Source organism: Bos indicus x Bos taurus, chromosome 17, assembly GCF_003369695.1.
Source record: "Bos indicus x Bos taurus breed Angus x Brahman F1 hybrid chromosome 17, Bos_hybrid_MaternalHap_v2.0, whole genome shotgun sequence".
NCBI classification, from domain to species: Eukaryota; Metazoa; Chordata; class Mammalia; order Artiodactyla; family Bovidae; genus Bos; species Bos indicus x Bos taurus.
The window spans coordinates 53,737,737-53,809,825 of record NC_040092.1 but is presented as its reverse complement, the minus strand read 5'-3'; the positions used below and the strand labels follow the sequence as shown (position 1 = coordinate 53,809,825).

Below are 72,089 nucleotides of genomic sequence, written 5' to 3'. Positions count from 1 at the left end.
CCCTTATTCTTTTCATAGAATTATCATCATCTGATATTTCCTGTATTTATCTCTGGATTTGTTAATTGCCAGGCTCCTCCCACTCCTAAACATATGTATAAGGTAGAGACTTTATTTTTTTTTGTTTACTTCTTGTGACAGATTGAATTTTCCAAGATGGCTACAAGACTGCCTGTCTTCTTAGAATGTAATATTGACAATCTTCCATCAAGAGATGTGTGTTGGGGATGGTTATGGTTTTCCATTTGAATCTTGGCAGGCCTGTGGCTCTTGACAGAAGTGATTTCCAAGGCTAATGCATAAAAGTAGTCCTCTTGAGATTCTCTTGGAACCCAATCACCATGCTGTGAGGAAACCCTACCTGCAAGAATGGGCTACAATAGTTTCATTGATGCAGTGACATCAATTGATCAGGCCTAGGATCGACTGCCAGACATGTGACTAAAGAAGCTTTTATGATGGCTCCAGGCTTCAGTCACCATCTGACTGTAACTGTAAGAGTGATCCCAAGGGACAGCTGCTGTGTTACCCTAGCCCACCTCCAACTATGTGGCATAATAGTAAGATGATTGTTATTTAATTTTGAGATCTTTCATTTAGCAGCAATAGGAAACTGTTTTTGTTGTTTAGTCCCTAAGTTGTGTCTGACTCTTTGTGACCTTATGGACTTCAGCATGCCAGGCTTCCCTGTCCTTCACTATCTCCCAGAGTTTACTCAAACTCATGTCCATTGAGTCAGTGATGCCACCCAACCATCTCATCCTCTGTCGTCCCCTTCTCCTTCTGCCTTCAATCTTTCCCAGCATCAGGGTCTTTTCCAGTGAGTCAGTTCTTTGCATCACGTGGCCAAAGTATTGGAGCTTCAGCTTCAGCATCAGTCCTTCCAATGAATATGCAGGGCTGACTTCCTTTAGGATCGACTGGTTTGATCTCTTTGCAGTCCAGGGGACTCTGAAGAGTTCTCCAACACCAAAGTTCAAAAGCATCAATTCTTCAGCACTCAGCCTTCTTTGTGGTCCAACTCTCACATCCATACACGCCTACTGGAAAAACCATAGCTTTGACTGTACAGACCTTTGTCGGCAAAGTGATGTCTGCTTTTTAATATGCTGTCTAGGTTTGTCATAGCTTTCCTTCCAGGGAGCAAGTGTCTTTTAATTTCATGGCTGCAGTCATCATCTGCAGTGATTTTGGAGCCCAAGAAAAAAGCCTGTCACTGTTTCCACTTTTTCCCCTTCTATTTGACATGATGGAACCAGATGCCATGAATTTAGTTTTTTGAATGTTGAGTTTTAAGCCGGCTTTTTCACTCTTCTCTTTCACCCTCATTGAGGCTCTTAAGTTCCTCTTCACTTTATGCCATTAGAGTGGTATCATTTGAATATCTGAGGTTGTTGATATTTCTCCCAGCAATCTTGATTCCAGCTTGTGAGTCATCCAGTCTGGCATTTTGCATAATGTACTCTGCATAAAAGTTAAATAAGAAAGAGGCAACTAGAACATGACTGTATCCCCAAGAGCCTAAAGTAGTGCCTGAAACGTACTTCCCCAATAAATATTTTCTGATTAGACAAATGAGGAAGAGCTCTTCTGGTGAAAAGTATCCTGATTTCTGGTTAGAAACTTCCTTTAGTCTTCTTTATTCTAATGGCAACTCTTGGTTAATTAATTTACATGTTGTACATCCCCTTGTATTTTTAGAAATTTCAGGTTAGCAGTTCCACTTGAATTTTTAAATAAATATATAAGAGAATAGACAACTCACAAGATCTGGATAAAGGAAAGTTAAGCTTATGGTGGGGGCTTCCCAGGTGATACAGTGGTAAAGAACCTTATTGCCAATCCAGGAGGCACAGGAGAAATGGGTTCAATCCCTGGAAACCAACTCCAGTTTTCTTGCCTGGAAAATTCCATGGACAGAGGAGCCTGGCAGGGTATCGGCCAATGGGATTAAAAAGAGTCAGCCACAACTGAGCACACACACAAGCTGAATGTAAGACTTAAATATATGGTCTTTTTGAAAGCATTTTTTAAAAAGTCATTTTAGTTACATGTACATATTTTTGGCAGATAGGATATTAGTTTGTCTAGACAAAGACTTTCATGAGCAAGAGGCTAAGGTCTGGTATTATCTGTTGATTGCCCTTGTCCTTGCTGTACAGGTATCCTCCATTTTTTGAAAGTTCACTTTGCACCACTTTGCTTATACAAAAGACTTAACATTGATACCTATTTTCACTAACCTGTAAAAATCCAAAGAGGATTCACATGTTTCTGAAAAGAAGAAGGACTGATGTTGAAGCTGAAACTCCAATACTTTGGCCACCTGATGTGAAAAGCTGACTCCTTTGAAAAGACCCTGATGCTGGGAAAGATTGAGAGCAGGAGGAGAAGGGGACGACAGAGGATGAGATGGTTGGATGGCATCACCAACTCGATGGACATGGGTTTGGGTAGACTCCGGGAGTTGATGATGGACAGGGAGGCCTGGCATGCTGCGGTTCATGGGGTTGCAAAGAGTTGGACACAACTGAGCGACTGAACTGAACTGAGAAGCAAAACCAGTGTTTGTTTCACAGGGGCTTGGTATAGAAGCAGTGGGAATCCTGAGCAGCAAGAGTGGCACCATCATGCTCCTTCCCCAGGAACTACACTCAGCATCTCAGCATCAAGCTGTTATGGCTTTGAACTGTGTGAGCGTCTGTGCTTTAACTAGACTTATTTTGTGCATCCTTAGCAAGATGTGTCCTAAGATACTTTCTTCTTTGCTTTATGCCATTTTGGTATAAGAAATATTTTTTAGGAATAGCTCTACTTTTGGATAATAGAGGAAACCTCTGCTTCTTCCCAGTTGTAATTACTTACATAGGGAATAGAAAAGCTTTAGCCTAGTTTACATTTTATACTATTACTATAGTAGAATTTTAGACTAAAGAGCAAAGCAAAGCCAAAAAAAAATAGAAAGAAATAATTTTCTAAGTCACCATAACTCACATGAAGTAAAATTGTTTGGAAATGGGCTATTTTCTCACTAAGAAAGACCCATTACACCTGAGCTGTATTGTTTTCCTGTTCACTAACCAGTGTCAAAACAATGGAGTGTTCTGAGACACAACCCTTAAAAATGTCACCCTGTGAAATGGGTGTGAAACCCTGTGAAAAATGTCCAACTGTGAAAGTCACCCAGCTAGACTCAGTCACTTTACTTTAGACATGAAGGAGTCAAGTGTCTGTCTTGGGACATTTCAAAGAGGTCCTGAAGTGGCATTTCTTTCCTCATTTTTGGTTGGGAGTAGTTCAGTCTTAGCAAGCCTCTACATCATGACCTACAAGCCTCTACCATTATGACCTTCTCGGTCACCCATCTGGCTGTTGAAGCATGAAACTGGGGTCTTAAGGAGATGTGAGGTAGGAGGCCAGGGTTGGCTGCAGGTCGTTTCTCTGAAAACATGCAGGAGCAACAGAGGAAAAGGCCACCTCATTTGCAGCAACATCCTGTAACGTGTAAATGAGAAGTCCTCAACCCCTTGGGCATGGACAGCTACTGGTCCGTGGCCTGTTAGAAACTGCGGCACAGCAGGAGGTGAGTGGCAGGTGAGCGAGTGAAGCTTCATCTGCATTTACAGCTGCTCCCCATTGCTTGCATTACTGCCTGAGCTGCGTCTCCTGTAAGAGCAGTGGTGCCATTTGATTCTCTTAGGAACCTGGACCCTAACGCTAAAGTCAAGGGGGAATATCCTGAGAAAAAAATGTGATGCAGTTGAATCTTCCCCAAACCATCCTCCCCCTACCCCACATCTGTAGTAAAATTGTCTTCCACGAAACTGGTCCCTGGTGCCAAAAAGCCTGGGGACTACTGGTGTAAATTGCCCATCTCCGTATCTGAGAGAGGAAACCTGAGCAACGAGAGGTCCCTCAGGGTAGCAGAACCATCTAATAACTAATGTCTTAAACTTTCCTACCACTTTTTAGCCCTCAGTTCCTGGGAAGAAATTTCTCCCTCCAGGCAGAAATCTACGTGTGTCCCATGGCCCTTACTTTCTCTTTAATCTTGATGATTTTCTCTCATATTCCCGGGGGCTGACAACAAGTTTACAAAACAGCATGAATGAAATTTAGTGTGGGTTTAAGCAGAGCATGAGGAGTCAGGATTTAAGACCAGGCAATTGGAGACTGTGTGGCTAGTGTGCAAGATTTGGGCTGAGGATCATTTATGTCCCAGTTGAGTTATCCCAGGTGCTTCTGCGTGGAGCAGAGACAAATCTACCACGTGCCAACTAAAGAATGTTACTTGCCACCTGGTTCTACTAGAGTTAGCCATTAGTCACTGCAGTTGCTGACCAGCACACCCTGAAAGGAATTCATGGTGAAGATCAAGAAGGAGGCACTCTGTCCTCTGGAAAAAACTGGCAGAACAGGCCCTCAAATAGATATTTTTTGCATCGTCTCATACCTAGAAAAGCATTAAAATTGTTAACAGAGAAATCTGCTCCTCATGACTAGAAACTTTCTACCAAAATGTTTTCTTTTTTGAGAAATTTTTTAAATTAAAATAAGATAAATTTTTTTTTTTTTTTTTTGCCATGCTGTGTGGCATGTGGGATCTTAGTTCCCCAACCAGGGATCGAACCCATGGCAGTGTGGTCTTAACCACTGGACTGCCAGGAAAGTCCCCTAAAATGTTTTCTAGATTGCATGTACCTCCTTTAGCAAATTGTATATATATACTGACTTCCCCGTCCACCTCTTTGGAGCAGTTCCTCAGAGCTCTCTGAGAGGCTGTCTCCCTGGCTATTGTCCTTAGTAAGTCCCCAAATATAACTGAAGTCATACCTCTCACACTGTCTGTTTTTTTTTTTTTTCAGTCAACACAAGCACTGCATTGTTTATAAGTCTTGATTCTTTATTCTTTTCCTTTTAAGTTACTAAACTGTGACATAGTTTGTAACATAGCAATACATATTGGAAGACCATTCCCCATCCTGCCTCCCAGAGGGAACACACTTGACCTTTCTATTTTTGGTATCTTCTAGTGGCTACTGACAGATACCGGAAGAAATTTTCTGTTTTATAGTTTGTTAAATATGAGACATTGTCTATGGATTTTGTCCTATGAAAATTTTGTTTTATAATTTGTTAAATATGAGACATTGCCTATGGATTTTGTCCTATGATAGGTAGAGACTGTTAAAATTTTATTTAAAGTGGATTTTTTTTAAAGACAAAGAGAATGATAAGGCTTGTAGTGGAAGAATACTGCATGACTCTGTTCCTCTCCACTCTGAATTTCTGCTCCCCAGTGTTAAGCACTATCAATTCTTTTAGCTCTAATTCTGGTGTTAATCTTTGAGTTTCTCAATAGCATACTTACACAGCAATTTTTGATCTTTGCGATTTAGATATCTTAAATTAAAAAAAAGAAGTATGGTTGATTTGCAATGTTAATTTCTACTGTATAGCAAAGTGGTTCAGTTATTCATATACACTTTTAAAAATATTTGTTTCCATTATGGTTTATCATGGCATACTGAATATAGTTCCCCGTGCTATACAGTTGGACCTGGCTGTTTATCCATTCAATGTATAATAGTTTGCACCTGCGAATTGCAAACTCCCGACCATCCCTTTCATATCTAGCTTCTGCTTGGCGAGCATAGGTCTGTTTTCTCTGTCTACACATTATCTTTTTCCTTCCTGCTCTAGAAGTTAGATTTCAGTTTTCAGTACATCCTGCCATCATATCCTCCCTACTACACAACCTTTGATTGCTTCATACTCTCGGGAGGCTTTTATAGTTTTGGGATAAATTGGTTATAAAAACAAGATGATTTTGTAAATATTGTGCATAGTTGGGCAACCATTTTTGATTTAATTATATTTCCTTCTTAAACATTTTTATTGGAGTGTAGTTGATTTGCAACGTTAGTTTCAGGTGTACAGCACAGTGACTCAGCTATACATATACATACATTCATTCTTTTTCAGATTCTTTTCTCATTTAGGTTGTCACAGAATGTTAGGTAGAGTTCCCTGTGCTATAAATTAGGTCCCTATTGACGATCCGTCTTATGTGTGTGTGTTAATCCCAAATTCCTGCTTTTTCCCTTCCCTTTGGTAGCCATCAGTTTGTTTTTGGTGTCTGTAAGTCTGTTTCTGTTTTGTAAATAAGTTCACTTGTGTCATTTAAAAAAATTAGTTTCCACGTATGAGTCATATCATATGATATTTGTCTTTCTCTGTCTGACTTCTTTTAGTAGGATAACCTTTAGTTGTAGCCATGTTGCTACAAATGGCATTGTTTCATTCCTTTTTTATGGCTGAGTAATAGTATTTTGACCCTACTTTGAACGGTAACTGATTGCTACTTCTGCCGTCTTCTTTTGGTCTCACAGACCAGCCCTTGTCCAACACAGGAGGGAGCTGTACAAGGGGGTGGATACCAGGAGGAGAGGGGCTCGTTGGGTCCACCTTGAAGACTGGCTACCATATCTTCTATCCTGGATTCCATGTTCTTCCTTTTGGTGGGTTACATTTTCTGGCGGCATCCTGAAAAAGGTTGCCTGGGAAGTAATCTTTTTCAGATGTTACATCTGTGAACTTGTCTTTAATCTGTCCTCATCCCTGAATGAGTGTTTCAGTTTAGAATTCTAGGTTGAAAGCATTTTTCTTCAGAATTTTGAGGGCTTTATTCTTTATCATGTAGTTTCCAGAGTTGTTATTGGAAAGTCTGATGCCATTGTGAATGTTTATTGCTGTGTACTCCCTGTCTTTGTGTTCTTGAAACTTTTAGACTTTTCTCTTTATCCCTTGTATTTTGGAGTTTCATACTGTGTGTGGGATTTTTTTTTTTCCTTCTTCATACACTTGTGTATTGTCTTGGATATGCGATGGCTCTTTCAATTTGGAAACTCAAACTCTTCAATTCTGTAAAATTTTCATTTATTAAAAATAAGGTTTTTTATTTATTGGTAATTTTCTCAGTTATCTCTTTCTGGGGTCATATTTATTACATGGTTAATCTGTATTGATTCTTTGCTTTTCTTTGTATTATACTTTCTATTTTCTATCAATGTTTCTTTGATATGCTTTCTGAAAGATTTTCTCAACTGTATTTCCCAAGACTTTTATTGATTTCTAAAATTCTGCTTTTATATTTTTAACTTGTAAGAACTCCTTTGTTGTTTGATGAATGTTTCTCTCTCTCTCTCTTTTTTTTTAACACTTTGTCCTTCCATTCTACTTTTATCATTTTGTCTAATTTTTTTCTCCCATTGGATGCTTTAGGAGGATGTTTGACTTAGTGAACTTGGCCTGTCTATTAGCTCTGAAGAGTGATGCATGAAAGCTGATTGGAACTATATGTTCAGAGGCAGGGATTGTCAAGACATGGGCTTTAATTTAGGGTAATTGGTTGGTACTCTTTCATTGATAGATATCTCAACTTAGTATTTATAAATTTTTCCCCCCTCTTGGATTGTTTTGTTTTAGGGTGGGTATGTTGGGGGATGGATAACAAACTAGGCTTCAGGATTCTAAGAGCAGAGCTGGGTAAGTGGGGTGGGAAAGCTCATCACACTTTGTGCACAATTTCACCTGGTTTTCCTGCTTAGTGGGGGTGTTCCTCAGCTCTGGCTGGCACCCCTGAATCTGGAGCTTGTCTGGGTTTAGGCTTTCAGTAAATTGCTGACATGGAGGGAGACAGTTACCTGATTGTACCAGCTAATGGGCTTCCCAGGTGGCACTAGTGGTAAAGAACACACCTGCCAATACAGGTGGCATAAGAAATGTGGGTTTGATCTGTGGGTTGGGAAGATCCCCTGGAGGAGGGCATGGCAACCCACTCCAGTATTCTTTCATGGAGAATTCCATGGATAGAGGAGCCTGGTGGGCTACAGTCCACAGGGTTGCAAAGAATCGGACGCAACTGCAGTGACTTAGCATGCACCCACATGCACACCAGCTAATGGAGGGGACTTAGGATGAGGGGTTTAACTGCTTCATAGAAAGACTTTCAAACAGTGATGCTCTGGTTGAGGCTCACCTTCCCTCCAGCCTTCACAGGCACTTCCTGTCTCCTGTTTGGAGAACGTGTACCTTGACATTACTGCACATTGAGGGGCATTTATTAGAACATTGGTTTTCAGAGTGTGGTCTCAGGGTCTGAAGGTCAAAAGAATTTATAATGAGAGGAACTACCCCATGTCCCCATGCCCGAGGCCAGGGGTGGCGGCCGGGAGGAGCAACCCCACGCCCGAGACCAGGGGCGGTGGACGGGAGGACCAACCCCAAGTCCAAGGAGCTGTGGCTGTGCAGGCGCAGGAGGGCCTAGAGGAGCTATCCCATGTTGAAGGTCAGGAAGAGCAGCGGTTAGGAGATATCCCTCATCCAAGATAAGGAACAACGGCTGCGCTTTGCTGGAGCAGCCGTGAAGAGATACCCCACGCCCAAGGTAAGAGAAACCCAAGTAAGACGGTGTTGCAAGATGGCATCAGAGGGCAGATACACTGAAACCATACTCACAGAAAACTAGTCAATCTAATCACACTAGGACCACAGCCTTGTCTAACTCAATGAAACTAAGCCATGCCCATGGGGCAACCCAAGACGGGCGGGTCATGGTGGAGAGATCTGACAGAATGTGGTCCACTGGAGAAGGGAATGGCAAACCACTTCAGTATTCTTGCCTTGAGAACCCCATGAAAGTATGAAAAGGCAAAATGATAGGATGCTGAAAGAGGAACTCCCCAGGTCAGTAGGTGCCCAATATGCTACTGGAGATCAGTGGAGAAATAACTCCAGAAAGAATGAAGGGATGGAGCCAAAGCAAAAAGAATACCCAGCTGTGGATGTGACTGGTGATAGAAGCAAGGTCTGATGCTGTAAAGAGCAATATTGCATAGGAACCTGGAATGTCAGGTCCATGAATCAAGGCAAATTGGAAGTCAAACAAGAGATGGCAAGAGTGAATGTCGACATTCTAGGAATCAGCGAACTAAAATGGACTGGAATGAGTGAATTTAACTCAAATGACCATTATATCTACTACTGCGGGCAGGAATCCCTCAGAAGAAATGGAGTAGCCATCATGGTCAACAAGAGAGTCCGAAATGCAGTACTTGGATGCAATCTCAAAAATGACAGAATGATCTCTGTTGGTTTCCAAGGCAAACCATTCAATATCACAGTAATCCAAGTCTATGCCCCAACCAGTAACGCTGAAGAAGCTGAAGTTGAATGGTTCTATGAAGACCTACAAGATCTGTTAGAACTAACACCCAAAAAAGATGTCCTTTTCATTCTAGGGGACTGGAATGCAAAAGTAGGAAGTCAAGAAACACCTGGAGTAACAGGCAAATTTGGCCTTGGAATATGGAATGAAGCAGGGCAAAGACTAATAGAGTTTTGCCAAGAAAATGCACTGGTCATAGCAAACACCCTCTTCCAACAGCACAAGAGAAGACTCTATACATGGACATCACCAGATGGTCAACACTGAAATCAGATGGATTATATTCTTTGCAGCCAAAGATGGAGAAGCTCTATACAGCAAAAACAAGACCGGGTGCTGATTGTGGCTCAGATCATGAACTCCCTATTGCGAAATTCAGACTTAAATTGAAGAAAGTAGGGAAAACCACTAGACCATTCAGGTATGATCTAAATCAAATCCCTTACCATTATACAGAGGAAGTGAGAAGTAGATTTAAGGGCTTAGATCTGATAGATAGAGTACCTGATGAACTATGGAATGAGGTTCGTGACACTGTACAAGAGACAGGGATCAAGACCATCCCCATGGAAAAGAAATTCAAAAAAGCAAAATGGCTGTCTAGGAAGGCCTTACAAATAGCTGTGAAAAGAAGAGAAGCGAAAAGCAAAGGAGAAAAGGAAAGATATAAGCATCTGAATGCAGAGTTCCAAAGAATAGCAAGAAGAGATAAGAAAGCCTTCCTCAGCGATCAATGCAAAGAAATAGAGGAAAACAACAGAACGGGAAAGACTAGAGATCTCTTCAAGAAAATTAGAGATACCAAGGGAACATTTCATGCAAAATGGGCTCGATAAAGGACAGAAATGGTATGGACCTAACAGAAGCAGAAGATATCAAGAAGAGGTGGCAAGAATACACAGAAGAACTGTACAAAAAAGATCTTCATGACCCAGATAATCACGATGGTATGATCACTGACCTAGAGCCAGACATCCTGGAATGTGAAGCCAAGTGGGCCTTAGAAAGCATCACTATGAACAAAGCTAGTGGAGGTGATGGAATTCCAGTGGAGCTATTCCAAATCCTGAAAGATGATGCTGTGAAAGTGCTGCACTCAATATGCCAGCAAATTTGGAAAACTCAGCAGTGGCCACAGGACTGGAAAAGGTCCGTTTTCATTCCAATCCCAAAGAAAGGCAATGCCAAAGAATGCTCAAACTACCACACAATTGCACTCATCTCACATGCTAGTAAAGTAATGCTCAAAGTTCTCCAAGCCAGGCTTCAGCAATATGTGAACTGTGAACTTCCTGATGTTCAAGCTGGTTTTAGAAAAGGCAGAGGAACCAGAGATCAAATGGCCAACATCCGCTGGATCATGGAAAAAGCAAGAGAGTTCCAGAAAAACATCTATTTCTGCTTTATTGACTATGCCAAAGCCTTTGACTGTGTGGATCACAATAAACTGTGGGAAATTCTGAAATAGATGGGAGTACCAGACCACCTGATCTGCCTCATGAGAAAGCTGTATGCAGGTCAGGAAGCAACAGTGAGAACTGGACATGGAACAACAGACTGGTTCCAAATAGGAAAAGGAGTACGTCAAGGCTGTATATTGTCACCCTGCTTATTTAACTTATATGCAGAGTACATCATGAGAAACACTGGATTGGAAGAAGCACAAGCTGGAATCAAGATTGCCGGGAGAAATATCAATCACCTCAGATATGCAGATGACACCACCCTTATGGCAGAAAGTGAAGAGGAACTCAAAAGCCTCTTGATGAAAGTGAAAGAGGAGAGTGAAAAAGTTGGCTTAAAGCTCAACATTCAGAAAACGAAGATCATGGCATCTGGTCCCATCACTTCATGAGAAATAAATGGGGAAACAGTGGAAACAGTGTCAAACTTTATTTTTTGGGGCTCCAAAATCACTACAGATGGTGACTGCAGCCATGAAATTAAAAGACGCTTACTCCTTGGAAGGAAAGTTATGTCCAACCTAGATAGCATATTGAAAAGCAGAGACATTACTTTGCCAGCAAAGGTCCGTGTAGTCAAGGCTATGGTTTTTCCTGTGGTCATGTATGGATGAGAGTTGGACTGTGAAGAAGGCTGAGGGCCGAAGAATTTATGCTTTTGAACTGTGGTGTTGGAGAAGACTCTTGAGAGTCCCTTGGACTGCAAGGAGACCCCACCAGTCCATTCTGAAGGAGATCAGCCCTGGGATTTCTTTGGAAGGAATAATGCTAAAGCTGAAACTCCAGTACTTTGGCCACCTCATGTGAAGAGTTGACTTATTGGAAAAGACTCTGATGCTGGGAGGGATTGGGGGCAGGAGGAGAAGGGGACGACAGAGGATGAGGTGGCTGGGTGGCATCATGGACTCGATGGACATGAGTCTGAGTGAACTCTGGGAGATGGTGATGGACAGGGAGGCCTGGTGTGCTGTGATTCATGGGGTCGCAAGAGTTGGACATGACTGAGCGACTGAACTGAACTGAACTGAAGATAAAATTTGCCCTTTTCTCTCATATACTCCTTTGAGCATATGGGGGAAATTTTTCAGAGGCATGATGATGTGTGATACCACAACAGATTAAATGCAGAAGCAGTAAGAGAATCTGGCTATCTTCTGCTAAGCCAAACATTACAGAGATGTATAAAAATGTACAACAGAGCTGATTTTCTCACTGTTTTTTTAAAATAAATGATTATCTTTCATAAAATATGCTATTCGTGTTACCGTGTACTGGGTTTATTAATATTGTTAAGTCAATTAATAAATACTGAAAGTATCAGTTTTTGGTAAATATATATATGTGTGTATGTGCAGGCTCAGTCATGTTCAATTCTTTGTGACCCCGAGGACTGTAGCCTGCCAGGTTCCTCTGTCCATGGAATTTTCCAGGCAAGAATACTGGAGTGGGTTGCCATTTCCTCCTCCAGGGGATCTTCTCGACCCAGAGACTGAACCCTTATACCTTGGGTCTCTAACATTAGCAGGCAGATTCTTTACCACTGAATTACCCAGGAAGCCCAAGTATGTATGTATGTACACACACACACACACATACACACACACACACACACACACACACACACACACACTCATGTAAAGGCTTCCCTGGTGGCTCAGATGGTAAAGAATCTGCCTGCAAGGCAGGAGAACTGAGTTCAATCCCTGGATCAGGAAGATCCTCTGGAGAAGGGAATGGCTACCCACTTCAGTATTCTTGTCTGGAAAATCTCATGGACAGAGGAGCCTGGTGGGCTACAGTCCATGGGGTCACAAAGAGATGGACATGACTGAGTAACTAACACTTCCACTCATATGTGTAAATATATATTGGCATATAAATTTACCAAAAGCTACGTTTAGTATATGATCAATGTGAAGAAAAGTTCTTAGAGGTCTTCAATACTTTTTAATAGTATGAGAGGGTCTTGAGATCAAAATGCCTGAAGTCACTGAATTAGAATAATACTCTTGGATTCTTCTTTGGCCTCACTCCTCTCTAGGAGACAACAGCGACTTAATTGAAGAGTTTGGGAGAAGAACTGGGCAGGGAGGGCTCAGCCCTTTCCTCTCACTTTTCCTTTACACGATCCTCAGTTCTTACACATAAGATTTGCCTGTCTGTAATAGAGCATGTGTTCCTATCACCCTCTGATGGTGGTCACCTTAGGGCCTGTGGCACTGTCCTGTGATGAGACTTGAATTGGCCCGTCATGGCTTATGATTCTGATTGGATAAGTGTGTCTAGTCCAGGAGTGGAATCAGAACATTTGTCTAATTCAGGCATAATAAGCCATGTTTTTTAAGAAGTGCTTTGTTTGTAATAAACATTTAACATTTAAAAAAGTTTTAATTTTTGTGATGATTTTAGATGTACAGGCAAGTTGCAGAAATAGTACAGTGTTCTTAGATTCTTTTTGCCCAGTTTCCGCTAAAATCAGTGTTTTATGTAACCACAGCACAGAGATAGAAAGCCGAGATAGATCATAATATACTACAATGAACTAACCCACAGACCTTTTGAATTTCATCAGTTTTCCCATAAATCTTTTTTCTGGTCCAGGAGCCAATCCTGGGTTTCACATTAAACTTGACATTTTGATCTCCTGCTGCCCTGTTCCTGCATCTGTGTCTTATACAACACAGATGTAAAATACTGTATGCTCAGTCGTGTCCAACTCTTTGTGACCCCATGGACTGTAGCCTGCCAGGCTCCTCTGTCCATGGGATTCTCCAGGCAAGAATACTGGAGTGGGTTGCCCTTCCCTCCTCCAGGGGATCTTCCCAACCCAGGGATTGAGCCCATTTCTCCTGTATCTCCTGCACTGGCAGGTGGATTCTTTACCACTAGCGCCACCTGGGAAGCCCACATCTGTGTCTTAACCAGTTGTACATTCAGCTGAGAAAAAGAGAGGTGTTATTTGTCAGCCTTGTCTCTCAGCACTTCCAAATGTTGAATCTTTCTAGAATTCTGTGGTATGAAGGGATTAGTTCTTATTTTCTTCCCCCTATTCCCCACTGTGGTATTTTCTGCCTTCTCCCTTTGACTATTCAGTTGCCTCAAGTCCACATCTTTTCCAGCTTCCAGAACTTTGTTGCTACTTTTCTTCTGCTCCTTTCTGCCGTCCTGTTTCCTCTGGTTTGCCTTTTGAGTGACTTGTACTCTCTCCCACAATCTAGAGTCAGTTGCTAAGCCCCACTCGTACTCTGAGAACTTGGGAGTGAATATATTTTTATTCCCTTAATGTTATTATGGGGGCTTCCCAGGTGGCACAGTGGTAAAGAATCTGCTTGTCAATGCAGGAGATGCAGGAGATGTGGGTTCGATTCCTGGGTCAGGAAGATCCCTTGGAGTGAGAAATGGCCACCCACTCCAGTATTCTTACCTGGAGAATCCCATGGACAGAGGAGCCTGGTGGGAATCAGCTACACTTGAATGACTGAGCACACACACAATGTTATAATTAGTTGGATTTTAGTAAGAATCAGCAATAAATAAAAGGTTTAATCTTCTTGTTTGATTAGAAATCTGACCCTGATATGTAAGCCCCGATTTGTACATTATTTTTCTTTTCAGTTGAAAACCTCATTGAAATACCTTTAATGACTTATATACTTAAAGCTTTATAGTCACTTTTAAGGCAGACAAAACTATGGGAAAATTAGGGGAAAATTGGGTAACTTTAAAACTAATTTTAGATTTATTTATTTATTGTAAACAAACACTTGTAGTCCATGATTAGAATGCTTTTTGTAGTTTACCTTGAATTTCTTAGCTTGGACTCAAAAGCCGTGCCCAGACATGGGTTTTTATCCTTTAGGCTTGGCTGGCATCATGGCGCCTCCAGCTACTCACTGATCAGAAATCACTGTAGTCTCTCCTAGTCTCCTCCTCCTTCACTTTCTAAAAAGGAAGAATTGCTGGAAGGAGCAAACACTATCTTATCTCTGGTTCCCAGCTCTCAACTTTCTCCTATCATTTTCTCACACTCAGCTGAAAGGGAAGAGTGAGATTATGGCTGTGTTATACTTTTCAGTAAAGTATTTTGCTATTCTTAATTACTTTTTCTTTAATTTGAAAGAAATCAGGTTTGTTTCAGTTTATAGCAGTTGTAAGAAGAGTAAAATATTATCTTCCCATCTTTTGTATTAACAATTTACCTTGATATAGCCATTCCTTGTCTTTATACCTTTGCTGATTATTTTATCTACTGTTTATTTATTATTGAGGCATAGTTTATTTATAGAATTGTACAAATTTTAGGTATAAAAGATAGTGATTCATACTTTTTAAAGTTTATACTCTATTTGTAATTATTATAAAATATTGGCTATATTCCCTATGCTGTACAATATATCCTTGTACCTTATTTATTTTATACATAGTAGTTTGTATCTCTTAATCCCCTATCCCAATCCTGCCAGCCCCTCCTTTTTTTAACCACTGGAGAGTTTGTTTCTTTCTTGCTGTATTTACTAGTTTGTTGTATTTTTAGATTCCACATATTAGTGATACATATAGTATTTGTCTTTCTCTGTCTGACTTATTTCAATGAGCATAATACCTTCCAAGTTCAACCATGTTGCTGTAAATGGTAAAGTTTCATTCTTTTTTATGGCTGAGTAATATTCTGTTTTATGTATGTAAATGGTAAAGTTTCATTCTTTTGAATGGCTGGGTAATACTCCATTGTATGTATGTATGAAAATATGTACCGTATTTTCTTTATCCAGTCATCTGCCAATGGACACTTAGTTGCTTCTGTATCTTGGCTATTGTCAGTAATGCTGCTGTGAACACTGGGGTACAGGTATTTTTATATTAATAAACAGTGTGCTTCATTATTTATTATATATTCAAAAATTGCATCCATTACTTCCTCTTGGGATGGAATGAGGATAGAGAAAGGAATGTAGGGGACAGTTTCCTTGACTGTGATGCTTTGTTTATTAGAAGATTAAGGTCTGGAGCACATAGGACAAAATATTTAATGTGTATCTTGGGTGGTGGAGATGGGTATTTATAGTGCTGTTTTTACTCTTTGGCATTAAAATTTTTTTTGCAAATTCATAACCCTTTTTTAAAGTTGTGTATAGCTTGATTTTTACTAGGAATCATAATGACTCATTACATGATCTTCTCTCATTGGAGAATGAATCACTTTCTGTAAGTGAAAGGATTCTAGCCCATTGAAACTTAATTTTTAGGTGTGTAAACATTATTTTCCAGGTCACATCTACCTTGGTAAAACTTGGGATGGTAGAAACAATTACAAAGCAGTATTTCTATATATTTGTTCTCACTTGGTCTTCAGAAATTTCAGCATCCTCAAATTTGGTGAAATGGTCTGTGTGTGGTAAGTTCTTTTAGTCATGTCTAACTCTTTGTGACCCCGTGGACTGTAGCCCACCAGGCTCCTCTGTCCATGGGATTCTCCTGGCAAGAATACTGGAGCGGGGTGCCATTTTCCTCCTCCAGAGGTCTCTGAGAATTATCTATAAAATCGAAGCATAATAATAACATTAGAATATATGCAAATCAGGACTCAAATATAAATATTGCTCAAATCCAGAAGCAGGAAGTGCAATACAAAACTGCTTCTTTTAGCATGTCAAGAAGTTATGAATTAAGTTGAATTAATACATTATAAGAAAAAACAAGTCAGAAAAGCAAGTAGATGATCAATAATGGAAGTCTGCAAAGTTATGGAAGTTGACTTGCCCTAACATCCCAGCTGTGCCCAAGAGAAGTTCTCCTGGCCTGTGGACTTCATCTCTCTGGGGACAAGAACAGCTTTTTTGAAGTGACACAGCTGAAAGTCCCCACATAGAACAATCAATCCCATTAAACATCAGGACTTAAAGACAAGAGGTGCTGATTTTAATTCTATGATCACTAAGTTAACAGTGTACAACTCGAGGTCCCTTTGGCAGTTAAATTTCTTGCTTTAAAGACATTGTTCACATTTAGATTTATATACTAGTCATTTGTATGCAGGGTTAATTTGAGTGTATCCAATGAAGAATGATCTGCTTACTCTGTGATTATGAAAAAGATCAATTAGTTGAGCTTGTAAATTTGAGAGAAAGGATTCTGGAGAAGTATGAATTCACTGAAGTACCAACATGAAGATTCTTGGTAGCAGACTCTCATCTTGTCCCCACCCTACCAAGACAGATAGCCCACAACAAAAGTAATGCAGTTACCTTAGAACATTTAGAATACAGAAAAAAATCAGTCACAATTTCACCAGTGTTACAGTTTTGATGTCATTGTTACTTTTGAGGTGTTTACATGTAATCCTGGTGCGTGGTTATATATATAGTATATATATACAATGTTGTATATATATATATACGTATAACTGAGGTCCTGAATTTTTTTTCCAAAATGGTAACTTATTTTTTATTGAAGTATAATTGAAGTATAGTTGATTTACAATGTTGTGTTAATTTCTGCTCTATATTAAAGTGATTCAGTTATACACATAAATACATTCTTTTAAAATATTCTTTTCCATTATAATTTATCATAGGATATTTATTAATAATATAGTTCTCTGTGCTACACAGTAGGACCTTGTTGTTTATCCATTGCATGTATAGTAGCTTAAGTCTGCTAACCTAAGCTTGTACTCCGTCTCTGCCCAAGCCCTTCCCCACTGGCAACCACAGATCTGTTCTCTATATCCGTGACGCTTTCTGTTTCATAGATAGATCCATTTGTGCCACATTTTAGATTCCACATATAAGTGATATCGTATGGCGTTTGTCTTTCTCTTTCTGACTTATTTACTTAGCATGATAATCTCTGGTTGCATCCGTGTTGTTGTAAATGTCATAATTTTGTTCTTTTTTATGGTTGAGTAGTATTCCATTGTAATGGCAACCCACTCCAGTGTTCTTGCCTGGAGAATCGCGGGGCCGGGGGAGCCTGGTGGGCTGCCGTCTCTGGGGTCGCACAGAGTCGGACACGACTGAAGCGACTTAGCAGCAGCAGCAGCAGCAGCATTCCATTGCAAATATGTACACATCTTCTTTATCAGTTTGTCTATCAGTGGACATCTAGGTTGTTTACATGTCTTGGTTATTGTGAATAGTGCTGATATGAACATAGGGGTTGCATGTATCTTTTTAGAGTTTTGTCTGTATGTATGCCCAGGAGTGGGATTGCTGGATCATATGGTAATTCTCTTTTTAGTTTTCCGAGAAACTTCCATACTGTTTTCCATGTTGGTTGCACCCATTTATATTCTCACCAACAGTGTAAGAGGGTTTCCTTTTCTCCACATCCTTTCCAGCCATTGTTGCTTGTACTCATGTTGTACTCATTGTTGCTTTTTACTCATGGCCATTCTGACCAATGTGAGGTGATATTTCACTGTAGTTTTGATTTGCATTTCTCTAATAATTAGTGATGTTGAGCATCTTTTTTATGTGCCTATTGGCCATTTGTATTTCTTCTTTAGAGAAATGTCTACTTAGGTCCTCTGCCCATTTTTTGATCAGGTTGTTTATTTTTTTGTTGTTGAGTTGTATGAGCTGTTTGTATATTTTGGAAATTAAGCCCTTGTTTGTTGCATTGTTGGCAAATATTTTCTTGCATTTTGTAGGTTGTCTTTCTATTTATGGTTTCTTTTCCTATACAAAAGCTTGTAACTTTGATTAGGTCCCATTTGTTTATTTTTGTCATTGTTTCTATTGCCTTGGGAGCCTGACCTAAGAAAACATTGGTACAATTTATGTCAGAGAATGTTTTGCCTATAATCTCTTCTATAGGTCCTGAATTTTTAATGAAATGTTGCTTTTTCTGTATACAGTCATTTCATAAATGTTTATTGAATTGATATTATATTCTAGGTATTGCTTAGGTGCTGGGTGGATAAAAGCTTTTGCCTTCAAGGAATGTACCTTCTGAAATGAGGGAGAGAAAATAAACAAAGGAAACATTGGACAAGTGGCATGTCTGATGGCGATCAATGACATGAAGAGCGAGTAAAGCAGTGGAAGGAAGGAGAGAGTGATGGATGTGCTCCAGGAAAGGGTGTCAGGGAAGACTTCTCAGAGGAATAAAGGTCTGACTCAACTCTCAAGAGAATACATTATTAAATGAAAAGAGGGAAGATCTAGAGTGAGTTAGATTTGGGATTACTGATGTGTATTACTAAAGACCAATTTATTTCTTCAGACTTAGGAGTGGGTTAGATATATTACGGCTATTAATTATTTATCAGCTCTGACATTTTAGAATATTGGACATATGTATTATCTCAAAATACAGGCATGTATATTTGTATGCACACTCATTGGACTAGAAGGGAAAGAGTAATGTGTAAGTGTGAATGCTTCCATGTAAGAAAGATTCACTGGACCCTCCTGAAAGATTCCAGATCTTTCAAGAATCTTACTCTCTCTCTGTATATTAAATACTCAAGTAAAGGAACCGGTTTTCGTGCCCTGAATTACTAGATATAATCACACTCCTCCTAAGACTTTCCTATCCATTATAGAATCTTCACTTTGTATTCCCCAAATTAGAGTCTAGGCTCATGTCCTTGATAAAGTTTTCACAGTAGTTGACAGCCATCTGAATCAAATTTATTATGAGGTGATTTTTGACTGTCCTATTTCCAGCTAATCTCTAGTTCACCTAATCAATGCTTATCAAGCTCATATTATGTGCCAGCTATTAAGGAGTTGAGGCCAGAGATGGAAGATATAATCCGTATCCTGACAGAGCTCTAGCAGCGGAAACAATCAGCATGGCAGGACAGGTGCTGTGATGGAAGCAGTGCAAGCCGTGGAGAACAAGAGGCCTGGGTAGGCAGCCTGTGAGGCCTCTAGAGCCCTCATTTTAAAAGGAGACACGATATCAAGGGCACATGCCATAATTTAGTTAGCAATTCCCTTATTTTTTTTGTGCCTGATGATTGCTTCTAATTTTTCATTCATATAGGTTAGAAGCAATTTCACTTCTAGATATGTGCACCAAAGAATTAAAAGCAGGTACTCAGACAGATACTTGTACACCAGCATTCACAGTAGCATTGTTTGCAATAACCAAAAGATGGAAACAATAAAAATGCCCAAGAATGAATAAATGGATTAACAAAATGTGACATATATATGATATGTATTATATGCATTTTGATGCTGGATACAGTATGAATAAACCTGAAATATTATGCTAAATAAAATAAGCTGGACACAAAAGGATAAATATGATTCCACTTATGTAAAGTACATCAGTGCAGTTCACTTCAGTCACTCAGTCGTGTCCGACTCTTTGCGACCCCATGAAGCGCAGCACACCAGGCCTCCCTGTCCATCAACTCCCAGAATTCACCCAGACTCATGTCCATCGAGTCAGTGATGCCATCCAGCCATCTCATCATCTGTCGTCCCCTTCTCTTCCTGCCCACAATCCCTCCCAGCATCAGAGTCTTTTCCAATGAGTCAATTCTTCACATGAAGTGGCCAAAGTACTGGAGTTTCAGCTTTAGCATCATTCCTTCCAAAGAAATCCTAGGGCTGATCTCCTTCAGAATGGACTGGTTGGATCTCCTTGCAGTCCAAGGGACTCTCAAGAGTCTTCTCCAACACCACAGTTCAAAGGCATCAATTCTTCGGCACTCAGCCTTCTTCACAGTCCAACTCTCACATCCATACATGACCACAGGAAAAACCATAGCCTTGACTAGAGACGGAAAATAGAATAGTGGTTACCAGGAGCTAACCACTCTTGAGGAGAAGGGAATGGGGAGTTATTGTTTAATGGGTACAGAGCTTATGTTGAGAATGATGAAAAAGTCCTGGATATGAATAGTGGTAATGGTTGCACGACAGTGCGAATTTTCTTAATGCCACTGACTGTGCACCTAAAATTAAAGTATATATATATCTTTAATCACAGGTTAAAAAAAATAAGCTAAGATGGTATTCCAGTGTGTATAGGAAATACATATATCCTAATATGTAATACAGATTTCCCAGAATTTGGATTATTTCCTTATTTTAGACCTTAGAAGAAATCTTCCTAGATCAGAGCTTATGGCATTTAATAAATGTCACCAAATTGTTTTGTGAAAACAACTGTGTAGGTTTACAGCTCTCCCAGGTGCAGTGCTGATGTCATTATTCATGTGCCAGCCTGCATCCCTGCTAAAAGGGAATAAAATTGTTTTGAAAATTCACCAGTGAAGGACTAAGCCTTGAGTTAGAATCCAGATTAAATTATGAATTAAAAAAACAGTGCTTTGTTTTAATATGCACTTCTTTATTAGTGAGGTGTGGTGCTGGAGAAGACTCTGGAGAATCCCTTGGACTGCAAGGAGATCCAACCAGTCCATCCTAAAGGAGATCAGTCCTGGGTGTTCATTGGTAGGACTGATGTTGAAGCTGAAACTCCAATACTTTGGCCACCTGATGCGAAGAGCTGACTCATTCGAAAAGATCCTGATGCTGGGAAAGATTGAGAGCAGGAGGAGAAGGGGATGACAGAGGATGAGATGGTTGGATGGCATCACCGACTTGATGGACATGAGTTTGAGTGAACTCCGGGAGTTGGTGATGGACGGGGAGTCCTGGCGTGCTGTGGTCCATGGGGTCGCAAAGAGTGAGACACGACTGAGGGACTGAACTGAACTGAACTCTCTTGGTATTTTTTTTTTTAACTGGATGTATTTCCTATTGTGTGTCCTCTGGTTTCTTAGAGTATTTTAAAATTCATTTCTCACTTTAAGACAGCTTAGCAAAACACACACACAAAAACAGGGTGTTTTAAAAGTGAGAAAATTGGAGCAGAGGGAAACTAATGGTAGAAAAATAAAATGAAGACAAGGTAAGTTATTAAATATGGAGTTTACCGGGGGATCTGACTAGAGGAAGGCAACGCATTTGTCACTGACTTTTCTGGAAGCTAATGGAAAGAAAGAGAAACAAGATCCATAGCTTGATGAGTTCAGCCAATACTTGCTTGGTTAACATCACATTGATTCCTGGTATAGATTCTGAAACAGATTCTTCCTGTAGGTTCATATACTAGACTGCATTGAAAAATCATAGGAGCTGTATTTTCCAACCCACCTGATTTTGCAAAACCTCTTCACTGCCACTCAAGAGGTGGAGTCTCTTTCCCCCTCTCCTTCAGCCTGGGCTGGCTTGGAACTGCTGGCCTGGATTAACAGAACCTGGCAGAAGTAAGGCTGTATGACTTCTGAGGCAAGACAGTGAAGGGCAACCCGATTCCCACCTGGCTCTTTTTCTTGGGAGAGATGCCTGGGAAGCCTGGAGCCCACATATGAAAAGTCTGGGCCCCTTAAAGTTGCCATAATGTAAAGACCACGTGATGGAGATAAAGAGATGCATCCAATCAGTGATTGGAGCTAAGTGGGAGGAGATGAGCCATCCCTGCTGAGCACTGCTGAGGTTGCAGATTCATGAGCCAAAATAAGTTTTTTCTTTTTAGATATTTTTGGTGTGGACCATTTTTAAAGTCTTCACTGAATTTGGTGCAATATTGTTTCTGTTTTGTTTTTTTGGTCCAGAGGCTGTGGAGCTTAGCTCCCTGCAGGATTGAACCTGCACCCCCTGCATTGGAAGTGCAGAGTCTTAACCACTGGACCTCCAGGGAAGTCCCTCAAATAAGTTTTATTTGTTGCTTTAACCTGGTGTGTTTTACGGTGGTTTGTTATGTAGCAGTAAGTAACTGGGAAAGTTTATTTAAAGGAAATATAAAACTCTAGCAACTTCTCTTCCTTGGCTGATGCCTGTGAAGTTGGCAGCCATCTCCAACTCCGCATCTTGGCTGCTCTCAGACCCTTCATGAAGTCCAATGATCATCAAAAAGAGGGCCACAAAGTTCATCTGACACCTGTCAGACCGATATGTGCACATTTAAGCAGAACTGGAGGAAACCAAGAGGCATTGACAATGGGGTGCGCAGGAGATTCAGTGGCCGGATCGTGATGCCCAACATCAGTTACCTGAGCAGCTAGAAAACAAAGCACATGCTGCCCAGCAGCTTCCACAAGTTCCTGGTCCATAACATCAAGGAGCTTCAAGTGCTATTGATGTGCAACGCATGTCGCTGCGCTGAGACTGCTCACAGCGTCTTCTCCAAGACCCACGAAGCCACTGTGGAAAGGGCAGCCCAGCTGTCCACTGGAGTCACAATCCCAGCGCCAGACTGTGCAGCTAAGAAAATGAATAGACAGCTCCTTTGCACATTTTGTTTGTGTTAATAAAACTGTAAAACTCAGACAAAACAATAACAAACAAAACAAAACAAAAAATTCAGCGGCAGTGTTTTACAGCATCAGTGGGCCAAACACATATGGGGTTGAGCTGTCGGGCTCTGTACAGGCTGAAGCTGGGAGCTCCAGCGCCCATCAGTGAAACAGTTATACTGGCTTTGGAAACAAAGCAGTTTGAATGCCTTTGAACCTTGCTGCACATTTTTGGAAACCATGTCACTCTTGTTAACAGTATACTTATAGTGTGTTCCGCTCATAAATAATCTTTAATACAAATATTCAGAGCTTCTTCTTAAAGACCATTTAACACTCAAAGAGAACACCTTAAGTAAAACAAACAGCTTCCTGGTAGAGGATTATATTTATTTGATGGCAAACTATAGGATATTCTAGACTCTTTTTTTTTTTTTTTGATGACGAATTCAGGTGAACCAGAAAGAGATTCCAGATACCTGCTAAGAGCTCAAACCAAATGTGCGTAATTGGGATCTATTGTTGGAAAGATAGTGAACTTTTTGGGAGGTCTGATTCTTTCTCCTCCCTCTGATGAATGTCACTGTTGCTGCTGCTGCTGCTAAGTCGCTTCAGTCATGTCTGACTCTGTGCGACCCCATAGACAGCAGCCCACCAGGCTCCCCCGTCCCTGGGATTCTCCAGGCAAGAACACTGGAGTGGGTTGCCATTTCCTTCTCCAGTGCATTAAAGTGAAAAGTGAAAGTGAAGTTGCTGTCGTGTCCAACTCTTAGCGACCCCATGGACTGCAGCCTACCAGGCTCCTCCATTCATGGGATTCTCCAGGCAAGAGCACTGGAGTGGGGTGCCAGCTGTTAAGCTCCTATAATTGGCAAGCTCTCCATGGAGAGGATCCAACAGAGGGCAAGAAAGTCTGGGTTTACCCAGGAAAATTGTGACTGTCTGAAGCTTTACATGGGATCTTCGCCTCCATGTCCTATTTACTGGTCTTCCAAAATTTCTATTGGATGGCAAATTCCTTTAGGAAAAGGGGCAAGTTTTATTATAGCTGTGGAAGCTGGCAGAGAACCAGGATGGATATAACAGTCAGTTATCTTGTTAAGGATGTGAGAATAGCCTTGGGGTCTAGAGAGGCTGGATCTAAATCCTGCTGGTGCTACTCACTAGCCGAATGACTTCAGGCAACCTAGCCTCTCAGTGCCCCTGTTTTCTCCTCTATAGGAGTGCTCATAAGGGAGCAAGGGTTAAATGATTTAGAAGTCTCTTGAATAGTCTGTGAACAGTGACTGCAGCCATGAAATTAAAAGATGCTTGCTCTTTGGTAGAAAAGTTTTAACAAACCTAGACAGCATACTAAAAAGCAGAGACCTCCCTTTGCTGACAAAGGTCAGTATAGTAAAAACTAGGGTTTTTCCAGTAGTCATGTATGGATGTGAGAGTTGGACCATAAAGAAAACTGAGCACTGAAGAATTGATGCTTTGGAACTGTGATGCTGGAAAACACTTATGACAGTCCCTTGGACAGCAAGGAGATCAAACTAGTGAATCCTAAAGGAAATCAACCCTGAATATTCATTGGAAGAACTGATGCTGAAGCTGAAGCTCCAATACTTTGGCCACCGATGAGTAAAGAGCCAACTCAATGGAAAAGACTCTGATGCTGGGAAAGACTGAGGGCAGGAGGAGAAGGGGGCCACAGAGGATGAGAGTTTGAGCAAACTCCAGGAGATAGTGAAGGACAGGGAAGCTGGCGTGTTGCAGTTCATGGGGTCACAAAGAGTTGGACACAACTTAGCGGCTGAACAAGAATAATGTGTGGCATAGAAGTGCTAAGTGTCAGCTGCTGCCGCTACTACTGCTACCTCATTAATTTTTTATTGGAGTATAATTGCTTTAAACGTTGTGTTAGTTTGTGCTGTACAACAATGTGAATCGGCTGTATGTATACATATATCCTCTCCCTCTTGATCGTCCCCCTCCCCGTCTTACCTGTCTAGGTCATCACAGAACACTGAACTGAGTTCCCTCTGCTACACAACAACTCCCCACTAGTGATCTATTTGACACAATACTACTGCTACTTCTGTTACTACTACACATTAGTAATGGACACTCAGGGAAGCTTGCTAAGTTTACATGCTTTGATCCCCTCTGTTCAGCTTTCATCTTCTACCTCTTGAGTCTTCTGCTCATCCCAGGCTGTGGGTGCTGAGGCTGCTGCCTCACCCTCGGTGACCAGGTCAGCCAGTTTGCCCTGGCAGTTTCACCACTAAGAATTCATAATCACACACCTCCAGGCCACCCTCCCAGCTGCCAGTCAGTCCCACCCCATCCTGACCGCATTTATCTGAACCCTCCATCAGTTTAGAGATACGCACTGAAAAACGCATTGTGTTTCTATCATGACTCCTATCCATAAATAGTTACTGTGTTTATTTAGCTCTATGTCTTTTTCCTATGGTTGTAGTAAAACTATTTGGTGGAAAGAGTTGTTTTTTTGTTGTGTTGTATGTGGTGAACGTTATGTTTGTCTTTTGAAGATTTGCATTGTGAGCTCTTGACATAATCTCTCTCTCTCTTGTGGATTTAGGATCTTTTGGTGGAGATGTTTGTGTTAAGTCGATTCAGTCATGTTCAACTCTGCGACCCCCGATCCCAGGCTCCTCTGTCCATGGTATTCTCCAGGCAAGAATACTGGAGTGGGTAGCCATTTCCTTCTTCAGGGGGTCTTCCTCACCCAGGGACTAGACCTGTGTCTCCTGCTTTGGCAGGCGGGTTCTTTACTGCTAGCACCACCTGGGAAGGTGGAGATGAGCAGAGTGTAAAGTTTAACCCCTGTGGTTGAGTTTTTGTCAGCAGTTTTGTGCAGACAGCTTAACACTAACTTGGTTAGTGTTAACTCTCTGGTCTCCATTGTGTACTAAACAGAGCAATGGCTTGGGTGTCAGAAGACCTTGATTGATGCTTCAATCCCTTGGACAATTCATTTCAATGGAGCCTCAGTTTTCTAATTTGTAAGAGTGGGGCAATGATATCTCTCAGAATTGTTTGAGGGTTTAATACAGTTATTCTTATCAGGCTCGCTGCTAGCGAGGAGGGCTTTCTGGTGATGAGAAAAAGGTGTTCCCACCTTCAGGCAGACACAGCCCTGTCCCCAGGATCTGCCCTGTGAGTGAAGTGTGGGTTGTATTCCCTACTCATCCTCTTAGCTGGGTGGATGCTCTGGTGGATGCTCTGGTACAGGTCATGAGTCATACAGCTGTGTGCACAGACTCCAAGACTTTTAAAAGTTTAGTTTGTAATGATAGAATGTCATACATATACTGGGAATTATTATTAATGGTACATTCTGTTTCTCAAACACTGTCCTATCTATCTATTTGTCCATCTATCATCTGTATGTATATCTCTATCATTTAATCATTCTACCTCTTTTCACAAAGGATTTGAGATGACATTGATTAAATCACAGAATCACAGCTAATATTTGCATAGCGCTCTTTCATTGATCTAAATTCCTCTGTTTCATCCTCATCATGGTCTTATGAGGAGAGCATCCTGCCTCTCACTTTACAGATGAACCAGCTGAGTCTCAGACACACATAATAAATGGTGGAGTCAGGATGGAAACCCAGATTTTTTGGCTTATACCCATGTTCTTTTACCAATATCATGCCATCCAATCAGGTTGTCACAATGATAAAGTATGATATGACAGAACTATTTTTTATTTTCTGTACTATATCTCAAAAATTGGAGCTGCTCTTCAGTAATTGAAACTGAACAACAACAAAAAAATCAAAATCTATTATTATAAACACAATAGAGACATACGGAATTTGTCCTCTCTTGGTTTATGTACTATCTTTAGCTGTTAGGGAATTTAATTTTTATATGAGAGAAGCAGCACATTCAACCAAAGGGATGTGGATTACATAGAAATGAGCTATGCTTAAAAGGGACCCAAATAGCCAGAGAAAAGGGAAGAAGAGGACAACATTAATACCTGCAGCTTCAGTAATCACCTGCATCATTTATTATGACTACTGTCTATTGCTGTGTAAATATATCACATATGATCTTATACAAGGGGGATTTCTGTAAGAAGTATTCTGCTTAAGCACAATTGGATTTCAGATAAATCCCATATATCTGTTTCATATCACCCTTTGTTACAGGATTTCAAAATGCTTGTGAAACACTAAGGAAATGAAATGCTATCTAGTCTCTTATCAAAAGAGCAAGAGTATTACATTGATGGTTATGAGAAACAGGAGCAAAGAGATATTTCAAAATTGCGTGTATGCCACTCAGAACCACAACCCTGGGTTTCAGAAATCACCTATTGTTAGATATTTTCCTGGGAAAGATATATTTCCATGATCTGTTTTGCTGTACTCAATACTGTTTTAACCTCATTTTTATTGTTCAGAGTAAGCATTGTATTTTTTATTTCCATGATACCAGATTTTGGGAAACTTTACAAAGTAAATTGAATCTATCTCCATAATTCCAGGTCTTGGTTTTTTTCTTTTTTTCCCTATAGGATGAAGGTAATGGTTGTCATCTCAACCCTGGAAAAATGCCAAAGTCAAGTGGCTTTCAGAATAAAGAGAGCCTGTTTCTTGTGACTGATGTTAAAGTACAGGAAGAAAGAGATTGACCCCTTCTTGTAGCTCTTACTGGGGAACAAGACATACGCCCACACTCTAGTCTAAATTTGTCATTGGTGTCTCAAGAGACATGATTTGATTTGTGGCAATACCGAGTCCGGATTACAGAGAGCAAGAGAGCCCATATGGTGCTTGGCATCTTGGCAAGAAACATGAGTTAGATAGGAACTTGTTGGTTTTAGTCTCCAACAATTCTCATAGAATTCTTTTGCACATATAAGGAAGCTTTAAAATAGTTTAGTCCAACATCTTTGTTTTCTATGAGGAAACTGGCTTCAGAGTGGTGAGATGATTTGCCTGGTGGTGATACCAAACCAAGGCTAAAGGGCACCAGCCAGTGGGCCCCTCACCACACCCTTCACCCACTTCCTTTCCTCTTTAAGGTGAAGACTAATATATTTACTAAAAAATCAGCATATAGTTTTATTTAGGATTTTTTTGGGGTATTTTGGGCACTGTGCTTTCTTCGTTATGTCATTGAATCTTTCTGAAATGCTTTGACTCTACTAAGCTCTTGTTACTACTGTTTACCTACCTTACAGATAAGCAAACTGAGGATTACAGAGTTAAAGAAGGACCTTGATCTGAATCATACACCTCTGAGAACCAGGATTTGAGCCCAGTCTTATCTCAGAGACCTCACTCTCAACTGCCAACTGACACGCTCTTTGCTGCAGTTTCTTTGCTCTGATTCTCCTTGGAAAGGAATTGAGCATCAGTCCAAGTGTTGGAGCCCGGGGGAGAGACAGCACTTCACTCTCGAAGTGGTTACTTACCGTCTCCTTTCTCTTTTTTATACTCTTCTTTGTCCTTCTTTCTACAACAGTCTTTCCTTTCACATTCTCAAAACTAGAGGCAGTTTCTGACTCGAATTCCTATTTCCAGCTCTGGATTTCATCTGAGGTTTGCCCTCTTGTTTTATTTATACATTTGATTGTAAAGATCCTTAGGCAGAGATTTTATGGTTTATTTTTTGTAGTCTTATTTATTGTATAGGGCTATGTATACTTTGGTGCACACATAAATATTAACATAATAGTGTTACATAGATTGTAGGAGATTTATATGCAGTCATTCTTTACAAAAAGCAGGTAGTTTGTTTGATTGCTTTTGTGAGAGAGGTTAGAAGTGGGTCCCTCAGCTTTTCTCAAACTTACGCACGTTCTTTCTATTGAGGGCAAAGAAAATGTATTTTCCCTCTGACTTTATTGAAGTTTGGCAGGTAGAGAACACTTGTTGCATTAGGAGCATTTCCCTGTTTAGTTGAATGGCTTGCTGCCTTTGGCTCTGTTTAAGAAAATGCACTGTTTGTGGGTGAGGGACATAACAACGAGGTACTTTGTGCCTGAAAGCATTTCTGCAAAGTGCTAGGGCTTGATTTATGGTGCAAACATTGTTTGGAGGATGATAAATATGCAATGTGGATTCAGTGTTGATCCCAGCAATCCAAACTGCACAATTTCTTTGCATCCAGGGTCACTCAGTAAGTGACATTCGTCTGCCTGTAGCTGGGTACTGGTTTGCTTCTAAGTACGGTTCAGGCATGTCCAACATAGCTAATGAACCAGGGGCTGGATGAATTGAAAATTTCAATTTGTTTTCTTAGGGGCTGTGTAGTTTCCCAGGAAAGAACACAAGCAGGTTCTCCTTCTGGTGTGCAGATGTTTCCAGGAGCCTCTGCTCACCTGGAGGGGAGGCCCACTGAAGTCTACACTTGAGGGGACTTAGGAGACTTCTGAGAAACCACCATCTTAGGTGAGAGAGATTGACTCAGGAACAGGTAGAGAGGGCCGTGTACTGCATGTGGCTTGGATCTGTCTCCTTGGCACAACCTCTCTGCCCTCATGGCTGTAAGCAAAAGTCAGATCTGTTTGGTCAACATTCCTAAACAATGGGACACAAGCACTCTCCACAGAGTGGGGTGGCCCATTCTCCTTCTCCTCGCTGTGGACCACTGCTCACTTGGCTTTAGTAGGATCCTTGGTTGTCTCATTCTAGAGAATTCAGTTCATTGACCATCACATTTTCCCCCACTCTGCACAGAGCTCCTTGAGAGCCAGCTGGCTTCTGTCTTGTTCCCTATTGTATCCCCAACACTTTGTATAGGTCTGCCTCCTAGCAGAGCTCAATCACCATGTTGTTGGATGGATGGAGTTTGGGTGGAGGAAGGCAGTGATGCTCAAGGCTGCATTGGGGTGCCTGGAAGAGCGGGGATGAGCTTCTGGGCCTTGTATGGCAATAGGAAGGGCTGGGGAGTAGAGCTGCCCTGAATGGTGGACCAACCAATCAACCCTTCCAAGTCAGAAGTGGGCTTGATACTTGTTTTTGAGGGTTGTCGGTTTCTGTTTTGGTATGCATTTCAGATTTGTATTCTGTCTTTCTTAGCTTCTACCATGTGACTTTAAGTTTATGGCAGCCTCTTAGTTTACAAGAGCAGAGCCTTCAATTGATTTCACTAATTGAAGTCAGCACCAGTCACAGATCTTAGTGACCTTAGTCACTTTCGCATCTGCCATTTGTTTCTCCTCTGTGTCCCAAGTTTCAGGAATGTCTCTGGTCGTCAGTGCTGCTCACTTTCTGGCCCCAGGATTGGAAGATACTAATCCCCTGTACCAGCCATTCCCAGGTTACCAAGTGTCATTTTGGTGCCACCTACTAAGTCCCACACTTTTCTTGTTTATTTTCTTTTTCCTCTACTCCTTTTAAATCCATGGATCACATGTCTCAGTGCTCCTTAAACCTGTGGCCAAGTATGGTTTTAACACCCGCCATAAGTACCAGTCACAGTTACTGACGAATCCAGTGACACATACTAATGAGACCAGGCATGGACACAAGGAAAGAGCATATTCATAATGAGGCCATTAAATCTCATTTCTATTCGAAACTTCAAAAACTCTGGGGGATCTAAAGTTCTATGTGATTTTTTTCAGAGAAGAGAATTGTTCTGGCATCAAGGACAATGTTCTGGAGATTACTAGACAGCTGAAAACCTAATGCATTCTTGCACAGGGACATAGAATATGGCATCTGTGGATGCTGTTAGGACAGTGAAGTCAGAGGTAACTTTCAGAAGCACCCAGTATCGTGACTTGCTGTTTCCCCAGAAACTCTCTTGCTCTGTTATGATTCTGAACCTTTATGCATCCATTTGCCCTTTTCCATCTGGCAACTCCTACTCATGTTTTAAGACTCAGTTCCTTAGTGAAGCTTCCACAAGTTCTCAGACACAGTTAGGCAGCCCCACACCCTACCACATGCTTCTGTAGCATCCTTCATCACACATATGTATTGTAATATTTACCAAGGCATAGGGCAAGAGTTGGCAGGTTTTCTGTAAAGGGCCAGATAGTAAACATTTTCAGTTTTGCCAGCCATATGGTGTCGGTTACAACTCTTCAAATTCAACTTGGCTGTTGGGTGTAATCAGTCATAGACAATATCGAAATGAATGAGCGTGGCTGTGCCCCCCAAAAATTTAATTATGGACTCTGAGATTTGGATTTCATGGACTCCTTCGATGTCCTGTAATATTCTTCTTCATTTGATTTTTTTTCCCCTCAAACATTTGAAAGTAAAAAACCATCCTTAACTTGTGGGCCATACAAAAAGAGGCATGGGTCTGGCGCATGGGCTGTGTTTGCCCAGCTCTGAGGTAGAGCTTTTATTCAACCACACATCCATCTTTCCCATTTGACTGTCAGCAGTTGAGTTCAGGTACAGGATCCTGGGACATAGGACAGGTCCCGGCAAAGAGTCAGACATGACTGAGGGACTAACACAGGAAGGAAGGACTCTTCAAATTCTTGTTGAATGGATCCCTGTGCAGAAGTATGGAGTCATAATACATGTGTGTGTGCTAAGTCACTTCAGTCGTGTTTGGCTCTTTATGACCCTATGGACTATAGCCCGCCAGGCTCCTCTGTCCATGGGATTTTCCAGGCAAGAATACTGGGGCAGGTTGCCATGCCCTCCTCCAGGGGATCTTCCTGACCCAGGGATAGAACCCATATCTCTTGTATCTCCTGCATTGGTTGGTGGATTCTTTACCACTACTGCCACCTGGGAATCGAAGTTATAATGGTTCCCAATATGTGTTGAGTACTTACGGTGTCCAACATTGAGCTGAGCACTTTATATGCATTTCTCTTTTAATCCTCATTTAATTTTGCTATCTAGAGATATTAAAGGCAAAAGTTATCATTAGATTATGTTAAATATGTCTGTGTAATCACATTTAATCCTCTCAACTACCCTTTGGTGAGTAAGTACTGATAATATCCACTCTTACAGCTGAGGGAAATTAAGCTTGGAGAGATTCTTTGCTCAAAGTTACTGAGCTAGGCAGTAGGGTGGGGTTAGGAAGGAACCTTGGCAGATTTGAGGGTCCCAGTTCCTAACCTCCATGCTGTAGAGCATCAACGCTTGGATGCCTTCTTGATGGACTTGAGTATGAAGCAGCTTCTGGGACCATGGTGATGCTAAAACAGGCATGGTGGGGGCACGGGGGTTTCCTTTTCTCCTTTTAATCAATTGGTTATGTTTAAGGACTATCACGATTCTGTTCCTAACTAGCTATATAATGTTTGGAATGTTGCTTAAGTCTTCTGGGTCCATGTATTCCACTAGTATAGCAGAGTTTAAATTGCATGCTGTCAAATGTCTCCTTTTATGGTAAGTTTCTATAATTTTGTTCTCTTCTGTTTCCTGCTTACATATTTCTATTGTCAGTCTCAATTCTGCCAACCTTGACTACAGAAATCTCAGGTCCCATGGGGTTGCTTGGGCTCAGAGGGGAGAAAGGAAGAAAGGGAAATAGCCATCTAGCCACAAACACATTTTTAAGTCTACCAAATGGCAACTTTAAGGATATTTGTTTTTTTGGATTTTTAAATTTCTTGATGGAAAGATAGCTTTTCCAAGAAAAACAAGTAACATTATCATCTATAACAAAAACGACAATAGTGATAGCATCTTCTGTTTCTAAGGCGTCGTTTAAAAGTGTCTTTTTGAAGGCATTACCTAAGTCATCCATCTGATATTCCTTTGAGATAGGTAAGAAGCTTTTTTTATTAGAAGATCCTTTTATATAGCTGCAGAATGAATCTTTCTTTGTTGTAAACCAAAAGGCGCTGAGTGTCCCAGAGAGATTTAAATAGCAAGCCACTGGGTGAGTGGTCACTTCTCAGATGGATGGTCACAATTCTTAAGAAAAAAAAGCCAGGCTTCTGCCAGGGCTTTTAGAAATTAAAAAATATATATATTTTCCCCCATTTAATATAAATATGGCCTTTAGTACTTAAAAATCTGACATCCTTATTTGGCTGCTGAATATGAGTCAGTTGAATTGGATGGAGTGGAAGTATCTCACTGATTCCAAAGAAATATTTGCAGAACAGTGAAGGGGTATTTGAGACAATCTTCAGAAAGGCAAGAATCTTCTATGGGGAGGTTTCATGAAGTCATAGCCTTGTTGCTGGGCCCAGGTGAACTGTAGAGGTTCTATTGGATTTGACTGTAAGTGACATCTCTATATGTATTAGAAGGGTAGACCTATACAAGTAAAATAAAACAAAAATGCAGAATTCTCTATAAAAACACATATCAAGTGATCTTTTCCAAGTACAGCTTTTATATTTACATAAAATGTAACACTTCCAAGGTGTTTTTGCAGTGCCGACATTTGCTTTTAGCTTTGTTTAGCAGTGATTACCACAGATACACCTTGACAGCTTGGGAAGGCCATTGACAGCATGACAGAAGAGGCAGACTTTGTTTTGGGGGCCTCCCTACCTCCCTTTTCATATCTAGGTGCCCAGATCCCTCATACTGACCTTGACCTCTCCCAACCCATAAAAATTTCCACCTATGTCAACCCTCCATAGGGTTCTAACCTTCAGGACATCTCTACTTCTCATTCTTTTCTCCATTGCCTTCACATCCTTAAAGCATTCCCCCTTTTCTAGGTAGGAAATCAAGTTGATAAGTAAATTCATATTACAATATAAATCAATGCTAGGGTTTTGGATTTTAGGAATAACGGAAATTAAAAAAAATTGAACTGCCATCTTTTCTATTCAACTTCTATCACCATGATTTTCTAAAATAAAGGATAGGTTAATACTTTCAAATTAGAATGGATATAATCTTACAATAAAAGATAGTTCAGCCTAACAGAGAGTTGGCAAATTCATACTGACATGTTAAAAAAAATAGAATGTATTTTTAAAAGAATTTAATAAAATTATGACATTCATCTTTATTTTATAATTTCACATGTCTAATTGTCAACTGAACAATCTATATCAAGAGATCAAGATCATCTGTCATGTTCTGGAACTTTTTTTTTTAGCATAGTCATTTTCAAATACCAAATTTCACAGGGAGGAGCTTGACAAAACTGTGAGCTCTGTTTTTTTTAACTTGTTCACATCAATTTGAAATGTTCTAGGTGAACTAAGAGGAGCTCTGAAATGATTGCCCTCAAGTTTCCATTGCTTTTTCACAACTTCTCTTTGTAGGACTGATGAGAAATCTGAGAAATTAAGCAATGAGCAGGGCATCTGATTAGCAAAATTTCCAAAACCATTCTACAGGGCAAGCACAATGTGGCATCTGCCAGCACACAGGTCTGTGCAACCTGGGTGCCCCATTTGCCCAACCTGGACTCATCAAAAGTGTACTTAAGAGGGAGGCTTCAGACTGGTAAAAAATTTCTGCCAGCATGGGCCACACACCAACCAGCCTTTGGGAACTGTTTGTGTAAAAGGCATCACTAACCTTCCAACAACAATTTGCATTTGAAGAGCTTATTAACCAAAGAAGTGTCCAGTGCCTTTATTTTAGTGTGCTCAAAGATCCTTTTGGGAATCTGATGAGAGCTCTAGCCACTGTCCCTAGGAAAATGTCACAAGCTCAGGCAAGAATTGCACATTTTAGCCAGCCATTTCAGATTTATGGATTTACAAAGTTCTTCTCTAACAAATGAAATTTGGGAAGCATAGGATGAAGTGAAGCTTTTCAGAAGTCTGGGAGAGTGTTAGGGACCTGGTGGGTAAGTAGCCTGGCTTTTAATGTCTCAAGAGTCTTCTTAATTACGTACCTTCATTCCTGAAATAGATAGACATAAATAGCATGAGTGTAATCATAGTCTAAATGGAAAGATACTGTTTTTGTTCTTCTTGCAAATTAACGGATTGCTGAGTTATAGCAAAATAGTCCCAGTTTATGCTTTGCACAGAAAAATATAGAAGAAATAATTGCCCTTTGGTCTTTGAAGCCCTCTTGGTGTTCAGCCTCTTAAACCCAGGCATCCTACCTAGATGGTCATGAAGAATTCATGCTCCACTGTGATGCAGTGACTCTGCTGTCATTACAGTTGTCCTCATGCTAAACTCTTCTGTCTTATGACTGTGATGTTGAGAAGGGACAAACATAGTTAATATTTTCATAGTACCTTGGACTCAAATTCCTCCATGTGTAACAAAATATGTGCTTATTAAGTCCTAGAGTTTTGTCTCTGATATTTCTGTTGGTGAAAGAGATACTAACAATTAAAGAGAAATTGCATGGCTCCGTATGCTGTATACATTATTCATGACACAGAGTCCCTCTCCCCCGCTGTGCTAATGCAGACCATCCATAAGGTAGAGTGGTTATCTATAGGCTCTTCTTTTTTATACCAATCTGTTCAGTATGGTCAGACAGGATTTTTCCTGTTAGACATACCACACACACACACACACACACACACACAGTTTTTTTTTTGCTTTGGTGGTTTGTATTGTAAGAATACAAAAAAGATACAGCATGATATTTTCACACTTCCTTCTCCTACCCGACTCTCTTATAGGAGAATTCTAGATTTTTAAAAGTCTCTTAAAGCATCTGGGCTGAAATGACAACGCATTAGCTAACAGACCAGTAGAAATTTGAGTGGATCTTCTAATTATTCTTCTGCTTTTTACCTTTCACACTTTCTCTCTCCCTGCATCTTCCTATCCCTCTCCACCATGCTTCCTGGTCTCCTGGAATCTCTGGTACAAATAAGAGAGAGTTTGGACCCAGAATGCAAATAATGGTTACTTTTCTCATAAATAGAGATTGAATTCTCTTTTGGCTTTGCAAAATATTTTTAGCCAGTATAAGCATAACAGATTTGCTTCAGAGCTAGGCTCTAAATGGAACGCTGCCTCATCTGGATGAAGACATTTGAATTGGACTGACTTTAACCTCCTGAGATGACAGCATATCTGACTTTGTTTAAACACTGTGATGCTGTTTAGGCCTAATTGTAACTAGTTGAATACAGTGCACTGAGGACTTGAACTAGGACTTGGAATTCATTGCTGAACTACTGACTTGAGAGCTGATGTGTGTGTGTGCCTAGTTACTAAGTTGTGTCTGACTTTTTTGTGGCCCCATGGGCTGTAGCCCACCATGCTCCTCTGTCCATGGAGTTTCTCAGGCAAGAATACTGGAGTGGGCTGCCATTTCCATCTTCAGGGCATTTCCCCAACCCAGGAATCGAACCTCTGTCTCCTGCACCTCCTGCATTGGCTGGCAGATTCTTTATCCCTGAGCCATCAGGGAAGTTGGAGAGCTGGTGTACCTATACTTTAATAACTGTCAGGAACTTGATGCAGCATAATCTTATTTAAAGAGCGTTTAGTTTTTCATTTACAAGGCGAGTAACTGGAGTGACAGCATCCTTCTGTCTGAGATCGGCTAGGTATTCACCAGTCAGTTGCCTTTTTCTGTGCACACAGAAAGACCACATTTCCCAGCCTTGCTTACAGTTGAGCTGGGGGCATCGCAGGGGTGTCAGTGGGATATGAAGGGACATGATGGATACCATTTTCAGTCTTGATCATGAACATCCCTTTATAATCACCCAGATGCATTCTCCTTCTGCGGTTTTGGAGATGACGGATCCTGCTGTGTGGACCAGAGTCATTTAGGAGAGCTGCCCTCCATTCACTATGACAACAGTGAACAATCAACCTTTATCATGTGAAGTCATTGAGTTGTGAGGTTTGTTAGTTATAGCGGCTAGTATTACTTATTAAAATGACACAGTCACATTGCCTTCAAGATGCTTATTTTGAAAATGTGTTTCTGAGCATAGGCTTTGTATAATTTCTGTTATTACATAACCTTAAAGTTAATGGAGTTGATCACACAAGTAAGGATATTTGAAGAAAATGTCACATATCTTTTCTGCTTTTATAAGTAAATCCTTACTGAGTGCTTACTATAGAACGCATTTATGGGACAGAGCTACTGACAGAGCTCTCAATGATCCGAACCCCTGGTACTCATGTCCTTTGTAATACCTCCCTTCTGCCTACCCTTGAGTGTGGGCTGGACCCAGTGAGTCACTTCTAACAAAGAGAATATGGCACAAGTGATGGGAACTCACTACCATGACAAAAGACTGTAACTTCTCTCTTGCTAGCTCGCTCTCTCTTGCTGGCATTTTCATTTCTTCTCACTTGTTTGCTCTGATGAAACCAGATGCCACATTGTGAGTTACCCTATGGAGAGACCCAGGTGGCAAGGAACCGAGGAAGGCCTCCAGTCAACAGCTGATGTGAAACAGAATCCTGCCAACAACCTCTGGAGTGAGCTTGGAAAGCAGTTCTGCTCCCAGCTGAGCCCTCAGATGAGACTTTGGCCCCCGCCAACCTATGGCTTGATTACAGCCTCTGAGATATCCAGAGCCTAGAGAACAGCTAAGCCTTGCCCAGATTCCTGACTCACAGAAACTGTGAAATAATAATTGATGCTTGAAGCCACTAAGTTTGGAGGTTTTTTTTTTTTTTTTGTAGTGATAGATAACTAACATATCACTCTATTATATAGATGGTTGGGGGATGATGATGGCTATGATTTCTATTTTTAAGGAGCATATATTTCTGTAGTGATTACCAGAGTAGCTACAGGAGCAAAGTTTTTAGGGATGGGGAAGAGAGTTCTATTCATTCGGCCAGGAGTTATATGAGGAAATCGTGTTGAGTAACTGCTACTGGGTTTGGTTAGGATTTGACTGTATAAGGAGTGAGAAGAGACCATTGGAGGCATGGAGACCAGCAGAGGGAGGTGTGAAAGAGTCTGGCATGTTTGGGAAACGTCAGGCGGTCTAGTGAGACAGGCTTATAGGAGAATGAGGAGTGATCTGTAAGGATGCTGGGAACACGAGGCTGCAGAGACTGCTTTAGAACCTAGGGTTTATTTTTCAACCTGTGGTAAAACGGTGGACCATGGGTTGAAAATCTGTCTGTTGAAACTGATATCTACCGTGATGTGAAGAGCATGGAGCCCAAATGTTGGGCAAGAAAAATATCCCCTTGATATTTTATTATCTGCATAGTCCATGCCTAGGTATTGCCAAACTAAGTCATTAAAGTTTCATCATATTACTTGGTTTGATATTAAAAATGGTTTTGTCTGATTTTTCATTGGGTTCTTTCTGTGTAGGATAAATATAGTTAAAATCATTTTTAAGGTTGTGGATGTATTAGCTAGTCTTACTGGGGAATTCATTTTGCAACATATACATATATCAACTTATCACATTCTATAACTTATGCAGTATTCTATGTCAATTACATTTCAGTAAAGCTGGAAGAAAATACCTGCATAAACAGGCAAACAAATAAAAACCTGTTTTAAGGCATTGTATCCCTTTTTTATTGGCTTCAGGGGTCTTTGGATGAAAGCTGTTAATATATTCCTCCTCTAGGAGTAAGTTATTCTGTTTTTCACTGAGCCTACAAGTTCACTAGATATGCTATTACTATATTATTGAATATAGTAGTTTATCTATAATTTATATTTAATCTCACCTTTGCAAAGAATCCAAGTGTCAAAATTATTACAGCATGAAATTTCTGAAAGCTATGGTAAGTTACAGAATAAGGTATTTCACAAGTTGGTAACTATATAACATCAATGAGTCTTATATCTCTCAATTACAGGCATTCCTAGAGCCAGGAAAGTGATTCAGCAAATGCTTTAAAAAAAAAAACAAAAAACAAAAAACAAAAAAACCCAGTACTCTCTAATCTGCATTAAACGGAGAAGTTAGGATTCTGTGATGGTGCCCATTTTGTTGGGAAAACAAATATACCTTCGAATCATTAAATGCACCATTTTTCGAATTTCAGTAATCTTTGATTCAACTCTTTCCCAGTTCAATGTTCAAATGATTTAGCCTTATGTATACTGCTCATGGGCTTCCCTGGTGGCTCAGTGGTAAAGAATCTGCTTGCTAATGTAAGAGACGTGGGTTCAATCCCTGGGTTGGGAAGGAAGATTCCTTGGAGAAGGAAATGGCAGTATTCTTGCCTTGGAAATCCTATGGGCAGAGGAACCTGGCAGGCTATAGTCTGTGGTGTCAAAAAAAGAGTTGGACATGACTGAACAAGTAAATAATGACAATTCTGCTCATTGTTCTTCAGAGATGTTACATTTTCCCTCCCTTGGATTTATTTCCTTCATTCTTGCCTCTTTTCTCTACTTGTAGCCAATGCTAATGGCCTTCTTAGAAAAACTGAGATTTACTTTATTAGCTGCCCAGCTGGTATTAATATTGGGGTGTCCATTTCCATGAGCATCTGCAGGGCTTTGGAGGGGAAATTCTCATTTGTTGCTGCATGAAGTCCTGGGCTCCCCAGGGCTGGCCTGGGTTGGCTCAGTCATTGGAACCCAGAATGTTGATTCTGATGATGAGTCTGGCTCATTAGAATCACTTTTTTTCACTTCTTTCTCAGTTGGGGACATTTATTCAAGAATCACTGCAATGGCTGGCTGAGTGAATGAGGTCACCTTGGTGTATATGAAACAGCGGCACACATCTATCAATCCTAGATCCAGGCATGTGCAAGCCTGCTACTCGAGAAGGGACAGACTCATTCCCTTGGTTGAGATTTATCTGATGCCTGATATCAATTACACTTCAATCTCACTCTCCCACCTGGAGTTCCTGCTGATATCTAAGTCCTCTTTTGCACACTTCAAGTATGGTGGTTGCAGTTCCAGAAAGAAGAAAGGTTGCGTGGAGGTCAGGTCTATAAAAATATCAGAGGAAAGCTTTGGGTAGGTCTAAAGAATCACTGTAAAATTTTACCAGCTCCTCTGTGTCCTGCAGTTTTGCAAAAATCACATTTCTCAAAAACTAACTCTGAATCCAACTAAAAAAAAGAAAACCATCTCTTTTATGCTGATTCACATTCTACATAATACCTATGTGTTTGACTGTACCAGCCTTACACACTGATACAAAAAATTAAAGGTTTAGGCTTTTTTTGTGGGGTTGGGGAGGAGAAGAGAGGGGCTATGTTTTCTCCAGTGATGTCACTTGTAACAAAGAATTCCCAACTGTCAGGACATAAGACTATTAAAAGAGGAGAAAATCCCAAACATACCTTTTTTCCCTCCTTTCACTGGGCTTCTCCCTACTTGCAGCTCTGTACTCCACAGGCTACCTGATGGTTTTACGCAAGAAGGTTGAGTTGTTTTGAAGGATTGGCTGGTTGTTTCCATTTCCCAGTATTACGGAGCCAAATACTTAACGTTCAAGTTCAGTATTTCCCATGCTCACTTTGTTGGTGAACTTTTCCCTGTGGATCACGGTAAGGCTCTGACTGGGTGTCTTTCCTCTTTCAGTGTTGACAGACCCCACTTTAGTGTTAGGAAGGGCTCAGAGATTGTGTTTGTCAGGACATGTCCTGATAATAGCCAACCACAAACATTTTAGTGTCTTAAAGATGGAGGTCTATTTCTTGCTCAGGCTAAGTGCCCATTGGAGGGTGGGGCCATGGGACTTTGTTCCATGACCTCATCAGTCTTGGAGCTCCATATTCATTTTGTACATTTTTGCCTTTGAAGTTTTCACAGGTGAGCATTTTACTAGATACTATATCACTGTGTGGTAGAGATTGTCATTCTTGCAGCCTCTGATGGTCGTTTTTCCTTTGGTCTATTCCCTGACTTCACCTTTTAGTTTTCCTCTATTAGGGTGGAATTTCACTTATTGGTACCAATTTCTGAATCAGTCAGGATTGGCCAGGTTATGCTGTAGTAAAGGACAACCTCAAAACTGCAGTGGCTTAAAAGACAAAGGATGATCTCTTATTCTTAGTATGTATTTTGAGGGATGCTGCTCTTTCCTCCTTGCCCTGACATCCAGGCTGAAAGAAACTCCCTGTCTGTTTCTACAGTTGCTCACAGTGATGTCATAGTTACCTATTGCTGTGGAACAACCAACTTTCTAACTTGGTGGCTTTAAATGATTACTTGAGTTCAGTTCAGTGGCTCAGTTTTGTCTGACTCTTTGTGACCCCATGAATCGCAGCACACCAGGCCTCCCTGTCCATCACCAACTCCCAAAGTTCACTCAGACTCACGTCCATTGAGTCCGTGATGCCATCCAGCCATCTCATCATCTGTCGTCCCCTTCTCCTCCTGCCCCCAATCCCTCCCAGCATCAGAGTCTTTTCCAATGACTCAACTCTTCGCATGAGGTGGCCAAAGTACTGGAGTTTCAGCTTTAGCATCATTCCTTCCAAAGAAATCCCAGGGCTGATCTCCTTCAGAATGGACTGGTTGGATCTCCTTGCAGTCCAAGGGACTCTCAAGAGTCTTCTCCAACACCACAGTTCAAAAGCATCAATTCTTCGGCGCTCAGCTTTCTTCACAGCCCAACTCTCACATCCATACATGACCACAGGAAAAACCATAGCCTTGACTAGATGGACCTTTGTTGGCAAAGTAATGTCTCTGCTTTTCAATATGCTATCTAGGTTGGTCATAACTTTCCTTCCAAGGAGTAAGTATCTTTTAATTTCAAGGCTGCAGTCACCATCTGCAGTGATTTTGGATTAAATGATTACTTAGTTGCTTATTATTTTGCAATTTGGGGTGGGATTAGCTGGGTGGTTCTGCTGTTCTTGCTTGGGGTGGCTTTGCAGCCACAGTCAGCTGGTGGGTTGATGGGGACAGCGGGTACTACTAGGTAGGAATTTAAGTTTGAGCACCAAGGGGTGGCCTAGCTGAAAAAGATCCAAGCTGATCTCTAAACCCCACCCCAGACACAACACTTTGGAAACCCAGGCTAGATTCATTGAAGATGAGATACCAGGTGATTAGGGCACCAGAGTGGCCCAGGAGAGCTCACAGATACATGCTACAAAATAACCACAGAGACTTCTCCAACTCCAACACGTGTACCCTTGAGGCACAGCTGTGTCCTCAAATGACCTTAGGCAGCCGGGAGCCTATTAAGTGTTCACAAATATTCTATACATACATCTGATTATAACAGGCTGAATTGTGGAAAAGACATGTGCAATAGAGTCTGTTGCAAGTTGCAACTGTCAGTCAAAACTGTCTGTCCATGCCGGCCTAGATGAATACGTTAAAGCCCTGTCTAGAAAGCCCCATACCTCATCATTCTGACGTCAGTGCTTCTCTTGGCTTGACCCACCTCTCCCTTGAGATGTTCTTTCTTTAATAAACTTGTTTTTGCCATGGGTAAGACCTCAGATTCTTCTTTGTGTCTTTATCAAGAACTGAGCAGAGACATTACTTTGCCAACAAAGGTCTGTCTAGTCAAGGCTATGGTTTTTCCAGTAGTCATGTATGGATGTGAGAGTTGGACTATAAAGAAAGCTGAGCACTGAACAATTGATGTTTTTGAACTGTGGTGTTGGAGAAGACTCTTGAGAATCCTTTGAATTGCAAGGAGATCCAACCACTCCGTCCTAAAGGAGATCAGTCCTGAGTGTTCATTGGAAGGACTGATGTTGAAGCTGAAACTCCAGTACTTTGGCCACCTGATGCGAAGAGCTAACTCATTTGAAAAGACCCTGGTGCTGGGAAAGACTGAGGGCAGGAGGAGAAGGGGACGACAGAGGATGAGATGGTTGGGTGGCATCACTGACTCAATGGACATGGGTTTGGGTAGACTCCAGGAGATGGTGATGGACAGGGAGGCCTGGTGTGCTGGAGTCCATGGGGTTGCAAAGAGTCGGACATGACTGAGCGACTGAACTGAACTGAACTGAGGCACACAAGGAAGGGTCCTCTGCAACTCTCCCTGTCCACTAACTGTACAGGCTGGCCTCAGTCACGTCTGGGGTTCACATGAGATTCCTGGAGCTGCTGGGGTGGCTGGGTCTCTCTAACCACCTGCTCTCATCTTCAGTGAAGCTATCTTGGGTTTCATTGTTTTGATAAAGAGTGAAGGGTGAAGGGTGAAGTTGCAAGGCTGCCCACATTGTCAATTTCACCACATTCTATTGGTCAAAGCAAGTCATAGGGCTGGCTCAGGTCCCTGAGAAGGGAAAAGACTCCACCTGCTGATGGGAGAAACCACAGAGAATTTATGGCCATTTTTAATTCACCACAGCAGAATGGGATTGTGGCAAATCGTGTACAGTCAGACCTCAGAGACGCTGGGGGTTTGGTTCTGGATGACCACAATAAAGCAGATATCATAATAAAGTCACCTAAGTTTTTTTTTCCTCAGGGCATGTAACAGGGATGTTTACATCATACTGTATGTTTACACAGTCTATTAAATGTGCAATAGCATTATATCTAAAATACAATGTATATGCCTTAATTTTAAAATATTATACCTGTGGTGGATTCATTTCGATATTTGGCAAAACTAATACAAGTTGTAAAGTTTAAAAATAAAATAAAAAAATTAAAAAAAATAAAATATTTGTTGCTAAAACATGCTAACCATCATCTGAGCCTTCAGCAAATCATAGTAGTAGCATTAAAAATCACTGATACAAATCATTGTAACAGCTATAACAATAATGAAAAAGTTTGAAATATTGTGAGAATTACAAAAAAGTGACATGGAGACATGAAGTGAGCAAATGCTGTTGGAAAAGTGGTGCTGATGGAATGGATGCAGTATTGCTCCAAACCTTGAATTTGTAAAAATATGCAGTTTCTGTGAAGTGCAATTCAATGAAGAGCAATAAAACTAGGTCTGCCTGTACTTCTCCTTAAATCTTTTCCTTGGATATGACAATTGTCCCTTCTACTCACATTTCATAAACCAAGTCACATGGCCATGCCTGTCTTCGAAGATGGTGGGGAAATGGCTTCCTACACTGTGCTGAGAAGATAAAAGGCTGAAAGCATCTGGTGAATGGAAATAATGATGCTAATAAAAAATTTCCAGTTGTTGACCATAAAGACTTCTATTGTTGGGAATTAATAGGTTTCTTGAATTGATTTTCATTAGTGTGCAGCTCATGTAACAGAGTTAACCAATCAGATTCAAGACTCTTTGATTATCTTTAGGCTATTTGTAAGACTTAAATGGTGCTATTAAGTATGTACCTCAAGCCTTCCCTAATGTTTAATCATTTTTTAGCTCTGCATTGACTATAAAAATATATCATCAAAATTTTTTGAGTGTAGCATCAACACATCCCATTTGGATATTGCTCTTAAAGGCTTTTCATAATGTTTATTGCATATTGAGCAGGTGGGTCATCAATGTGTCTTATTTTCTTAGTTCAAGAGCAAGAATCCAGTGAATATGTGCATGAGGGTAATTAAACAGAAGTCATACACAGAGCTGGAATCTCATATGTCACAAATTTAAATTTACTAATAGTGATATTTTGATATGGACTTTGAAGAGACAGCAATAATTTGGGATCCCTGTGGAGGCTGTACTCTTTCAATCGGAGATGGTTTCTGTTCATGGAATCAAAGTCTGCTGGGAGACTGAGGTGGGTTGATAAAAGTCATATAGTACTCTTGACTATTTTCATGATGAATTGAATAAGCCATATTAAGTAAATATGTTTACAGCTAGATAAATGTGTAAAATTTAAAAAGGAATTTCACAAGTATAACTATAGATCGAGGGAGGTGGCCTTCCAGTCTGTTGGGAAGTCAGCTGGCAGAGTGAGGCAGGGGATGTGAAAGGCTGGTGCTGATATAAATGGTGTTGTTGGCAAGAATAAGTGCTTTGCATAAAAAAGAATGAAATAATGCTGTTTACTGCAACATGGATTGACTTAGATATTATTAAGTGAAGTAAGACAGAAAAAGACATATATTATATGACATCACTCATATATGGAATCTAAAAAAATGATATAAATGGAGTTATTTACAAATCAGAAATAGACCCGCAGACAGAGAAAATGAATTTATGGTTACCAAAGGAGATAGTTGCCAGGGCGGGGGGCAGGCACTGTGTGGAGGAAGATAAATTAGGAGTTTCAGATTAACATATATACACTACTATAAAATACGGTTTTTCCAGTAGTCATGTATGGATGTGAGAGTTGGACTATAAAGAAAGTTGAGCACCAAAGAATTGATGCTTTTGAACTGTGGTGTTGGAGAAGACTCTTGAGAGTCCCTTGGACAGCAAGGAGATCCAACCAGTCCATCCTAAAGGAGATCAGTCCTGGGTGTTCATTGGAGGGACTGATGTTGAAGCTGAAACTCCAATACTTTGGCCACCTGATGTGAAGAGCTGACTCATTTGAAAAGACCCTGATGCTGGGAAAGATTGAGGGCAGGAGGAGAAGGGGATGACAGAGAATGAGATGGCTGGATGGCATCACCGATTCAATAGACATGGGTTTGTGTGGACTGCAGGAGTTGGTGATGGACAGGGAGGCCTGGCGTGCTGCGGTTCATGGGGTCGCAAAGAGTTGGACACGACGAGGGACTGAACTGATCTGAACTGATAAAATATATATAAAATAGATAAACAGCAAGGACCTACTGTATAGCACAGGGAACTTTACTCAATAACTTGTAATATATAATAATGGAAAAGAATATGAAAAATGATGTGTATATATACACACACACACATAACTGAATTACTTTGTTGTATGTTTGAAAGTGACACATGTTGAAGTAACTATACTTCAGCAAACAACAAAACCCCTAAGAAAACAGTAAGGGCTTTGGAGCCATTGGCTCTGGTTCAGGACCTGGCTCAGTGTTCTCTGGCAGTGTCTCAGAGACAGTGAGCACCAGGGGGACAGACCAGTCACATTTCCAAGCTGCCCTTGCAGCTGAGGTGTGACCATGTGGCTGAGTTCTGACTTCTGGAATAAGAGAGTGGGAGTAGAGTGAGCCACTTTCAGCCTTGGGCCAGAAATACGCTCTTCCATCCTCTGTGACCCTTGCTCCCTTTCCCCCTCTGCCATCTGAATGGTGATTTGGGGATGGGGATGGGGGGACATAGTGGGGTTGTGGAACGGCTGAGAAAATGGAAGCTGCCTGGGTCCTTGAATGACTTCCTGCAGTGCTACCTACTTACCCTCCCACCCCATAGTGTCTTCTACATCGGGTGGAGACATGCGCAAGAGCATTTTGCTTTGTCAAGCCCCTGAGATTTGGGGGTTTGTTAGAGCAGCTGAAGTGAAAAGAAAGAAAGTGAAGTCGCTCAGTCATATCCGACTCTTTGCGACCCCATGGACTGTAGCCTATCAGGCTCCTCCATCTATGGGATTTTCCAGGCAAGAGTGCTGGAGTGGATTGCCATTTCCTTCTCCAGGGGATCTTCCAACTCAGGAATCGAACCCGAATCTCCCACATTGCAGGCAGACGCTTTACCGTCTGAGCCACCAATGTGAAGTGATGATGTCTTAATCACTCAGTCGTGTCCATCTCTTTGTGGCTCTATGGACTGTAACCCACCAGGAGCCTCTGTCCATGGGATTCTCTGGGCAAGAACACTGGAGTGGGTTGCCATTCCCTTCTCCAGGGTATCTTCCCAACCCAGGGATTGAACCCAGGTCTCCTACATTGCAGGTGGATTCTTTACCATCTGAACCACCAGGAAGCCTTTTAGAGAAGCTAGTGCTCCTCTATTACATGTGAGATATTAGGCAAGACACATGGTTCTTATCAGCTCTACTTTCTTTTTTTTGTGTGTTTCTGTTAGCTGTTTTTTTTTTTTTCCCCCAGGATTTAAAAAATTGAAGTGTATTTGCTGTATAATGTTATGTTACAGGTGTACAGTATAGTGATTCACAGTTTCTAAAGGTTATACTCCATTTATAGTTACTGCAAAATATTGGCTCTATTCTTTGTGTTGTATAGTATATCCTTGTAGCTCATTTTGTACTTAATAGTCTTAAACCTCTACCCATATCTTGTCCCTCCCACCTCCCCTCTCCCCACTGGTAGCTACTAGTGTGTTTTCTGTGAGTCTATCAGCCCACTTTCCTCACCTATAAACTGGGGCAACTAATGTCCATTTAATGGAACTTTTTGGGTAAGGATTGAAAGAGGTAAAGTTTATAAAATGTTTAACCTATTGCCTAGCATACAGTAAATACACAGTAAATGGTGGGTATTAATAACAATGGGCTTCCCTGGTAGATCAGCTTGTAAAGAATCCACCTGCAATGCAGGAGACCCTGGTTCAATTCCTGGGTGGGGAAGATTCTCTGGAGAAGGAATAGGCTACCCACTCCAGTGTTGCTGAGCTTCCCTGGTGCCTGAGACAGTAAAGAATCTGCCTGCTCTGCTAATAGAAACGTTAGAGTGTTTCCTTTTAGAAGTTGAAACAAACTAGTTTTTTCAGTTCGTCCTAATGGATTATGAGATTAATTATAGTAAATGGTTTTGGAAAGACTGAGGCAGAATTAACAATTTAACACTTAGTTGAATATCTTAGGCTAAGTGGGGAAAAAAATAGAATGTCTTACTTGATTTATTTCTTTGGTGATGAGAAGTAGATAAATAGAACAGACTGGATGAGATGTATGAAACTGGGGGCTCTTAATTCATCTCATTATCAGACACCAGCGTGTGCTTGCTAAGACCTAAGAGCTGACAGCAGTGTATGCCAGGCACTGCTGAGGTGCTTCACGTGTATCCTAGGATCCATCTGAAGCAGGCACTATCATTATGCCCATTTTACAGGTAAGGAGATTAAGGCATGGAATGATTAAGTACTAACTCGTCCAAGGCCATCCCGGCTAGCCAAAAGCAGAGCCAGGATTTGAGTGTGTGAGGCAGCCTGGCTCCACGGTCCATGCTTTGGACTGCTGTCCCCAACACTCCTGTAGAGGGAGTGCTCCATAAATATTTATTTGTTCAGTAAGCAAATGATGGTTTATTTTCAGAGACTTATATCACCAATGGGAATTGGAATTCCTGGATAGCAATCAGATCCCTGATTCTTTTAAGACACTAAAATATGATGGGAGGTAGTGTGATGGGGGAGGGGTCAGAGAGCCATCTTAGATTTGTCGGATGCTAAAATTAACCCAGCATTCAAATTGAGGTCAGGAGATGGACACAACCCATCCTGGTGTGGTGCCTACTCTCTGGCTTGCAGAGATTAGGGCTCCACTCCAGTGTTCTTGCCTGGAGAATCCCAGGGACGGGGGAGCCTGGTGGGCTGCCGTCTATGGGGTCGCACAGAGTCAGACACGACTGAAGCGACTTAGCAGCAGTAGCAGCAGCATCCTGCAGGTAAGCCTAATGGGATTTGACTGCCAAGTACGCCTCAGTGTCCACCTGCAGCCCTTTGAGAAGCTTCTGATTGGGCTTGGTGTGCTCTTCATGGGGGTGTCAAGCCTCACTGTACCTTCTCCAGCAATCTCCTGTGGTTCTGAGGAAAAAGAAACATCCCTTGAAAATGGAGGCACATTTTACACTTAATATTCCTCAAATCACTCTTGGCGGCTTATCTGCTTTTCCAGCAATTTTATGATAGATATCACTGATTATTTTGTTACCAGCTACCTACAGTTGGTGATTTTTTAAAATAAAGATCATAACATGAGTGACAGTATAGCGTTCACTATCTTGTCTCCAAAGGTGTTCACATACATCTATCTATAGATAGATCTATATGAGGATGGGAAATAGACCAAGTTGACTTGTGATTCCTTTCCTCAAATTTCCCTGTGTCATGGCTCTGATCTTAAATCTTATTTGGCAAGTCACAGAATGTGCCAGTTTATCAAAGAGATAAAAAAGTAGACTTTCCCCCTGCCTTCTGAATTTCAATGAAAGGAGTATTCGTCTTTACTATTGATCTCTTCCATTGAGTAGTCCTTGTGATGATTACCACTTTTCTGTATTTATGGAGAATCAGCACTTCATAAATGTCAAAAGGCACTTTGCTTTACAGAACTGTCAGTGTTCTAACATCTCACAAAGTTAGCAATTATCACGAGAAACCACGTGTGGAAACTGGAAAATAAATAATTACTAAGGAAAGTAATTTTTTCCTTGATAGAATCAGGAACAGAGCAAGCCCTTCATTCTCTGTCTTGTTTTGATTGTCCTTATCCATGGAGGCATTGTGATCCAGGAACTTTCTTGTCTCCCTTTCCCACTTGCTTCTCTGCATCAGAGTTCTTCTCCTACAGGGTTTGAATATCAAGTGGGCTATAAAAATCTCCTGCAATGGGGGATGCTTGTATTGCAACAGAGGAAATTACATTTTGATCCTAGGAATCAGAAAGGGCAAACTTTTGGGGTCCAATGTAATTATTTTATTAAGGTTTATAAAGAAATTTCTCCATACTTTTATTGAGATCATAAGTGAAGATTTCTGACAGTTTTCAAAATTGGGGGTGGAGGTTCTCTAAATGAATGTCCTGACTATTTACCCTCCACTGAATTGGCTTCCTCTTTCATGTCCTGTAGACATAATCTGTGCTTGGAAGGTGGCTTTTTATTTTTTTGGTCCCTAGTAATGCTACTTTGAAAAGTTGTCATAGCAACACTGGGCACTGGTCTCAGATAATATAACAGGGTGAGGAGGTGGCCTCCACTGGACTTCAGGCTTTGTTAGCTCATGCTGTTGTGTGCTGGAATGGCTTGTTTGGAGATAACATTTCATTGCAGCAAAAACACTCTATGCCAGAGACCCCTAGAAAAACCGTATCTTGTTTTCAAAGTGGATAGGTCACACAAACCTCCCCCACTGTCCTCTGACACCCACCGCCTATATTATCTAGTGGGAACTTGGCACATGGATTGCTACTCTTCACATTTCTGATCATGTGCTTATAGAGTGATGTTAGTTGGAGTATGCAGTGTCTTCTCAATAGATGTAGTTGGAACTGACAGGTTTTCAGCTTTGCGGGGGAGCCCTGTGTGGGTTTTTCTGGTTCAGTCTGCCAGCTAACTTGGTAACGTCCTGGGTATTTTTCAGCAGATTTCTGTCATCTACACACGGTTGTTATACATGTTATGGCTCTTGCATTTAATGGCTGTGTTAAATGATGTTACTCTCGTAATTCAAAGGGACAGTGAGCAAAGCCCTGTGTGTTTTTCTCAGCAAACTGCAAAGGAATGATGAATTCCATCTGTCTTCCTGGCACAGAATTTGGTTTCAAGTTTTCTGTGCTAAGGGTCCTGGGCTGTCACATTTATGTTGATTGACTTTTCATGGCTTTTCAACGGATGGAAAAAAATGTCTGCTTTCGTAATTTTGTTCTTTGATTTCAGTGGTCTGATTGCTGGTATTTTGAAAAATCCTCAGAATTTCCTTGCGGCCGCTTTTCTTTCATCTGTCCAAGTTCTTATCTGCCTCTGTCTCTTCCGTTCTTATTTTTCTGGCTCCTCACTTTGACCTTAGGGGAACATGATAGGCACCTAATACATTTGGATTGTGTTGAATTTTAGAAGGCAGAGAGAGAAGGCACAATTTGGATGAATGCTATTTTAGTGGAACCTCTTTATTCTCATGTCTTTCAAAGGGTTATGGCCTTATGTCAGAAGGTAGAATAGAGCTGAGCTTTTCCTGCTGTTAACTGGCCATTCCCTGTTTGAAATCAGGCACAGATGTGCTGGCTGCAGGAAGAGTGTTCGGACTGACACAATTTTTCAGGCTGATCTGATAATTGAGAATATTCATATATTGAAAAGATGTCTGTGAGTGCTGTGGGAAGCTAGCAAAAAATAAATAAATAAATAAAATAAAGGAAGACAGTAATTCCTGTCTTGAATGAATACAGGAATTCCTGTGTTCTTGAATTCCTGCCATGAATAAGCCATGTTCATGTTTGGGTATTTCCATCAGATTTATTGCCATGATTATTTTAAATACTCTTATGTAGACTGAACAAAGAATGTCTTTTGCCTTTCATCCCAACAACTCTGGTGATATGTGGTCCTTGATTTTGATCAGCTGAGGTAGTGCCATGTGAGAGCAGTGTGATAATAAATGAGAAGGCAGCAAAGATAAACTGCCCTGTCCTGCCCACTCACCTCCATCCTTTAAACACAGATTGACTCCGGGACATGAAAGGACTGCCAAGTACAAGCCTGCACAAACAGCAGTAGAGCTGCAGCAGACGGACTGTCCTTTGATGGAAGCATCTCAGTGCCTCTTTAATTACGTCCCCAAGGATTCGCATATCGTAACAATCAGAATGGTCACATTGCAATAGCCACACAGAAAATGAGAAGGATCAGGAACCAGTGGATTAAATTATTCGGGGACTGTGGTTCTCAGAACTCTAACAAAAGGTTGAGAGGAAATCTGGGCAGGAGAGAGACTAAATCACAAAAGCATCTTAATATTGTTTCAGGTCCCCCACCTTCCTTCAAACTTGCGGTACCCACTTAATTCAAGAACAGAATTTTCATAACGGAAAAAAATTAGGGTGAAATATTCACACGTTTGCTTTCCCCATGGAGGAGAAAGTCACATAGAAAGACTTGTTTACAGTACTGACTTACAGCTCTGAATGGCAAAATTTGAAGATATCAAATACCAGAATATCTCTAAGTCATAGCGACCCATAATGATATCACAACCAATGGAGTCTCATTTACTATTTAAGAGATACTGTAGAAAAATTAAATACCATAGATAGTGCTACAAAATACAATATCATCTGGCACAGAGTTGGTGCTCAATAATTATTTGAATCAAATATGATGTGGGTTATACAACTTGATCTTATAACTCAGAATAATCCAACTCAGTTCAGTAGATTTCAGTTACTTCAGCACCCGTTTACTGCCAGTAATTTGCAAGGCACTGTGTTGGGGGCTGCAGATACAATCTGGTATTGTTGATGATGGTGGTGGAGGTGACTGCCAGTGTAAGACAAATAAACAAATGTAATATCTATAAAACAGGCAATGTGAGCTCCATCAGAGAGCTACCTAAAAAGTACACCCAAGAAGCATATGTGGATGTGTGACTATATCTAGAGTATAGGTTATAGGAACCACCAAGTACAAGTCACATGCAGTGGTCATTCAGTTAAGCGTGATGGAGGTCAGACAGGATTGAATGCACACCTGTAGCCCAGAATGGCGGAGAAGGCAATGGCACCCCACTCCAGTACTCTTGCCTGGAAAATCCCATGGACAGAGGAGCCTGGTAGGCTGCAGTCCATGGGGTCGCTAAGAGTCGACACGACTGAGCAGCTTCACTTTCACTTTTCACTTTCATGCATTGGAGAAGGAAATGGCAACCCACTCCAGTGTTCTTGCCTGGAGAATCCTAGGGATAGGGAAGCCTGATGGGCTGCCGTCTATGGGGTCTCACAGAGTCGGACATGACTGAAGTGACTTAGCAGCAGCAGCCCAGAATGATGTGGTGGTTTTATGGAAAACTTTCTCTAGTAAAGGATGCTGCATGGGTCAGTGGGATAAACACAGATACTTTTAGTCCAATGACCTGTGATCAGATCCTACTTCCTCTAATGATTAGCATGGTGAAAACTGGTAAATCTCTGATTCTTAATTCTTTTATCTCAAAAATAGAAATAATGTGGCTATAAATACAAATTTGCAGGGTTGTCGTAAGGATAAGAGAGGATACAAATAGTATCCTTCATTCAGCACCTGGCAGGTAGAAAACCCTCAACAGAGATCCCTACTCTATCTTTCTCCCTTCCAGCAGAGAGTAAGCTTACACCAGTCAATATATCGGTCTGATGCTTTTGCCATAACTGTTCCAAGGAGAAGGGTAGGAACCCTTTTTGGGTTGTTTACTTTTTAGTAGTGCTAAGGAAACTTAAGAAAAGTAAGGGGCTGCAGATAAAGCAGGGCAAGTCTCCCAGGCTACTGAGCAGGGTATTATCTGTGTTTATAAAACCTAGTGTTGCTGTTCAGAGAATTATTTCAAGCCTCTTTTACACATGATCTAAAATTCTCCTCATTCACTGTTGAATTATATTTGAAAAGTAGCCAGCTTCTGATTATGAACTGGTTTGATGGCTAAATATTTTATTCACAATATAGCTTAGATTTATATTCATTTCCTCTTATATATATATATAATGTATATATTAATATATATAATGTATAAATGTATATATGTATAAATGTCTATTTAAAGTTTTTGCTAAAATTGAATAACAGTGCACCTATGACTGTAGGTGGTGGTGGATTACATTTCTGAGTTTTTTTCTCCTAGAGTTTGGGGTTCTTTCAGGTGCTAAATGCCTTATATTTTGTAGTTTCCCCTCATATCCTATCCTGGAAGGTTCTAGTTTTTTTTCTTTATTTCATTCTTGAAGGTTTTCTTGAAACACAGATTCCTCTTTATATTTTTTCTTTTTTTCCTCCTAAGATTCTTACTGAAGACGACCAGATTTTAAACTCTCTGAAAGAAGTCTATATATCTTAAATCTCTTTGCTCAGCAAATATTTACTCATATGCCAAAAGCCCAGGAAATTCTCTAGTAAGTCAACTGCTCCATTTGCAGCGTTCTCATCTATATTCTAGTCACCAAAGCATTGTTCATCATGGGACATTGTTTCTAATTCTCCTGATGAGTCAGAAAACCAGGCAACACTGTACTTGGAAAACTCACAGCAAGTGAATATTTTCACTCATTTTATACAATACATATTAATTTTTAGAAGATCTTGAAAATCCAATGGATTACGGAAGTGATAGTATTTAAGCACAATACTGTGTATTCCTATGCTAAGTAAAGATGGATTTCTCTTCTTTTTTCCCTCTTTTCTTACCCCTACTCCTTTCTTTGTTACCTAGACCATTTCATGAAAGGGGGAAGATGACACTGTTGCAGTGGCTGATTTTCCAAGATTTACTGCTTTGCTTGCTCCAAATATTCTTCCATATTATTCTCTTCTTAGAGCTATGTCTGATGTTTAAATGGAATCGCAAACAAGTGAAAAAATAAATGGGAATCCACTTTATTTTTATGCCATCCTCTCTTAAAAGGTGTAATATAAACTAGTAGTTTTCACTTTATTACATAACGTGTATTTATGGAGTACTTATATGCCAGGCCCTGGGCTAGTTGCTCGAGACACAGCAGTGCACAGGGGCTCGGTGAATGAGAGCCCAGTCAGACAGCAAAGGTGTTGGAGGCCCAGTGCAGTCTGTTTTCAGTAAGGCTGTTTGGAGAAGTACATCTGGCTTCACAGAAGAGTGTGGATTAAGACTTCTGGTTAAATAAATTCCTATTCAATTACCCAGCCACAAAAAAGAATGAAATAATGCCAGTTTCAGCAAGTGGGTCTCTGGACCCAGAGATGATCTTACTAAGTGCAGCAAGTCAGACTAAGACAGTTATCATATGGTATTACTTTTATATGGAACCTAAAAAAATTATACAAATGAACTTATTTACAAAACAGAAATAGGTTCATAGAAAACAAACTATGGTTTACAAAAAGGGAAAGGGGTTGGGGGCGAGGGATAAATATGAAGTGTGGGATTAACAGATACACATTCAGTTCAGTTCAGTTCAGTCGCTCAGTCGTGTCTGACTCTTTGCAACCCCATGAAGCACAGCACACCAGGCCTCCCTGTCCATCACCAACTCCTGGAGTTCACTCAGACTCACGTCCATCGAGTCAGTGATGCCATCCAGCCATCTCATCCTCTGTCGTCCCCTTCTCCTGCCCCCAATCCCTCCCAGCATCAGAGTCTTTTCCAATGAGTCAACTCTTCGCATGAGGTGGCCAAAGTACTGGAGTTTCAGCTTTAGTATAATTCCTTCCAAAGAAATCCCAGGGCTGATCTCCTTCAGAATGGACTGGTTGGATCTCCTTGCAGTCTAAGGGACTCTCAAGAGTCTTCTCCAACACCACAGTTCTAAAGCATCAGTTCTTCAGCGCTCAGCTTTCTTCACAGTCCAACTCTCACATCCATACATGACCACTGGAAAAACCATAGCCTTGACTAGACGGACCTTTGTTGGCAAAGTAATGTCTCTACTTTTCAATATGCTATCTAGGTTGGTCATAACTTTCCTTCCAAGGAGTAAGCGTCTTTTAATTTCATGGCTGCAGTCACCATCTGCAGTGATTTTGGAGCCCAGAAAAATAAAGTCTGACACTGTTTCCACTGTGTCCCCATCTATTTCCCATGAAGTGATGGGACCGGATGCCATGATCTTCGTTTTCTGAGTGTTGAGCTTTAAGCCAACTTTTTCACTCTCCTCTTTCACTTTCATCAAGCGGCTTTTTAGTTCCTCTTCACTTTCTGCCATAAGGGTGGTGTCATCTGCATATGTGAGGTTATTGATATTTCTCCTGGCAATCTTGATTCTAGCTTGTGCTTCTTCCAGTCCAGTGTTTCTCATGATGTACTCTGCATATAAGTTAAATAAGCAGGGTGACAATATACAGCCTTGATGTACTCCTTTTCCTATTTGAAACCAGTCTGTTGTTCCATGTCCAGTTCTAACTGTTGCTTCCTGACTTGCATATAGGTTTCTCAAGAGGCAGGTCATTTAAAAATAAACAAACAACAAAGACCTACTGTATAGAACAGGGAACTATATTCAATATCTTGTAATAACTTATAATAGAAAATAATTTGAAAAAGAAATACATATGTATATCTAAATCACTTTGCTGTACAGTAACTGAATCACTCTGCTGTATGACTGAAACATTGTAAATCAAGTATACTTCAAAAAAAAAACTCAATTCACATTTCCCTAAATTACCAATAATGAGGAGAAAACTTGGCTTCCTGAAGTTCTAGCATAGATTAACAGAGAAATTATTAATCATTAGTTTAAATGATTTAAAATCATTTCCACTTCCTCTCATTTAGACAAACTTTCCTCTGTTGGAAAAACTGGCCATGCCGACTGCTGGTTACTCATCACAGCCCTGAGACGGGCATTAAAAGCTGCTTTAGACTCCGAAGAGTTCCCCTTACTGGGAAGTTGGTGATAATAGTTCTCTAACAGGCTTTCTTAATAAAGGATAAAAATAACCTTTTAGATACTTAAATCATTTGGCTGCCAAGGGCATTTAATCAGGCCCATTGCCAAATGCTAATTAATGATACAAGTGGAGGATTTTATTTAAATTTGTTATACAAATATGTGGAAATATAAATAGAAACTGCAGATGGAGAGAAACTTGTCAAAGGTGGAATGTGTCAGGTGACGGAACAAACACCAAACTTTAAAATAATAGACCTGCTGTGTTACAGGAGGTAATTGATGTAGAAATCTTGCAATGAAAATAATTTATTTGTAAAAAGCCTTTTGTAATTTAAAGTACTCAGAGTGCTGAAAAATATAAAAAATCATCAGGATTATTGTAGGCTAATACTTATTGAATAGGATGAATTCAACTCAGTTGTGAGGGAGGTAGGGTATGGTGAGGGGTGTGATGTAAAGGCCGTCTCCTTCGTTGACGGTATTTTCTTTTCCAGTGTTTATGTGTCCAGTTGGTGTTAGTCCTGAGTTTATTTCCAGTACCAGCTGTGTTGATGTCGTGTTTTAGATCTTTCTGATTTGCAAAGAAAGTTTATGGTAGGGCTGTGGTATCCCTGATGGCTAATGGCTAACATGATTTCTTCCGTGCTCAGTGGAGTGATGTTATACTGCTCAACCCAGATATGTCTGGGTATTTATCAACATGGTTTCCACTGGATAGCCTCATGGTTTGGCTTTGGCCACTTATGCTGCCGACATGTCCCAATGGCTTTATTGTGGATTAAAACAAGCGGAGTAGCTAAACACGGAAGATCCACCTAAAGTTAAGAAGGCAGAGAGGACTACATGGTGGTCTATTCTTGCTGGATGAGAGCAAAAATGGGAAGATCTATAGATAGGTGTTTTTTTCTTGTGTTAATGGAAAGATTGGATTTACAGATCTCTAAACGTGAGTCTGGCAACTAACCACTTAATTTAATGAAGTGAGTAGTTCTGGTTAGAGGAACAAGTGCTCTGAGTCGAGTTGCTGTGCCTAAGGATTAGTTTGAGTGAGGAGGAGCTGAAAGTAGTTGTCACATTGAGCAGCAGTGCCGGATTTGATCTGCTGCATTCTGGTTGCTTCTGAGACTTCCTCATTTAGTGCCTTTGTTTATGCTCATGTCCCTACCAGGAGTGAGCCTTTTTCCATTCATTCCTCTCTTTACATCCCCCCAATACATTCAGCTCAAATTCCACTTTCACTGGAAAAATCTTGGAGCACTCCATCTAGAATTGATATCTTATTCAGCTGAAGAAAGATACTGAATACATTTAAAATCCACCAGATAAGCATCACTTATTGCCTAGAATCATGTGACTGACACTCAGGGTATATTATCTTTTTTATAATCAGTTGCCTAACTCTTCAAAATTAGATTTCACATTCATGGAAGGCAGGGATAGCACCTTTGCATTTCCCACATCTTAGCACAGTGCTTCGCTTAGGAGAGAGAAACAGTAACTGTTTATTGATGAACCAATGAATGAACCCAGAGGGTTGAACTCAAATGGCCAATGTCATCAGTCGACTGGTGACTATAGCGTGTCATTCTCACTATGAAGGCCAGCTGCCCTGTTCCTCCACCTCTCACTGTGGCTCTAATGCCAGAAAGCGGCCTGGGTGCATCTCATTAAGTGAAACATTAACTTCTTACCACACGTCCAAATGGTATAAACATCTGGGAGTGCTCAAGATAGACACATTCAAATCTGCATTGCCAAATGACTACAAAATGCCTGACAAGGCTTTTCAGTGTTTCTTTTTGCTTACAGAAGATCTCAGTCAACATTTGGATGCTTGTAAGCACGGGGTGATGTAACTCCCTTGGCATTCCAAGGAGATGGTACTTTAAACTATGCTTGTCAAGACCTGGCCTCTTCTATCTGGAACCCTAGGGTCATGAAATAGACTTTACAGACCCTTTCCCTTTACTGAGGTGGATAGTGAGGCTTACAGAGTTTAAAAGACTTGCTCAAGGTCACTCAGCTTGTTATTGACCAAGCAAATTGACAAAGGGTTACTGCAGTCTTTCTGCCACCTGTCTGAATAATGTATAATTCACAGATGGCTGTGCTATTTGACCGTCAGGTGTAGACCAAACCTTTCATTTTTTTTTGTGCTTTTATATGCTCTCTGTACCATATTGAGCTCTTTTGATCTTCATATATCAAAATTCTGGGAATCTCCATCAAGTAGACTATTACCAGACGAGGAGACAGCATCAGGTGTGTTAGAAGAGTTTGAGATCAGCAGTAAACAAACCCATGAAAAAATGACCGCTACCTACGGCTCTCTGAGCTTTTATTTTGGCATTTAGTCCTGGAAAAGAAAAAAGCCTTCATTTCTCTCTGCTCTTGGCTGGTCTCCCTTGGGACCAATAACTAGCATTTATGATGAAAATTGTTACTGTGACTCCTTACCCATCTGTAGACGCAGAGCAAAGCGTGGGGAGGGCAAGGACCTGGGGTTCCTGCTCTTGTCCCTTCTCTGCTCTATGGGGCATAGAACTGTCCCACAGAGATCTTTCCAGGTGTGTGGGGCTCCCAAGGGAAGCCTGGCATGTGCTGACAACTGAATTTTCAGTTTTAGAAATTAAGCTTTCCTTGCTTTCTGTGATGATCCCTTACACGCAGCCCTCTGCACCATCTGGGGGAGCATTCCACTGCCATTTCAAACGGTGGCAGCTGTGAAGTCATTGATACTTATGTCAAGTCCTGTCTTTTGATTCTTCTAACGATGCCCATCTTTAGGTTTCTGTGTGGCATTGAAATCCACACAGAAATGCAGAATGGCTCTCTCCCTGTTTCTTAGCTTCACTTTATGATTTGGGCACACCAAATAATAATACAATAAATGTTATGTGCTTGAATCATCTTGAAAACACCCCCTGCCTGGTCCGTGGAAAAATTGCCTTCCATGAAAGCAGTCCCTGGTGCCAAAGTGGTTGGGGACTGCTGGTTTGAATTGTTTTAGAGAAATTGAAACCCCCACCAAGTGGAAGAAGTAACTGCACTGCCTACAAGCATGTAGACCCCAGACGGGTTGGAACCAGAAGGTTGATGATGCTGACTCCCAATTACCTCACCACCAACCCATCAGAAGAATGTCCATGAGCTGATCACATACCCCACAGCTCCCTCCCTCATCCAGTCTGGGTAACCTGGGTGTGCAGTCACAAAATATCTCTTAAGAAAATAGCTCCTAGAAGTTCCCTGGTGGCCTAGTGGTTAGGATTTGGTACTTTCACTGCTGTGGCCCAGCTTCATCCCTGGTCAGGGAACAGATCCTACAAGTTGTGTGGCATGCCCAAAATTCAGAAAGAAAGAGAGAAAGGAGGAAAAAGAAAGGAAGAAAGGAAAGAAGGAAGGAAGGAAAGAAAGAAGGAAAGAAAGAAGAAAGGAAGAAAGAAGGGAGGAAGGAAGGAAGAAAGAAAGAGGTTCCTTCAGACCATAGCCCTAATTGCTCCTGTCTTGGGGACAGTCTGAAGTCATATGTGAGAATCCAGACAGGTCCCATGATCACCCTCTCTGTTTCTTCCTCCTCTTCCCCAGCACCCCCCCCAAAGTCCCCTGCAACAAAAAATAGCATTTCTTCCTCTCCTTCAGCAAAACACCAAAGGGATCCTGTGTATCACCTCACACAGATGGTTGTGGGAAAGGGCCACAGTGGTGCGCAGTAAGGCCAGTGTACTGACAGCAGGTGCTGGTGAGGAAAAGCGCAGCGTTTAGTGCAGGGCGCCCAGCAGGGAGTCCGGGGCAGGAGCAGCTAGTGCTCAAGACCTGAAAACTCCCTGAAGGCTTTCAGAGAAAGGTTTTTAAAGACTGGATGAGGGAGGGCAGTTGTAGGGTGTGTGATCAGTTCATGGACATTCTTCTGATGGGTTGGCAGTGACGTAATCGGGAGTCAACATCATCCAACTTCTGGTTTCAACCCGTCTGGGGTCTGCATGCTTGTGAGCACTGCACAGTTAACTTCTTCCACCTGGTGGGGGTTTCAGTTTCTGTAAAACGGTTCACAGCAGTGGTCCTCAACCTTTTTGGCACCAGGGACTAGTTTTGTGGAAGACAAGTTTTCCGCAGGCGGGGCGCAGGGAATAGTTTCAGGATGATTCAGCACGTTACATGTATTGTGCACTTTATTTCTATTATTATTACATCAGCTCCACCTCAGATCATGAGGCATTAGATCCTGAAGGTTGGGGACCCCTGGGTCAAAGGATTTGGCTCAGAATATTATCTATAACCCTTGAAGTCATACAAAAGGTCCTTGACTTTGTTGAATGGCTGAACTATAATTATTTTGTCTTCTTTTTCTTTCTTCCTGCATTTTCTCACTTCTCTGATTAAATTTACTCTTTGGAACTTGGGGAAGGCCTGGGAGGCTAAAGTTTTCCTACAGACAAGAGTCAGCTGAAGGACATGGCAGGGAGTCTGTTCCCAGGAGGCTCCCTCAGTCCTGCTCAGTTACAACAGGTTCTGCTCCTTGGACAAGTGGGTAACACCCAAAGGAGAAACCGCTTGTTCCTCCTGTTTTCAAATTTCTACCCTGTGCACATATTTTGACATACATTATCATATTTAATTCTCACTACAATTGAAGGTTAACACCATTATTCCAAACTAGAGAGAGGTAACCAAAGCTCAGAGAGACTAAGTCAGAGTTAAGAAACTTGGGAGTCAGGCAGTTATAAGCAAAGTATCTTGGATTGCCAGCTAGGTCTGTCTGACTCCTTGGCTTTGGTCTTATGTAATTGCTCATCAAACTTCAGACTTCCCAGGTGTGCTAATGGTAGAGAACCTGCCTGCCACTGAAGGAGAGGTAAGAGAAACGGGTTTCATCCCTGGGTCAGGAAGATCTCCTGGAGTAGGAAAATGGCAACATGCTCCAGTATTCTTGCCTGGAAAACTCCATGGACAGAGGAGCCTGATGGGCTACAGTCTGTTGTTCAGCCACTAAATCATGTCCAACTCTTTGAAATGCCATGAATTGCAGCATGCCAGGCTTCCCTGCCTTTCACTGTCTCCCTGAGTTTGCTCAAACCCATGTCCATCGAGTTGGTGATTCCATCCAATCATCTCATCCTCTGTTGCCCCCTTCTCCTCTTGTCCTCAATCTTTCCCAGCATCGGGGTCTTTTCCAATGAGTTGGCTCTTTGCTACAGTCTGTGGGGCTGCAAAGAGTTGGACACGACTGAGCATACACACACACACACACACACACACACACACACACGTCAAACTTAAGGGTTTGTAAGAGTCACTTGGGGTGCTTGTTAAGAAAGCAAGTTCCAGGACCCAGTGGTGGTCATCTCTCCAGATTATACAAGCACAGGAAACTATGGGAAAGGCTGGTATGAAGGACGTCCGCAGGCCTAGAGCAGAGCTAGTGTAAATGCCATACTTGATCCACAGCTCTTTTTCTGCTTGAGCGCTCTCATCTGGGGCAAAGGTCACACAGATTGTTAATATCCATGTTCAGGAGTGCACTTGTTTGAACACTGCATTTCATCAGGTCCTTGGACCATCTGCTTCAGAATAGAGCGTTTATTTAAAGACTGCAGTTACCCTGGTGCCTTCACAGATCCACTGATCTGTGGACTTTGAAGCTCAGGAACTTGCATTTTTACCATGTCCCTGGTGGTGGTGGTTTAGTCTTTAAGATGTGTCCAACTCTTTGCAACCCCATGGACTATAGCCTGCTGGGCTCCTCTGTCCATGGGATTCTCCAGGCAAGAATACTGGAGTGGGTTGCCATTTCCTTTTCCTCCCATGCGCCTACCTGGGTATTATGTACAATCAACACTAGATATAAAAACAAACAAATGAACAAACAGTATAAAAACCTGAAACATATTCAGAAATATGCTGAATAAACTTGCTATGCTGGTTCCAAAATTAGTCTGTGTTTAAATGGTAAATAAATGGGGAAAAAATATGACCAAAGTCATCTCTAGGCACTATTTCAATTAAATTTGTCATCTGGGCTCTGCTTACCTGTTCAAATTGATTCAACAGAGAGGATGGTGATGATGACACTGTAAGAAACAGACAAAATCAGAGCCTGTTAGATTAATCTCTTTCTTCTCCTTGGGCCAGTGAAGTGTCCATTTCCTAGCTGTTTATCCCCAGGGGCTTTCAAAGCAGATCAGGGGACCAAGGTCCTGTGAGCATACAATTGATTAAAATGGCAAGAGTTTTGGAGCATAAGGGCTGGAATTAATTAGCATCCATAAAACAGCAGCACCAGGCCCTTGAATTTTGGGAACATATGAATGGTAACTGTTGATTTCTCAACCCAAAGCAGAACATCTGTTCTTTTGCAGAAAGTCGAGCAAAGATTGCAATGCGGAGTCAGGTGGGGGTAGGGTTGTTAGGAAATGTTCAGATCATAGCTGTCCATTTGGATTTATTATTAGACAGCACTCAGTATAATTGCTTTCTCAAGAATTTTTAGATGTCTGACACACACACTGTATATCTTGTGCAATTTTATTGGTCCTTAATCCTCTGTAAAGTTATTCCAATCCCAACTGCACATGGGAAGTGTCCATAAAATGTAATGAAGAATTTGTATTCAGAATTAATTTTACGTTAAACACAATTCATTACTTCCCATCCAGTCATCTTGCCTGTCTGGATCTTTGGGAGATATAGGCAAGTCAACAAGGAAAGGAAAGATGACAATGAAGCAAGGGAAAGAATAGATACAGATGGAGTTGTTTCTGAAGAAGTAAATGATTAGATCTAGGAATAAGTTCCCTGGTGGCTCAGACAATAAAGAATCCACCTGCAATGTGGGAGACCTGGGTTTGATCCTTGGGTTGGGAAGATCCCCTGGAGGAAGGCATGGCAACTCACTCCAGTATTCTTGCCTGGAGAATCTACATGGACAGAGGAGCTTGGCGGGCTAAAGACCATGGGGTCACAAAGAGTTGGACACTACTGCGCGACTAAGCACAGCATAAGAATAAGTTAACAATAAGATAACAGCAAAGTCAAAACTGAAAAATATTATATTGCTTATGTGTAGAATCTACAGAAAAGATATAATAAACTTATTTACAAAACAGAAATAGACTCACAGATACAGGAAACAAATTTATGTTTACCAAAGGGGATGGGGGGAGTTCCCTGGTAGCTCAGTTGGTAAAGAATCTGCCTGCAGTGCAGGAGACCCAGATTTGACCCCTGGGTTGGGAAGATCCCCTGGAGTAGGAAATGGCAACCCACTCCAGTATCCTTGCCTGGAAAATCCCGTGGATAGAAAATCCTGGTGGGCTACAGTCCATGGGGTCGCGAGAGTCGAGCACGACTTAGCTACTAAACCACCAGCAAGGGGATGGGCTGGAGTATAAATTAGGAGTTTTGGATTAGCAGATACAAACTGCTATATGTAAAATAGATAAGCAACAAGGACCTACTGTATCGCACAAGATATTCAATATCTTGTAATAACCTATGATGGAAAAGAATCTGAAAAAATATATGTATTAAAAAAACCTCAAACAGAATTATTAAAGGTACCAAGTACAAACCCTCATCTAGTATAAATTGTCATCATTTTTTATCATTCATTCATTTTCATTTTAACTCAAGTTATCTGCAAGACCTTGGGTACATCCCAGCTTTGCCACAAACTTGTTCTGTGATTTGGGGGAAGTTATTTAAATTCCCTATATAAAGCGAGTTTATGTAAAGTGGAGATAGTAATTCTTTCCTTGCAGAGTTCTTGTAAGGTTGGACATGAAAGAATGCCTGTCAGGGCCTACCAATGTGTTTGAAGGTATTTAAAACGTGGAAGGTATGAATATTTACAAATGCTAGTTACTTCTCTTCCTCCTCCTATGTCTAGGATCAACTATGCAGCTGATATTTTTATGTTCAGACTTGAGAGAATTGGATTTATTTAGTTGCTGCTTCACTAAATTAATTGGCAAGCGAATGGCTGACTACATTAATTTTCTGTCTGGCGCGCCACTAACAAACACAGTTCCTTGTTATGAGCTGAGGTGGGTGGAGATGGGTGCTGTCAGGAGCGAGGAGCAAGGTGATGCTTGAAAAGCAGATTCATTTTCATTTTTATGAAGTGGGTTAGTTATGTTTTTTATTCCATTGTAATAAAAATGCAAACATCAAAATATTGCGGCCTTCACTTTTGTTTCATTTTCTGCCATAGTTTTGGACAGGAGGCAGCCTCCAAAGTCTGGGAGGGAGAGCGTTTGGGATGAGAGGCGTGACGCGGCTGGAAGCACTTGCTCTAGTTCAGCCCCTTTTGGCTTCAGGTGCCTCTTTTAACCTTAATAAAAGCTGGTATTTTGGTGGGCTTAAAAAACACTGCAAATGCTTTCCATTAGTATTTTCACATTTTATAAACTTTAGTTGTTCAGTTGTCCAGTCGTGTCCGACTCTGCAATCCCATGGACTGCAGCACGCCAGGCTTCCCTGTTCTTCACCATCTCCTAGAGTTTACTCAAACTCATGTCCATTGAGTTGGTGATGCCATCCAACCATCTCCTCCTCTGTTGTCCCTTCTCCTCCTGCCCTCAATCTTTCCCAGCATCAGGGTCTTTTCCAACGAGTTGGCCATTATAAAGTATAATGGGGACTGGTGAGGGAGAAATGGAAGGAGAGAGGTCAATAACCAGATTTAGATTATTAGAGTCATCAGGAACTAGGCTTTTTCCAGTCTGTACTTTAATGGTTCAATGTCTAGAGTTACACTGAGTTGGCTGGATGGTGATTAACACTGTTGTGGGTATAGCTGGCCTTCTGACTTCTCTAATGGGCTTCCAGATTATGCCATTTATTAATTAAATTAGATCAGCCTGATGATTTTATCTCTAGAGCTTCTTTTAGTGGTGAGTACCATCTCTGTGATAGGAAAACTTGAAAGCTTTCAGATTTTACTTGGCGATAGTTGGCTGCATTTCCCCTAGCTCCTTCGTCATTAGGGCTAGGAACTGGAATTCTTCAATACGAGGGAGAGGAAGAGAAATAAAGTTTAAGAATCAAAGGTAAATGACATTTTGTATTTTCAACTTCCCAGAAGATTCACAACGGTTTTCAAGGATTCCTCATGCCTTGACCTCAGGTAAGACAGGGCCATCTTTTTATAAGACAAAACAATATTATAAGTTAGCTATAGACTGTTAACAGTTTAAAGTTATTCTGCTTCATTTCCCTTCTGTAAGAGTGAAATAGAGGCACAAACAGTGCTGCTTCAGGGTTAAGTGATAGAAGTGAAATTAGCACCACTATTAGGAATTGATACTCTGGCCTGGCTTTGGAAGAGAGGCCAAATCTACTTCCATACAGATAATACAGAAATGATTGATTCTGGGGTTTTCTGAAGTGGTATCTACATATCATTATCTATCATGTATCTTTCCATCTATTTAATCAGAGGGCCAAGACTTTGGTTAAGCCTATGTTGGCCCCTGGAGATAGAACTGGCAACCCACCCCAGTATTCTTGCCTAGAAAATCCCATGGACAGAGGAGCCTGGTGGGCTACAGCCTGTGGGGTTGCAAAGAGTCAGACACAACCTAGTGACTGAGCTTGCATGTTGGTTGCCAGTCAAGCTGTAATGAATGTAGTGCTAACGTTGGACGTAGAGAATATAGAAAAAAATTTAAATTTAAAAAAGAAATATAGAGTGACTGTATTGACCCAGATTGTTGTTGTTCAGTCGCTCAGTCACATCCAACTTTCTGAGACCCCATGGACTACAGCAAGCCAGGATTCCCTGTTCTTCACTATCTCCCAGAGTTTGCTCAAACTCATGTCTGTTGAGTCGGTGATGCCATCCAATCATCTCGTCCCCTGTCATCCCCTTCTCCTCCTGCCCTCAATCTTTCTCATCATCAGCATCTTTTTCCAGTGAGTTGGCTCTTTGCATCAGGTAGCCAAAGTATTGGAGTTTCAGCTTCAGCATCAGTCCTTCTGATGAGTATTCAGGACTGATTTCCTTTAGGATTGACTGGTTTGATCTTCTTGCAGTCCGGAGACTCTCAAGAGTCTTCCTCAGCCCCACAGTTCAAAAGCATCAGTTCTTTGGTGCTCAGCCTTCTTTATGGTCCAACTCTCACTCCATACATGACTACTGGGAAAAACCATAGCTTTGACTATATTGGCCTATATTTGACTATATTGGGAATAAAAATAAATCCATGCTTTTGATACTTTTCCTCTGCCATCTTACATGAGGTATGGCATTCTGGTTTTTGTTTTTTTTTTTTTGAGTGGGTGCCAGAAGGAAGATGCACAGGTGTCACAAATGTATTTTTTTCTGGAGCCTCAAAAGGAGATTTCAGGCAGATTTTGTTAGGAAATGGTATTCATTGCTGAACTGCAAATTAGGTGCAAGTGCTTTGGGCCTTCTTAGTAAATTATATAGCTAAAAGCTGGAGCTACACTGAACCCTTGGAATTTAATTTGACGGCTGGCAGTCATCAATGGTTAAAAGATTTTAGAAAACCTGAACGCTAATGCTTGAATGTGCTGGTAGGTGATGTTGCAGAAAAGAGGTGGCTCAGAGAGCCAAGTAAAACACTAGACTATTCAAAAACTAATACAATAGAAATGAATATACAGTATAATATTGCAGTAGTGCTACATAATCAAGGCACACAGAGACTTATGAGTCTTATAAGTTCATTTTCCACCTTCTGAGTTATTACAAATTACCTCTCTCCTCTGCAGTCTTCATTCTGGGGAAGCTTGTCTTTTCCCTGTCTTGCCAGCCTGTGTCCTTTTGCATGCTAATACAAGATTCTCTTCTAACCTGAGCGTAACAGATTAATGCGTATCTCTGACTCCTTTTCTTGCGTAATGCATTTTTAGCCAAGCAGGGAACCTGACATTCGTCTTAAATAGTCTTAAACATTTTTCATATGAAATTCAATTAAACTATTTCTGAGTCTGAATGTCTGTGCAGTTTCTTCCCTTTCAGCAGAATGAAGTTTTCCTTCCAGTGAAAATACTTAAAAGCAAGCAATTGAAGGAAGTGGGGAGAGGGTGGGGGCGGGAGGGGGTGAACCATGCTGTTCGGCACAGTCAGCTAATTGTTTCAGCCTTTGTTTTTCTGTTCCCCTTGAAGATGAGCTGTATTTTAATTACCGCATGAAAGATTTGTCTTGATTAGATGGCTAGGAGGTGTCAGTGCTTCTGAAAGAGATGAAGCTGCAGAAGACGCGAGGGAGGCAGAAAAAGTGAGTTCATTTCGGAAACTTTTGAGGCTTCTTCTGTCCTCCCTGCCCTCTTGCCACCATGCACCTCACTTCGTTTAGGCTCCATTTCAGGTATAAAAGGAGTCCTGAGATGCTAGATGACACAGTGGGCTGAACGAACATCCCCTTTGTTTGGGATGAGGAATGAGTAGATGAGAACGTTGGTGGAGTGTGCTTAGAAAGAAATTAGGCAAAATCTCTCCATCTTTAAAAATAGTTGTTATTGGAATATCATTGATTTACAATGTTGTGTTACATTCTGTTGTGTAAAACAGTGACTCAGTTATAGATACCAATATATCCACTTTTTTTTTTACATTCCTTTCCCATATAGATCATTACAGTGTATCGAGTAGAATTCCCTGTGCCACACGATAGGTTGTTATTAGCTATCCAGTACTGGAGTGGGTAGTCATCTCCTTCTCCAGGGTGTCTTCCTGACCCAGGTATTGAACTAGGGTCTCCTGCATTGCAGCCGGATTCTTTGCCATCTGAGCCACCAGGGAAGCTGTATTTTATATATAATAGTATGCATATGTCAATCCCAGGCTCCCAATGTATCCCTCCTCCTTCTCTCCCTGGTAACCGTAAGATTGTTTTCTCTGTGACTCTTTCTGTTTGGTAAATAAGTTCATTTGTACCATTTTTCAAGATTCCACATATAAGTGGTATTGTGTGGTATTTATCCTTCTCTGTCTTACTTCATTCATTATGACAATCTCTAGGTCCATCCATGTGGCTTCACATGGCATTATTTCGTCCTTTTTTATGGCTGAGTACATTTCATTGTAAACACCTACCACATCATCTTTATTCCTCTGTTAATGGATATTTAGATTGCTTCCATGTCCTGGCTATTGTAAATAGTACTGTAATGAACATTGGGGTGCATGTATCTTTTCAAATTATGATTTTCTCTGGATGTATGCCCAAGAGTGGAATTGCTGGATCATATGATAGCCTAATTTTAGTTTATTAAGGAACCTCCATGCTGTTGCTACTGCTAAGTCGCTTCAGTCGTGTCCGACTCTTTGTGACCCCATGAACCGCAGCACGCCAGGCCTCCCTGTCCATCACCAACTCCTGCAGTCCACACAAACCCATGTCTGTTGAGTCGGTGATGCCATCCAACCGTCTCATCCTCTGTCATCCCCTTCTCCTCCTGCCCTCAATCTTTCCCAGCATCAGGGTCTTTTCAAATGAGTCAGCTCTTCGCATCAGGTGGCCAAAGTATTGGAGTTTCAGCTTCAACATCAGTCCCTCCAATGAACACCCAGGACTGATCTGCTTTAGGATGGACTGGTTGGATCTCCTTGCAGTCCAAGGGACTCTCAAGAGTCTTCTCCAACCCCACAGTTCAAAAGCATCAATTCTTTGGTGCTCAACTTTCTTTATAGTCCAACTCTCACATCCATACACGACCACTGGAAGAACCATAGCTTTGACTAGACGGACTTTTGTTGGCAAGGTAATGTCTCTGATTTTTAATATGCTGTCTAGGTTGGTCATAACTTTTCTCCCAAGAAGTAAGCGTCTTTTAATTTCATGGCTGCAGTCACCATCTGCAGTGATTTTGGAGCCCAGAAAAATAAAGTCTGCCACTGTTTCCACTGTTTTCCCATCTATTTCCCATGAAGTGATGGGACCAGATGCCATGATCTTAGTTTCCTGATTGTTGAGCTTTAAGCCAGCTTTTTCACTCTCCTCTTTAACTTTCATCAAGAGGCTCTTTAGTTCTTCTTCACTTTCTGCCATGAGGGTGGTGCCATCTGCATATCTGAGGTTATTGATATTTCTCCCAGCAATCTTGATTCCAGCTTGTGCTTCCTCCAGCCCAGTGTTTCTCATGATGTACTCTGCATATAAGTTAAATAAGCAGGGTGACAATATACAGCCTTGACGTACTCCTTTTCCTATTTGGAACCAGTCTGTTGTTCCATGTCCAGTTCTAACTGTTGCTTCCTGACCTGCATACAGGTTTCTCAAGAGGCAGGTCAGGTGGTTTGGTATTCCCATCTCTTTCAGAATTTTCCACAGTTTATTGTGATCCACACAGTCAAAGGCTTTGGCATAGTCAAAAAAGCACGTTGCTCAATTCCCAATTTCTCTGCCTTTGTAACACAGCTTTTAAAGAGGACTGTTTCTCACAGGAATTTGTGAAATTATCTTCTCTTTACTCTGGACATTTTTGAATTTTTTAAAATAACTGAGATAAAGGACCTGGCTTAAATAAGTGTATGTGATACAAATGAATTTTAGTATCACATACTAGCTAAAGACGCAATAGATGTTTAACCTAAGGTGACATTTAGTTGTATAAAGCATTTTTTTTAACTCACAAACCACATTTGATTAATTCATTTTTAAAAATAGCAATTTTCAGCTTCTATATGAAAGTTGGTATGAGACCCACATATTCCATATTTTTGGCTTGTTTGTTTTCCCTTTATTATTAAACTGCATAGCACTTTCTGTGTTCTCAATGAAATGACTTTGCAAACACTGATTGTGTTAGGGGAATAAACACAGCTCTTCATTCTCTCACTTACCTCCTCCTCCCACCCCTCATGATTGAGAAAAAATAACCGGAAGTTAATTTTTGGAACAAGGTGGGGAGGAAGGGAGGAGTATTTGGGGTCTTGGGTGTCTGTGTGTGTGTGAGCCGGAATTAGTCCTTGATCTGACCCTGAGTTAGGTGGATTCTGGAATAAGCATTTGTGTTCACAGTGGGGTTTAAGCTTTCAGTGTCCAGGACTACTGCCAATGAGTTGAAATGAGGTAAAAGAGGAAGGAAAGTGTTAAAGATAAAAATGAAAAAAAGCGCATTGCCAATTCTGGAAAAATTTGAGTCATAAAAGAAGGCATCATATTTTTATCATAGAGGGCATAATTTTCCCTATCGTTACCACTAGAGTCTGTTTTACTTAATGTAAGCAATTATTGAATGCCTGGTGAATGAATATGTGGTCTATATATGGCGCCTTCATTCATATTTAGGTGGATGCTATTTTTTTCAATCCTACTTCTTGAAATTTTTATATTTGAAAAATACCAGGGACATTTTGAGGTCCCAAAAGCTCAATAAATGAGGCTGAATTTTATGGGATGTGAAAATACTGTAAGAAGTTTGATCACATTGTGAAAGTATACACTTATCTTTTTAAAACTTTAATGAAATTTTGGGAAAAGTTACCCCCAAATCAGGAAATGAATGTCAGAAATCATTGCGCATTATTTTAATGGGGTGGTTCTCCTTCCTGCTGCCTCATGTGGAAAACACTGAGAAAGTAACTAGGAAACTTGATTTGAAATAGTCACATACACAGAAGAAAACCACTATTCCTCAAGACTCTGAGGGAGATGTTTAATTATTTAAAGGAAAAAAAGTCTGAGTCAAGAAGCAAATAATACAGGCCAAGAAAGATTTACATTGGAATTTTTTCCTGAATTTTTATTCTAATAAAAATTCATGTTTATATTTTTAGGAAGCTGTGAAGCTTCTTGAACTTAAAAGCAATAGGGATTCCTGCAGATGATTGCTCAGGTTTGCCTTTTAACTTGGTGACAATGACTTGCAATATTCCCAATACAGGGAATGTTATATTGCTGAAAACTGGCAATAAATCAGTCTAAATCAGTTTCTCTTCAGAATGTCTAGTATTTTCTTAGGTTGTGGTGAAGATGGAGGGGCACACAAATTGTGTATAAATTAGGTAAAAAAAAAACAGTCTTAACAGAACTTGCCTGGCGGTCCAGTAGTTAAGGCTTGCAAGTTACCAGTGCTGGGGGCATGGGTTCAATCCCTGGTTGGGGAAATAAGATCCTGCATGCCACATGGCACAGCTGGGGAAAAAAAAAGTCTTACTACTTTGAGAAAGGAAAGATCAAATATTCTTGATGAAAAGTCTAGAAGAGGCATTTTGAATCTACTGAAGGGACAGATTTTAATATGTTATCTAGTGCAATAGAAGATATTTAAAGCTATGCCATGCATCTGATATTAAAATCTTCTTTCTGAGGTTGCCTTGTTACTGACTGTTATTCAATAAAGCATAAAAGAGTTTTAGTCCAATTTATCTTATTTGTTGTGGGGGGAGAAAAGCCATCTGAACCATTCATCTAAATTTACAGTCATTTCGAAAAAGACAGAGGCTTAAAAGAATCTTAAAAAGTTAATGTAGTTAACGTTCCTGTCCGTCAATTTATGATACTCCCTCAAAGAAAAGCAGTTTTAGAGAAATGGTATTTCTCATAAGGACTAAAAAGGCCTGTCTTAACTTTCGTAGTTTCAAATTTAAAACGAGATACGTGGACATATGGAGTGTCAGAGGCATCTGTTAATTCAAATCGTGGACATTGCTAGGGTTTATGTATGTGTAAATATGTAGGAGTGTAGAATTTCTGTAGATGATACTGACTAAAGAAAGGTCACAGAAGGACATATTTTTCTTCCAAGTTTTAGAGACTAATAATTTTAGGCTATTGAGTTTTAGGGTAATTGCATCTTGCCTAAATAGACTGATCTGGAATACAGAATGGTAATTGCTATAAATAACACCTATTTAGAAATTTTAATTGGATAGTTTAGTAGGGTAGTACAACAAAGAGAAATGAGTTCATTGTTTATTCTATGTAGGTAGAGTTCAGGTAGGGCAGAAATAGGGTATTATAAAAATCAAGTTTTATGTGGCTCTAGTAAAAAAGAAATATGTTATCAAGTAAATGAAAATTTTTAGATGATGAATATTTAAAGAATATTTAGGATCCTTATTGGGAGGGAGTTGTATGTCCATACTCCAATTCAGCCAAATCTTGATTAATCAGAAACCAACTCTCCTGACTAGGAATTACCTAGGGCTGCCTCTGCTGCTGGTCATTTCACTTCTTATTAGCATAATCCTCAAGCAGATGGAACGGAGTTGGGAGATAAAACTCAAATCAGCTTTGTTCCTTGCTAACAACTCTGGCAAACTGTTGACACTTCTGGCTAAAATGAAGTTTGGGTATTCTCTGTGGATTTTTATTATTTGTGCTGTCC

At 40.9% G+C, this 72,089-nt stretch overlaps 1 pseudogene; it reads left to right on the top strand.

The window, feature by feature from the left end:
* The first annotated feature begins 21,559 nt into the window (after nt 1-21,559).
* LOC113907751 lies at nt 21,560-22,941 on the top strand (annotated as a pseudogene).
* The last annotated feature ends 49,148 nt before the right edge of the window (nt 22,942-72,089 follow it).